General features: G+C 38.5%; 4 protein-coding genes across 5 annotated transcripts; all 4 read right to left on the reverse strand.

Moving 5' to 3' along the window:
- Positions 1 to 950: 950 nt before the first annotated feature.
- On the reverse strand, positions 951 to 16017 carry LOC146628268 (creatine kinase U-type, mitochondrial-like). The gene is made up of 9 exons (XM_085357695.1): positions 15808 to 16017; positions 13712 to 13910; positions 9758 to 9853; positions 9221 to 9442; positions 8220 to 8305; positions 5735 to 5858; positions 4389 to 4523; positions 3181 to 3306; positions 951 to 1148 (listed from the first exon to the last, which is right to left on the reverse strand). The coding sequence occupies exons 1-9, from the start codon at positions 15951 to 15953 to the stop codon at positions 1035 to 1037; spliced, it is 1248 nt and encodes a 415-aa protein (XP_085213821.1). The 5' UTR covers positions 15954 to 16017; the 3' UTR covers positions 951 to 1034.
- A 6690-nt stretch (positions 16018 to 22707) lies between these two features.
- ticrr (TopBP1-interacting, checkpoint, and replication regulator) lies at positions 22708 to 35810 on the reverse strand. 2 transcript variants are annotated; one of them, XM_085357697.1, is made up of 22 exons: positions 35051 to 35810; positions 33663 to 33900; positions 33115 to 33347; positions 32195 to 32429; positions 31681 to 31819; positions 31392 to 31516; positions 31010 to 31213; positions 30128 to 30273; positions 29767 to 29867; positions 29555 to 29648; positions 29129 to 29211; positions 28561 to 28791; positions 28263 to 28350; positions 27390 to 27462; positions 26915 to 27046; positions 26699 to 26789; positions 26534 to 26592; positions 25865 to 26139; positions 24878 to 25729; positions 23587 to 24748; positions 23110 to 23238; positions 22708 to 22823 (listed from the first exon to the last, which is right to left on the reverse strand). In XM_085357697.1, the coding sequence occupies exons 1-22, from the start codon at positions 35723 to 35725 to the stop codon at positions 22708 to 22710; spliced, it is 5481 nt and encodes a 1826-aa protein (XP_085213823.1). In that variant the 5' UTR covers positions 35726 to 35810. The 2 variants fall into 2 exon arrangements, with proteins under 2 accessions (XP_085213823.1, XP_085213822.1); XM_085357696.1 differs by having other exon boundaries at positions 23587 to 25729.
- Positions 35811 to 42947: 7137 nt separating this feature from the next.
- Positions 42948 to 44395, reverse strand: lg7h11orf96 (linkage group 7 C11orf96 homolog). The gene has a single exon (XM_085357698.1). The coding sequence runs from the start codon at positions 44071 to 44073 to the stop codon at positions 43693 to 43695; it is 381 nt and encodes a 126-aa protein (XP_085213824.1). The 5' UTR covers positions 44074 to 44395; the 3' UTR covers positions 42948 to 43692.
- Positions 44396 to 60244: 15849 nt separating this feature from the next.
- alkbh3 (alkB homolog 3, alpha-ketoglutarate dependent dioxygenase) lies at positions 60245 to 71199 on the reverse strand. The gene is made up of 10 exons (XM_085357699.1): positions 71126 to 71199; positions 68939 to 69024; positions 68622 to 68731; positions 68491 to 68525; positions 68306 to 68353; positions 67529 to 67632; positions 64999 to 65087; positions 64543 to 64752; positions 64084 to 64182; positions 60245 to 61644 (listed from the first exon to the last, which is right to left on the reverse strand). The coding sequence occupies exons 2-10, from the start codon at positions 69012 to 69014 to the stop codon at positions 61525 to 61527; spliced, it is 891 nt and encodes a 296-aa protein (XP_085213825.1). The 5' UTR covers positions 69015 to 69024; positions 71126 to 71199; the 3' UTR covers positions 60245 to 61524.
- Between the last annotated feature and the right edge of the window lie 691 nt (positions 71200 to 71890).

Raw genomic sequence — 71890 nt, forward strand, 5'->3', positions numbered from 1 at the left:
TCACTCATTGTTGTTTTCCAGGTCTGGGCTCCATGTGAGAATATGAACCCCGTGTACTGACCTCTTAAACATAATACAGTTTTGTTATGCTTCCAACTAAACATTGTCACATGACACTATGCAACCACACTGATAGAAATCATGCCACGCAAGCTTGGTTACTATGGTTACTCAAAGCTCTGGATTCATATTGGTAGAAAACACCAAAGAAATTGCATTTAGCTCACATAGGACCCAAAAAACATAAAAAAATAAGAGTCAGACAGTGGAGCAAATACTGTTAAATAGATGATTTCTTTAATAAAAGACATTAGAGCGTGACATTCAGTTATAAACTCAAATGATATTGCTTCAGTAGCATACAGTACAGAGCTTAACTGGACCAGTGTGAATTATAATCTGACACCAGCATGTCACCAAACAACCCACTCATCCGGAGAACACATGGGTCTTCTGTCTTCAGCTTGTTGGTCTACATTCAAACCACTTCAGAACAGTTAAAGTAAACTATGTACACACAATCCACCCTCCACGGTGAGCACAGATGGATGAACTACACAAGCACTAGCTAATAGGCATGAACAGTGAAACTACAGAGATGAGAGGAAAGGGGATGTGTGTACAGGACATGCGACAGGAAGGGAGTAAGCCAGGTTTGGGCAGGCTGAGGAGTGCTTTGATGTTGGGCCATGCAGAAAAGGGCATCTTATAACAGCCCCATAATTTGTGCATCCTTATTCGTATCCACTGCTATCTTAGAGCAGGATTTAGATTTAAGCTTAAATCAAACTTTGAATTTACTGCAGTAGGCTTCACTCACTTAGGCCCAAAGCAGTTCTGGGAGCCTGAAGCTACATCTAATATAAAGAGATTATATTCTAGAGAGGTATGCTGTGGGGTGGGATGGTGTAATTAGTAGTAATAAATGAGGCGATGAAATAGATATTTGTAATATCTATGGGCACAGAGAGCGAGAGGAATTTGTGCATGTGTGTGTGCCCAGAGGTCTGTGTGGGGAGGTGAGGGATCAGTGTCTACTTGGACAGCTTGATGGGTGGGGGCACCTTGATGTCCTGTCCTCTCTCCAGTCTCTTCTCACACTCAATTAGGTAGTTGACGCCATCAACCACTGTCTGCACCAGCTGGACCTGAGAGGATGAACATGCCACATTTTAGTAATAAAAGTGAACAGGAAAGTGCACAGAACATAAAAAGTAGACACTATTTTTGCAATAAGGAAGAGTAATTTTATCAAGGTCAAAGCCAAGTGACATTTGTGTTTGGTAAGCCACACAAGACAGAAATTATTAACATGACCAGAAAACATTTGTATCTTAAAGCAAATAAAATAGTGAAAGCCTAATACAGGGTACTTCTAACAGCTTTTTCTTTGAATGCTGTCAGAGGCTGAAGATACAAAACAGTCTGCAGCTATAAACAAACCCTTCACAACCAAAATGCCACCTACCAAATAAGGATGAGCAGATATAAATACAAGCAGCCTGTACTCTTGTTGATTCTGTCTTATGGCTCAGTTAAGACGCAGAATGTGTGCCTCCTCTAGTGCTAAGTACAGCCCACCTCAAAAACAGGCACTTCTCAAATCTTCACAGGGGCTGATGTATAACACACAACCCAGAAATATCTATATATTTTCACAGCAGGACGATGCAACAGTGGTTAGAACGGTCACCTCGCATCAAGAAGGACCTGGGTTTGAATCCTATGTCTGTGTTGCTTCTCTCTAGGTATTCAGGCTTCTTCCCATAGTCCAAAGACATTAGGTTAGTATGTGGTTCCAAAGTGGCTGTGAGCATGAATTTGTTTGTCTCTGTGTTCTCACCCTATGCAGCTGGGATAGCTTCAGCCTGTCCTGATAGATAGTTTCTATTCTGTTGTGTCACACAGCAGTGTCCTCACAGTGGTGTCATGTCTGTGTCAAATTACAACCTGCTGAGGGCCTAAAAACTAACAAGAAACTTTCAAGTACCCGCAGAACTGTTTGTTTGTTTTTTTTAATTAAAATGAGGATTACTAAATATTTATTTTATTTAGTATTTCTAAATTCTGTATTTTATATCATATTAATTCAACAACAACAATACTTAGACACATCTATGGTATCAGTTTCAAAATCGTACGTCGCCTTGGTCTCATGTTATCTCATTCATAAGCTTTTCTGAAAACCTGACCTTTGACCTTGTCCAAGGCTGAGTCGAAGCACCCGTGGTATGAACTTCAAACTCCTATGTGGCCTTGTTTTTGTGTTATCACACTAATGAACTTGCGTCTAATTCTCCGTCAGCCTTTTATGACTGAGGGGTAAAAAGCATCGAGTTAATTTTACTTCCTCAGACTTCTGCACAGGTTTGTGATTTTAATGTTTATTTTATTTGCATTATAAGGTGACCTTGAGTGTTTTAAAAGGCACCAACATATCAGACTGAAATCTGTATTTGTTAACATGGGCTTAAAGAGGAACACCTCCTTGTAGTCCTCCTGCACTTTTCCCCAGCTGCTCACAATTCTCTCATTCCTCCATCCTTATTCAGATTTTCTCTTTCCTTAACTCACTGACTCCTCCCTTGGAGGTCAGCTTCCAAGCCTTTCAATAATCAGACAATATTTTAAAGAAAGAAAATTAGATGAGTGATTCTTAATCTGTACCAAACTGAAGGCTAATTTGTACACTGCACTTCACCCAGAAACAACAAAGAGCCCCCGCCTCCTCTGATGTCATCAGAATAAAACACACAACCATGCACTCACCACAATAGAGAGCTCCTCTATTGTACTGTACCCATGTGACGCTGAGGCCAAGGACATAACGGAGACAGATTACATGTACAGGCCAAACAAGAAGCTTCTCTTATGCTTTTGCAGTTGTGAAAAATAGCTCCAGCTATACTTACTTGGAGTACTAACTGTACTCCAAATAATCCGACTCACCAAATATTTGTTTAGCAACAGTTTACATTGTGCTCATATTTTCTAGGTAACACGGTTAAGATGGTTAGCTTTTTTTTAGCCTCACTGAGAAAGCATTGTCTTTGCTTATCCCGGGATAATTTATCGAGGTATTTGTGGTTAATGAACAACACCTGGAAAAACGGCTTGACAGGTAATATCTGCGGTGTACTTAAAGGTTAGGGACGTAGCCACACACTTCATTTACCCTACCTCAGACTGTCCCAGGCGGTCTAGGTTGGAGATGTCAAATACACCACCCACAGCTGCAGTATCCACACCGCCTGTCCCTCGCTTCTGCAGACGCAGGTTGTCCAGGATCTTACTGAAGCGAGGATCCTGGGATGAAGCAGAAAGGTGTTATTTCACGCCGTTTCAAATCACCAACCACAATATTATTAAGGGTGAATTAATCTAAAGATTCCTTTTGTAGACTTGAGAAAAGAATTGATGATGTTCACAAAGCAGACGATGGATATCCAAAGTTATCAAAGGTGTTTTAAAGTGTCAAGAAGAGTGAAGTATTATCAACAAATTCACAGAGAGCAACACAGCGCAGAACAAGCCTTGCAGAGGTAGGAAGTGAAAGATTTCAAAGACTCTGGAAAGAAGAACAAGAGAGATGTGTCTAAAAACCCCAGAAAAACTCCCAAGACATGAATGAATGACTTAGCCAAGTCAGAAACTGTAGTCTCAAAGAAGACAATTGCTAGAACCATGCACAGGAAACTTAATTCTGGAGAAGAGAACGCCATCCCCACAGTGAAACACACAGATGGGAGTATTATGCTGTGGGAAGTGGGAATCTTGTCAAGGTGGAAGGAAACATGAAGAAAGAAGATTTTGCAAGAAAACTTCAAGTAGTAATTGCTTGTGGATCGTTGCGTTGTCTTCCAACTTGACAACGACCCAAAACATGTCGCTCCTGCTGAAGAACTACCTCCAGAAGACCAAAGTGAAGGGTATTGACTGGCTTGCTCAAAGCCCTGACTTTATTCCCATTAAAAATCTGTAATGAACTGAAGACCAAGATCGGTGGAAGAAGACCATCAAATCTAGAGGAGCTTGAGAGATTCATCAAAGAACAGTTGTTTGGGATTGCTCAGGAGACATGTGAGACTTGTGGAAAACTACAACAAAAAGTGGAGGCTGTTATTGAGCAAAAAAAGGTACACATCAGACAACGAGTTAATAATTTTTGATAGTTTTTGTTTTTTGTGAACAAAATGAATAATGTAACATAATGAAGATGTGCTAAAATGTCCTGAGTCTGTTTAACGGCACTCGGGAAATCCTTGCTAGCTTAATTTTAAAAAGCCACACACAGTGCAAATCTTGTGCTTTAAATGTGACCCCAAAACCCAATAAAACACATGTATGGAAACAAACGTATGGAGTTTCTTTACAAACATTAAACTCACCTTGCTCAGCAGGGGCAGCTTGACGTGGACACCGGCCCTCAGTCCTGTGCCCAGGTTTGAGGGGCAGGTAAGGACGTAACCAAGCCTCTCGTTCCACATAAATTCCCAGCCTCTCTCCTGGATCAGACGCTCCACCTAACAGAGGAATATGGAGTCAAACAAGACAGTGAGTGTGTTTCACTCCCAGACTGCAATAACTGCCACACCTTTGAGTTTTCATATTTTGTGGCTGACAAGAAAAGAATAGCGAGTTGCTCAACTTCTATAACTGTTCAATGAACTCTGGTGGGAGTGGAATGACAGATAACCCAGTGCTAATGTAGAGCCAAGGACTGCTGTTCAGGGCCCTCACACATTTAGTACATAAAAGCCCCAGATGTTGTATTGCTTGTCTTTAGTGCTTTCTCAAAAGGGGAATTTGGCCTGCTTTTGGATAAACAGTTTATCCCAAAAAGTTGATTGTATTCATCTGGACATGGTGTTTTCAGTGGGGGAAACGTTTTGTTTCAGCTCGCTGTCTGACTTCTTCAGTCTCAGCTGACTGCAGGTTTCTCCAACCTTATAAAAAGTACCTCTGCAGACTGACTGAAACTAGCACCACTGGCAAACAACATGCTGTGAGATCAGTTTCTTGATGATTAATATGGAAATTGTCATGACCATTGATCAACAACCACTGATCAATGGCCATGAGTACCATTCACAGAGTTGAGGAATGGCTGGAATCACAGCATTGTAAGATGGTGAAATAAGTACCCTTAGGCCCCCCTGCTTCATTCAGAGATGGTCGTTCCCTTTTCACGTAAATCTCCCCACTCAGTGTTCCTCCCTGTTCAGGATGTGTAAACCCTCATTATGGGAACATATACTTCCTGGACAGGATGACATGTACATCCTCTTTCCTTACCTGGGCGAATGAGTATGCATCAGGACATAAACAGTTTATGTTTGCCCAACCATTTTTGGGCATCTGTCAACATGTGAAGTCAAAGTCTAGTGTAAGCAGTTTTTTCCATTCTGTAAGCATTCTCTACAGTGATGCTTTTAGACTGTATTAATTATCTTGCCAGGTTTATTAAATCCATAAAGCCATCAAACTGCAGCAGACCCACAGTTTACCATTATCAAATTTAATATCCAATACTTTTATTAAATCACACACAGCCAACATCGTGCAGTGTATCAGATTTGCTGGCAGTAATTTCTTATGGTCCAGGATCACATTTGCACAGAGATCACAACGGAGAAAAACACCATGCCTGCTCAACTCCCCAAATTCTCTATTTAGTTCTTTTCTCCTTAAGCTGTTTCAAATTATCCCCTTGCATACACAAACACAGTCTTACCTCCTTCAGGCCTCTGCAGAACCTCTCAAAGACTCTCTTCATGTTTCCTCCCTTCTCCATAGAGATGACTCTTGTGTGATCCTCCTCATTGACCCAAATCAGGAATGTCTTCTCAATGTTGTGCCTGCGCATAGATTAAGGACATAGATTATACAGTATTCATGTTTGTGGTTGATGGTTGCCCAGTTTCTGTAATTGCACTAGCATATAAAACAGAAGTGGACAGACTATAGACAGTAAAAAAAAACAAAAACCCCAAATGGTTATGGGCTGGAAAATAAAGCCGATCCAGAGGTGCCTTAACCCTGCATTCTACCTGAAGGCCTCCAAACTATGATAGCTATGGTTGTAAAGAAGACCTTTGGTCCTATAGACATTTATAGGAAAACAGCCTTCAGTCTTGACCTCTTTAAACACTTTCCTGACGAGTTTATGGCCTCATTCACTCTTAATCAGACGGAATAAAATATTGAGTCTATTTTATAAAGTTTGAACATGCTATGTTTCAAATTGGAGAATTATCTGACCATTATTACGATTATCTAATTATCTGAACCCTCACCCCTAAGTCTTTTACTACCGCTTTGTCAAGGTTTCAATGAAACACTAAAGAAAGCAGACATGTTATTAAACAGATAAAAGAAAGTAAAGTCTACCTGATAAAGAGTCAAGCCTGTCAGTGATACAAACAAGTGTTTATTCACATTAATATTTATACTTCTGAAGATATAACCACGACTGCACAGATGCATGTTCCTATTCCAGACTGAAGACTGTCTAAAGCTATTACAAAGTGCACACTGATTGTACTCCGGAGAATATATATTCTATATACTAATGTTCAGTACCAACTATACATGACCTACTGTACACGTCACTTCAAGAAAAGACTCCCTCATAGAAAGGCTCACACAGTATGAGTCATTAGAAGTGCCAACTTTTCATGCATAATGTTATAAAATTTTAAGTCAACGCATAAGACTACTGTGAGGTAGTCTTTTCTCTGTGCTTATTACCTTAATGGTGGCAGACATTTAAAAAGGGTAGGGAGAGAGAGAAGGAGAATACAGTGATGCAATAAAAAGGAAGAAAAAGAACACGGAACAGAAGCAAAAAAGGATTAAAAAATAAGCAAAACGATTCACAGCAGAGCTGAACATAAGGTTAGTGAAAAAAAGAAAAGATCAGAGAGCCAGAAAAAGAGAAAGCTGAGCTCCTGAAAGAAGAGATGATGAAGGAATGACGTGAAGGTGAATTATTAAGGAGAGCTGAGGACAGGTTGGCTGATACGGCTGGCAGAGGGAGAGAGGAGGGAGGCTGGTGATTGATTTTGGCTGGCTGACACGTTGCACTGGGTTATTCCTGAGTACATGCTGAAACTCAGTGCTGAGGGAGCATTTTCCGCATTGCTAATACACCTCCACCAAGGATCAGTGACGGAGAAACGCCAAAAACAAAGACAAAAAAAGGCCCTTCTTTATTTAGAAAACTGTTAAATATGAAAACTAATCATTAAGGACTAAAAGAGTGGCCTCACTTGGGAGAAACACGTTACATAACTGTTTGTATGACCCACTTCCAGTTTGTAGCAGTAAAGAAAAACGTTAATTAAATATCATAGTGGGTCACCTCCAAACACTGCATCACTGTCATCCCTCAGAAAAGAAGAAAATGTTATTCTTAAATATAAATACAAGATTAGTCAACCATCAGCAGCGCCTTGTGTAAATCCAGTACACAGCAATGATCTAAATCAGGGGTAAAAAACATAAGGACCACAGGCCAGAATCGCAGCGGCAAAGACGCCGTCCGGCCCACTAGACCCCCCTAGATAATGTGAAATAGGGCAATCTTTTTTGAAACAACTGTATTTCAATACATTCTGCAGCTTTTCTGCCTGATAAAGTCCAATCATACTACACCAAAGTAATTAAAGATCAGACAAAAAAGATCAAATGGCAGAAAAATTCTGTTCTGTGTATCTCCTATACAAATTTCTGTTTTTTACAGTGGATGCACAGAGGGGAAAAAAGGGTATTCTCTGTGAATTAACAAAAACTTTCTGTTTTGTAATTAGACGGCATTCTGTGCAATGAGATAATAAAACTTTCACTATTGTTTAACACATTTACTTTTTATTTCAGTTTAAGCCCATAGAGTCCCGCTGGCAGATGTTTTTCATTTACTACAGCAGCATTTCTTTATCATGTAGAAAAAGTGAGATATACTGTTGTTGCACTTCTTTTTTGGTATATTATGATAGCTCAGAGATTAAATGTGTAGTTAAACGTCTTTATTCTGACAGAAAGGGGAGTTTCACTGTTCTGGTCCACCTCAGGTCAAAGTGGGACATGTTATTTGGCCCATAATATAAAACAGGTTTGACCTCTCTGACCTACATGAACCTTTACCAAGGTATTTAGGATCTCTTTATTTCTGGAATTAACAGATGAAGAAGTTTTGTTTACCAGCCTTATCCACTTACCAAATACCACGGGCATCTGGCCAGTCACGAGCCATCCCTGCACACGTGAGGAGGGGGGACACCGGCTTGTCAAACAAGAAGTGGTCCTGTTGGAAATACAGAAAAAAAGGATGATTTATACTCAGCTAAGTCCAGAGTGTTTGTTGGTAAAGAAAACAAAATGGGATCAAGAAATTAGAACTAATTACAAATATAAACAACATCAGAACATTAGAAATAATATCTTCAATCAACTCAATAACCTTAACCCAACATTCAATCAAGAGTTCTTGCTGCTATTTCCATCACTAAAATGCATGCTGGGAGCCATTAACAATGAGGTAGACCTGAGAATTCAATACTCTGATCTTTTCTCATTGTGAGGAGAAAAATGCTGTGTCAACCACAACATGCCCACTCCTGCTTATATGTGAAAAAATTCTCTTTATTTTTTCTTCTTGTAGGTCACGTAGTGGAATTGTAATCACATCAACAGCAGGCTAAACATAACAAAGAAACATTAAGCTGATGGCCCAGAGTTTTCTGGTTAAGTGTGCTAAAAAATTCCAGCTTATAAATATGTGATCAACTGACGGATCGTTTCTTTCAGGCTAACTATATGAAGTACAAAAATGAGAGAATGCATCCTCTGCCAAGGCCAAGTATCAGTTTTGCAATTTTAGTCTGGATCTGCACCAACATGAAATGGGTTATTCTTTTGCTTCGTCTTTCTGCCAAGTTTGATGCAATTCTATTGGTAAGTACACTTGCTAAAAGACAAGCAAACAGACAATGGCACTGAAAATATATCTTTCCTTATAGAACACCTGTAAAATGTAGTAACTAAAATATAATGCTTTAGTATAACTTTGGTTTCCAATGTGAAATTGTATACATTAACTTACAGGATGTTTTTTCTAAGACAAATATACAAATAATTAAATGAGAGCAGAGGTAGCTAAAACTTGACTTTTTCCAAATGCAAATTCCAAATGAGTCAACAGCACGACGTCATCACTCACATCAATGAGCTGTTGCTGCTCCTTTTCTGTCATTTGGGTGAGACTGTAGTACTTCCCTGTTAGGTCACCCTTCAGGCCAGACAGGGCATCCACCACCACTCTCTCCACCTCCCTGCGCTCTGCCCTGGTGCAGGCGGGTGGCAGGCTCAGGCCGCGGATGCTGCGGCCTGTCCTCACCCTGGACGACAACACATATCGCTCATCGAAATGACCTGACTGGATCTGAAACAAAGATGGGGGAGGTTTAAGGCTACCTGTGCAGGTAAATCAGATCATATAATGTATTTTAAAAAAAAAACAGTGAAAGAAATAAGAGGTGAGGAGGAGGAAGAATTTTATACTTCTCTAGACTGGTTATTGTAGTATATAAAGAGAGCTAGAAATCTAACTAGGCACTTTGCCTTCACAATTTAAACGTACATATTTAGAGTAAAATGAGTAGTTCTTAATTTTTTGATGCTTTTTGCAAATTTTGCTTTCAAATACCCAGCCCACGGAGTAAAATACTACTTCAGGCACTGTCAGTGTTAGTAATACCTTGCTAGAATCCAGATCAGTGGGGTGCTTCATGACGTGGGGGTCATAGCCATTGTGCCTTTCCTTGATCACAGGGTCCAAAAGGTCTGCAAATACCTAAACCAGAAAAAGGAATAAAGAATACTCAGACATTGCATGTATAAGGTTTACTAATGAGTTCATTTTAAAAGTCTATTTTTTCCACCTTTAAATATTTATTATTGCTCATTTAAAATAAGCAACAATGAAAAGGAATAATTAAAAAAGATTTTTCTTATGCCTGGTCTGGAGTGATTGATAAGCCAAGTAGAGCGAACAATTAGGGTCATTTATTAGTGAAATTGAGTCACATGAATTATTGAGTTGATAAAGTTAAAGTAATATAATCATTGTTATTTTGTTGTCATTTGTTGATAAAGCAGGTAATACATTTTCCAAAATGCATGTTGCAGTTGATTAGCTTGTTCGAATCAGTTTATGTTCACTAGCATTAATTACCATAAAACAAGCTCTAAACAGTAACTTAAGCACATTTTTACAGCACCTGATATGCCTTTAAGTCTGATCGGCCCATTTACAGCACAGTCAGTAAAATATTTGAATTGCTGCGTTATTTCTGACCATTTGATAAAGAAAAATATACAATACACTTGGATACCTAACATCACTCAACTAACTAGTGGAAGAGGGGATTTCCTCTATGAGAATAAATCTAATCGGTACTTCAGTAGTGAGGCATGGTAGAGGCAGCATCACCCTTTGAAGGTGAGAGCGGGGAGAGAACTCAGAGAAGATGCTAGGAGGAATGGAGCCAAATGCACAGAAGCTTTTAAAGAAAATCTAATCCAGAGTGCAAGCAACCTGAGACCAACAATGGATCAATTTTCACAACAACAGCCAAGAGAATGCTGGATTGGTTTCAAGACAAGTCTCTGACTGTCCTTGAGAGACCCAGCCTAAACTCAGACTTTAACCCCCCCAAATCTTTGAAGAGACCCAACGGTGGCTCAAAGCTGATGACAAGGCTTAAAAAGATCTAGAAGGAAAAACTGGACACACTGCACATGTGCATGTGTGAAAGGTTGTTACACTTAAAACTATATCTGCCGTAAATGGGGAGAAAAGATGATTTCAGAGACTTTGAACATTGGTGCAATACGGGCTGAGTATTTCAGGAACTACTAGGATGTTCCCCCCAACCATCGCTACGGTTTTTAGAGAATGGCGTGAAAAAAGAAAATATCCAGTGAACAGCAGTTCTCTGAGTGAAAGTACTTTGTTGATGTTGGTAATGATGAGGATAATGGCCAGACTGCCTTGACCTGGTAGTAAGGCAACAGTAACTCAAATAACCACTCTTTAAAAGCAGATGAGCATCTCTCAACACGTCCAACCTTTGGTAAATGGCCTGTATTTGTATAGCGCTTTACTTAGTCCCTATGGACCCCAAAGCGCTTTACAAGTTCAGTCATCCACCCATTCACACACTGGTAATGGTAAGCTACATTGGGGCGCCACCGGGCTCTCTGACCACCACCAGTAGGCAACGGGTGAAGTGTCTTGCCCAAGGACCGAGACCGAGACTGTCGGAGCCGGGGCTCGAACCGATTCCGTCTTCCGATTACAAGACGAACTGCCAACTCTTGAGCCATGATCACACCTTTGAAGCAGATGGGCCGCAGCAGCACAAGACCAACCCAGGTGCTACTTCTTTCAGATAAGAAAAGGAAATTGAGGCTATGATTCACACAGGCTCACCAAACTGGAGATATTTTCTTTGACACACTTTGAGCCCCTGAGTACCAACTGATGATCATTTAAACACCACAGGCTACTTGAGTATTAATGGTGACCACGTTCATCTCTTTATGATCCATCTTATGATGGATCATTTCAGGTGGATAACATGCTACATCACAAACCGCAGATCATTTCGAACCTGAACTCAAATGGCCTCCACAGTTACCAGATCCCAATCCTATCAGTCTCTTAAGTCCGAAGTCATGAACCGTTTCCGGGTCCAAACTGTCTAAACTCTCTTACCGTTAATAAAATGATTAGTGTGCTCCCAGGTGTTACAAGAAAGTTTAACATCCAACCATCCATGAAAAATAGAATTTCTGAAGTTCAACCGAGTTAGAAGGTAGCAAGATGTTAGATCACTGGTTTCCATCTAAACATTATACACCATGTTCTGAATGAGGAATTTTGGAAAAACTAAAACAAACAGCTCTGCTATCACTTCACATTAAATGAAGATAGAAAACTAGCAAATAGTTAGCTGATGGGCTGTAGTTCCATTGTAAGGTTTTAAACTGCAGCAGATGAATAGTACTACAGTGAGGTCAACAAGTATTTGTTCACAAATAAATTGTTCAAAAATCATATAATGTGATTTCCGGATTGTTCTTTTTAGATTCTGTCTCTCACAGTCTCTCTGTCTCTATGCTGAAAATTGTAGACCAAGACTGAGTAAGAGAACTTGCAAAATGACAGGGTGATCAAATACTTATTGACCTCACTGTAATAAAAACCCACAGAGCCCAACAGTGATCTCTCATTATTTTTAGGGGTTTGTTAAGATTAAACAGAACAAGATACAAAGCCCTGCAACATGTTAACGATACAACAGTATCAGTAGGAGTCTGGACCTGGAAGCAGGGTTTACACGTCATCACTTAATAACCAGAAAGAGCACTTGTGCGGTCTGATGAAATGGGAGTTGCACAATATGGATGCGTAGCAACAAATCTACGCGATCGTGGCTCAAGAGTTGGGTGTTCGTCTTGTAATCGGAAGGTTGCCGGTTCGAGCCCCGGCTCGGACAGTCTTGGTCGTTGTGTCCTTGGGCAAGACACTTCACCTACCGCCTACTGGTGATGGCCAGAGGGGCCGATGGCGCAATATGGCAGCCTCGCTTCTGTCAGTCTGCCCCAGGGCAGCTGTGGCTACAACTGTAGCTGCCTCCACCAGTGTATGAATGTGAGAGTGAATGAATAGTGGAATTGTAAAGCGCTTTGAGGGGTCCCGAAAAGCGCTATATAAATGCAATCCATTATTATTATTATCTACTGCAACTCTGTGATCCCATCATATCAATATGGACCAAGCTTTGAGAAATGTTTTCAGCACCTTGTTTAATCTGTGAACTAAGACTAAGAATTCTGAAGGCAAAAAGGGATCCAACACAGTACTAGGAAGGTGTGGATATTTTTGCAGTGCAATCTTCTAGCCAACATTTTATGACTGAAAAAAGTGGAAGGGTCTGAAATATCCTAAAAAGACTCTGTCTCTGAACATTGAGTAACTACTTTACCAGAAGTCACTGACATTCTGTTGTGTTACAGTAACGCCATACCCTGAAGTGTTCAAAAGAAACTCCCACACATGTCAAAAGCTGGGAGTATATGATACATTGCAAAGGTATGTATTCATATTGTTTAAGGAAAATGCTTACACAATCACAAGGAACAGAAATGTCTAATGGTTGACCTGCAACCTTCAGCATTACAGATTAAACACTCATTATTCTCCTGATCCATAGTTAATATCACATTCAAAGACACACACACTGCTGTCAGCAGTTCCAAGATATTTCTGTAGCTTCTAAATGAAGTAGGCAATTAAAATGAAAATGTACTGAAGTATCCTCATTTTAGATATTGAGACATCCCAAAAGACATGTCCCAGCTAAAAACCCTGCCTCTATGACACTGTAATACTCTGTGTATGCATGTGTGAATGTCACAAAACATACTTGATAATGAGGGTGGGAACACTAACAGGGTAGTGAAGACCCGAGGACATACGTCCCGATGACAGCTGCATATGCAAGTACATAATAATGAGTCTTCTTCCGCATAAGGAAGGATTCTCTGTTACCTTGTGATTCTTTCTAAAACCTATTAGACCCAAAACCCTGTTTTTGTATGCAGAAGGAAGCCTGTATGTCGAAAAGTTACTATGACGTCTGACCTCATAAGACTCCTCGTCCCCTGCCACCATGCCAACGGTCTTGATGAAGGGGTGCCCAGGGTTGTCCACGCCCGTCTGGATGGCCTCGTCCAGTGTGAAACCATTGGGAGTGGCCCTATCACACAGCTTAGCATAGATTGCAGGTGTGAGGTTACTGGCCATGCAGTTGTTGTGTTTGCGCAGGTCTGGGAACTCCGCACTGCACAAACACAAATGAAAGATTATATGTGAATGTGCTGCTATTGGAGAGAGAGAAAAATTACAGGAGTGTAGGCGATGGTTTACTTTTTGCCCTTGGAGCAGGGGCACAATGAGTGACTCACTCAAGGAACTGTTTTTCATTGCACGTACGCAAGTGACTGGTGTGTCAACCTGTGACTTTCTGCTAATACAACACCCTGCCGGCTAACAAAACACCACTAATGTAAGACACAGAAGGACACGAGCATTGTACTATAAAACATGGCACAGCGGCACCATTAATGTGCATTCTTTGGTTAATGTTCAACTATTCATGAGATGGTAAAAGTGCCATTTATTTCATGATGATAGAGGATGCAGAATTAGATTAGACACTACAAGTTTTTCAAATGAACATTTAGGCTTTCACAGACGCTAATGGGAAAAAAAGAAAATGCTGTGAAAGACCAGCAAAAATTAATACTTGTTGCCAAGAAGTCTGAAAGATTAGCACTGCCGTAGAAGCACAAATTAACGTGTGTGTTTTTGTTACACTTTGTCTCAAAGCATAGGGCTAAGACATCAAAAATAAAAAACGTTCACAAACTCATCTTTATCATAGACAATCAATCCTTTAGACTTTCCAGCAAATTCAACTTTATGTTCCAGAATTGTTTTGTGTATGTGTATATATTTTTTATGGCATAGCGCAAAAATGAAACAGGCAAATGTTTTCTAAATTTATTGTTAAACCATTTTTTACATCATTTTTATTGGACAAAAACCAGGTTCCGTAATAGTAGTCTGTGTCTGTGGAGTAAATGTGTAACTGTATGTTCAGAACCATTTACTAGAAAAATTATTTGTCGATCAAATGTCCTTGGATTAAAAAACAAAGACAAGCATGTTTTCTTTATTGCAATAATCTGACAGATATTTATTCCTCTGTAAGGGATGATCTGGCTAGAGCCCTATTGTATGTGGAAGCAATGCCAACATCTGTCTACAGTTTTTGCCAACACACCACGACCACCTACTGCACCATTACTGCAAGGTTTCAACCATAATCACTAGCTACTTCTAATTTGAAAACTTTGGGACCATCACTTAAAAAGGATTATGATTTTTACTTTTAAAAAATGGGTCGAAATATTAGTAAATTATATAGTCCAGGTGATTTTCCACATTCTATTTAAATATAATTAAATATTCCCATTTCATGCGGGCCACCCCACTGAACCAATCTTGTTAACGCCCCTGCTGCAGGAGCTCTTTAGGTGTGACCACTTGTATAACAGTGGGCAGGGTTTTATATCAGAATACCAGTAATCATTTACTAACCTATATATGGTGTATGTGGTGCATTTTTAATGCATGCAGGCGTGCACTGGGACACGTACGCACCCCGCCTCGGCCTCTCCGAGTCTTTTGATCCCGCCAGTATCCATGTATAACAATGGGTGCATGCATGAAACCTATTTTTATGGCGCTAAACCATCTGCTCTGCAGGCTGGTGCAAGGAGCACAATTATAGCTGAAGGAAGCAGAGATTTGAGACATAAGGTTGCATACGTGCGATGGTTATGAGCGATATTAAATCTAATTTTACTTCACGTAAAAAGCATCACTGAACCAAGTATTTTTGCAAGGACGTTAGGATTGTGCGTGATCCCTATATGCTGCCTCTTGCACGATTAATTTTAATTATGTTGATGCAAACAATGATATTAATAACATATTAATATTTCACAAAAAACTAAAAAATAATATAAAACATAGCATTCGCGCTGCTTTACTAATAACTAATAATCTGTGCATTACATCACAAAATATGTGATAAAGTTATGCTAAATGCTTCTAAAAATAATGGCTACATTTGTGTGTAGTTGTTGTAGTATTGAAAAAAAAAACGTTACCTCGCGGGGTACCTCCTGCGAACAGGCACTCCGGCGCTAACATGTTCCCGGTGGAGGAGAAATCCAGCCGTTACCGAGCCTCCCACCAAAGTCAGGATCCCGATGTGTCGTTTGGAGGAAAGGATTCTCGAGAAACTGCTTGCCATTTTTTATCCTCCTTGTATTTGGGTTTTGAAAAAAATGAGAAAGGTCTTTTTTTTCACGGCCACGGGGAAGGAGGGTCAGGTGGACGGGAGTGTCGGTAAAGAAGTGCCCGTGATGGAATGGAAAGGAGTACGATTGAGAAGCAGCGACGTCAAGATGGAGGAATACACGGCGAGAACGGAAATTCAGCTGCATCTTCAAAATAAAAGCACAAGATTAAAACGCCTAATGTTCCTCCTGCAAATGAGGACACACAACCTTCACCCCCAAATGTGACTTTATCATTTTTTCACAGTATATTTAATTTACTCTAGCCTAATTTACTCTAATTTTTATCAAATGTATAGTAATTATACTTTTTTTTTCAAGGAGCAACGATGATGATTTCAGTTTACTGCTTTTTATATTTTACTCTGGCAGTCATTTCAGCTGTATACCTTAATAATGAACCACATGCAATATCAAAGTCAATCTGAATGCCTCTGGTTGTACACTGTTACTAGTCACTCTTGTGAAAGAGTTCAATTAGAAACAAACAGTGCCTATGAAATATATTACTCCCAACTAGATTTGTTTTAGTGTTTTACAAAAGTCAAATACAGTATATCGCACTACACTCAGTCAAATGCATTCAAATTATTTTGTGAAAACCTTTCAAATATAACTGAAATCAGGATGTCATAAGAAATGTGATTACAACCGACTGTGTGCTGTGCAGACAGCAGCTATTTAACGACCAATTATTTTATTTAACGACCAAATCCAACACAGTGATGAAGGAAGCATCAGCAGGTAAAATTATAGCGAACCTCAAGTCACAGTGCACGCCAAATCAGAATTTGGACGGTATTTTTGCCTCGTCTTGTGCAGTTTAATTGCAGCTATGGGCCTGACAGATAATGCAGATGTACAACTAAAACACCGTGCATGCATTTATTCCCATGTCATTTTTACTTGCATACCCAAATGTCGCGAGAGAAAAAAAAAACAAGCTCTCCATAAGGGCGGAATCTGCTCTGTGCAGGAAGTCACACACGCTTATATGGGCTAACTTGACCGTGTTGGAGCGGTGCGTGGTGTGAATACTGAAGGACATCGGTGAATAGGGCTGCAGCACTGAAACGCCTCACATCACCCCAAGTACTACTCCACAACCCCCAAACACATACACACACAAACACAAGATGCGCTCCCTCCGCTCTTCATTCAACCCGGAGGACAAGAAGCAGCCAGAACGCCTTTGTCTGGAATAAGATTACAAGGTTACTCCAGCCACTCACAGTCTACCATTAAAAAACAAACAAACCAGCAAAAACCTCACTGCAACTTCCTCATGGCGATGCGTCAAGAGTGACTTACAGGGAAAATGTTCAGTTTTTCTTCACGTGGAATCTGAGATGAATTCGTCTGGTGGAAGTATGAATGGAAAAAAATGGCAACACTGACCTTAAAATCCCAGACCTCAGTTCAGTTTCCATTTCTTCACTGCTAAGCGATCTGACTTAGGCTACGTTCACACTGCAGGCGAAAGCGCATCAAATCCGATTTTTTTGACCCTATGCGACCCATATCCGATCATGCTATGACAGTGTGAACGGCGCAAATCCGATATTTTCAAATCCGATCTGGGTCACTTTCGTATGTGGTACTGAATCCGATACATATCCGATGTTTTAGAAAGCGACTGCTGTTTGAACGGTCAAGTCGCATTAAATCCGCCTTTTACGTCACCGACACAAGACTGAAGCCAATTATCAGCGCCCGAGAAGACATCGCGAACGCTTCCTAGCCATCCAGTGTAGATGTCAGTGAAACTGTTGGGAAGACAACGTAAACATTTTATTTGTACTGTATAATCTGCAGATTCTGACAGAAATCTGCAGCTATCCTTTGAAGCACCGCTCCTCTCTTAAACAGCAATAAGGATCATTATTAGGTTATTTACATTATTATGTAAATAACAAAATAACTTAAAGCAAAAATTGGGAAACGTAAAGTCCGAAGTCTTTATATTAACGGCCATCAGTCAAACAATACTGTTTGTTCTTGGTCTAAACAGAGCGCGTTGTGTGTGACATCTTCTTTTGCGCATGCGGGCCGCTTTGAGCGTTCACACTAGAGCGCGTTTGCTGTCGCATTTTATTTGTAGTGTGAACGAGGAGACAAAAAAATCGGATTTGATCAAAAAATCGGAATTGAGCATTAAGACCTGCAGTGTGAACGTAGCCATAGTCACATATCTGTGTGCATACACACTATGAGCAACTTCCCACAGACATTTTATTACCAAGATCAGTCTACAGCCAACATTCTTTAGAAAAAGTGGTTAAAATAAAACTGTAACTGATGCTTAAAAAGTGCTATTGGCTGTTTTTCCCCCTTTCCCCCCATTGTCTCCTGGGTCACTTCTGAAACCAGATATGACTAAAAATGCATTGTGATCACTGATTTTCTGCAAAATGGCCCCATTTGGAGGTAGGTGCTGTTGATTTTTAGATGGTTACTCTTTCCAAACTAATCATCCAGTTTAGATGAAACGTGGATCATTCCATAAGAATGTTGCCACTAATTTCCACCACTGTACAAGTTTGTGTGCAATTTGCCATGCCTCAGTATTTTTTCCATGTTTCCTTCCCTTAACATTGGCTTGTTGACAGCCACCCTTCAACTGAGGCCATTTCTTATGAGGCTTCAACAAAAGATTAATCAACTGAAGAGCCGGGTGCATCTCTCAGGTCCTGTGCCATGTTTTTGTTGGATTTCCCTCCTATTTCTATAAGGACATGACTTTCAGATACAGTTCATCAGCTGTAGATTGTTTCGTTAAAGCCGATCACATGTTCTTTTGTGCTCCACTTGTCCAGTTACCTCGAGTTTTTTAAAGGCACAGTGCACACTAGGCTGAGATATTCCAGGTTTTTAGCTAATAGCTCTTTGGATTTCATTGTGTTAGCACACAAATATTTTTTCTGCCTGTCAAACTGAGTAATTTGTGCTAATTTTCATATATTCAAGCAAATAAATGGGAACAAAATGTTTTGTGACCTGGTTGTTAGTGACAAAATGTCAAATGACAATCTAAATTTGGCTGTCTGGTATGTGTAGACAATACTGATTTATCCCTTGAATTAGGTGCGTTTTTATGCTTTGATGTTAAGTGGCTTAATAAAGGAGAAGAATAAGAACAGCAGCAACAATTCTTCTGAAAATAGTCAAGTACAAAGACTGGATTGATAATAAATAAAGCAGCCAATATAAAAAAAACAACAAAACTTTAAAAGGCCTTTAGAAAGCCTGGAAAACTATGGCTTAACTGCAACTGCAAGAAAGTTTAGCTCCTTGGAAGCAAAATATATACATTTTGTCTCCAAAACAAAACTGTCAACTAGTGGTATTTTTGTATATAATTTTTTTTTTTTTTTTTTTAGTGAGTCTTTGAATATTTGGAAATGGAAATCAGATCTGTGCCACACACTATTCATGCTACAGTCAGAAAGAGGAAGCCCGTTTTTACATTCACTCTGAGCTACTTACTCAAGATAATTCAGTAATCTCTGGATTATAGACGAAATAGTGGTCATACTGTACTGGGACCAAAGTTCACATAGCTTCCTTATGGGATCATTTATTAGTTTACAGCACCATGATGTATTTAGAACAACTCCTCCATTAGAGAGGAACAAAGCTGGCAGTACTTCTGTGTTGAATTGAACTACCTCCAGGATTAAAAAGGGGGAAAAAATCTAATTTAAAAAACAACAAAAAATAAAACTACAGTGGTAGATTGATTGCATATAAGCCTATTCACCTGACATGGAGTTTACTGCTAAGACTGAAACAGAATGAAAGTAACTGAGACTTTTTACATCAACACATAAGCACACAAAATTTCACATAATTATTCGGATTAAAAAGAAAAAAAAATCTAATCCTAATCTAACATAAAAAAAGACTACTTAAGACAAAGGTGCCTCAAGCAGTCCTTCCCTCCAAAACTGACTTTCTTCCATGGAAAGTCGACGAGGCCTGTCCCATTCACATAAAAAAAAAAAAGCATGTGGCAGCAGCTGTGTGTGGGAGAGAGGGAGAAATGAGTCTTCTACAAGTAGGGGTTATATGAATGCACCAAGACACAGTGCAAAAATGTTCATGCTGCGGAGAAGTCTGGCTAGAGTACAGAGCTCAAAACAATCCACCATTCCTGGCACGAGCAGAAAGCTGCAGTTGAGTCATGGCCCCGAAAACTACATCAAAGAACGTATGTGGCTGCTATGTGAAGGAATACCAACCTTTGCTCAGCTCTGCACGGCTGAGAGACACAACTACTGACTTAACATTGTGTGAGTGTAAGGAAGAGGACTCCCTTACTACAGTCATTTATATTATATTATCTGTATAGCACTTTCTTTGCAAGCTCCTTTGAATAGCACTTTAGAGCACACCTTTCACTTTATTAAAAGCACCTTATCAAGCACTTTATTTAGCATTGCAATGCAAGCATGGATTTGCACAGTAAAACATTTGCACACAAGAAGTTTAATTATTTATTGACTATTTATTGGGAATTTTAAAATCAGTTGGTAGCCTTGTTTCAGATCCTGCACAGCTGCTCCTCGTCAAGGAATGAAGGAATGTGGTGGTTGTCTGTGAGGAGAAAAGCATGGTGACTGAGATTGTGATTAAGGCTTACCAGTAAAGAAAACTAATGCAAATGTGTGGGTGTGAAATCTAGGAATAAAAGTGGTGCAAATAAGAGTTTGTAAGATATAATTACTCACCTTTCTTGCCTGTGTCCTCTTCAAGGTGTTTGGGCAAACGCTTCCCCAGGGGTCCAGACACCATTTAAAGGTTCCGGGAGAGACCATTGGTAAAGAGAGAGTGGTGAATCTTTTTGTGCTTGTTTTTTTTTTTTTTTTTTTTTTATAATATTGGGTTTGGTGTAAAATTAAAGTGTGAAATGTTTATTAATATAAAAATGTGAAATATATTTATGTATTTATTTATTCTAATTGAGATATTGTATACTGTGGTGGAAGGTTGGGATTTGAGAATTTACCTGAGTGGAAGAATGGGTTAGTCTGTGACAGCTGAACATATTTAAGGCTGCCGGTTGTCGTGGGAGGGTTGATATTGTACTGTGAAGAAGCTCGACGAGTAAATTGTTGTAAGGAGAGCTGTATAGCAAATGAATACTTTTTGTTCCACTACACTTGCCTTGGTCCATCTCACTGTGTTTCCAGCCGCTAAGGGCCGCCCTGTAAACACATTGATATACACGACGCTTCACTTTCAGCATTAAAGAAAAGCCTGGTTACACGAGACATACTGTCTTGACGCAATAGGAAAAGTAAATTGTTACTTATTAACAATAAACCGCTAAGTCAGACGTGTGGCAGAGCAAGGGCCATAAAACTGAAACAGTCAAAGGGAATTCTGACCTCATTCGTTATAGTAATACTCAGAATTTTACTAGTGAAAGGGTCCAGCTTTCAAAACCACAGCCAAGACAAGAAATAGATTTTTTTTCTTTTGTAACACTCAACGTGCCAACACGGGAAATGTTTCAGGAGCAAATAAATAGTAAACCATCTGGTACACAGACCACATTTGTCCTTTCACACACGTTCATACAGCTTTGTTCCGTGCCTTAACAGCTAACACATGCACACAAATACCAATCTGTTAGATGCATCAGGGGCAGTATTTTGCACACAATTACTTTAACACTAGGACCCTGAGCCACAGCTGATCAAGCTAGTGGAGTGTACTTTCTACTTGTGGTAGCTATCTGAACTGCTACACAAACACAGGACGAAGAAGTGTGCCATTTATGGGGCTTTGCAGGAGCTAACGAAGCATTTAAATTAACAGAGGATTAAAAAAAATAAATAACATTCACACCAACATATACTCCTGAGAAGATGATTACAAAATGAAGTCAATTATATAGATTTATTAGAACATTCTTCCTTACTTTTTGTACCCCTCAGTTTTATGGTTTTAGAGCAGTAACCTTTGAAACTTAAGAGATAACACCAGGTTTGCTTTTATTTGCTGGCAGCTGATAAAATTATTTATTATGGTGACAGTCAAAGACAATGAAGCCTGCAGAGTAAAGTTCGGTAAGGTTTTAGTTTGTCTCACTGAATAGGTTGACTATATCCTGCAAATACTCAAATGATAAGAAGGTACAAGACACAAAATACATATGTAGCTTCCAAATCATTAAGAAATTTATATTTATTTACAAGACTTTAGCAACTTATTTACAAACTGTTAAAATTGTTCCTTTTATTTTTTTTAAAAAAAGTATACAACTAATAAATACACAAGAACATATTTACAACAGCAAATTAAAAGCTCTGAATTGATTATAAAATAATTAATTACACATGTTGAACAATGATATGTAATGCAAACCTGTTTTCTAGGTTTTAGCTTCAGAAACACCCAAGTGGGTATTTTAAAATGACTAAAGGAACAGAAAAGGCAAGTTTTAAAGTCTTGGCAAAATGGCACAACTTTCAGCTCGGTTTGAAACCAAAGTCTTAACCTATCCCACGGGTTGGAAGAGAAAATGTCCAGATCAAAAGTGCCGAGAGAGCTGATTGAATGGAACATTTTTTCATGTAAAAAAAAACATTTTCAAGTGGTGCTTTAAAGACCTGTTTCAGATCTGTCATCAAAAGGCTCAGCTTCAGAGTTAAGCATAGAATGGACAAACTTTCTGCTTTGTTGGCCACTTTCCTTTGTAACTCAGTGAATTAGTCTCTTCCTGCTGTAGGTCTTTCCTGTGTTTGAGCGCTTCTTTGGTTGGCTGAAGGGAGACAGGTCCACTCCATCAATTTCTGTCCTCTCTGATGCAGCTTCTTCTGAAAACATTATGGAAAGAATACAGTTTTCCATATATTTTAGGAAAAGAGATGTTTTATGAGTTATGACACAATGCTTTTCTGGTCAATCCCACTTTAAATCAAATTAGGTTGCCTGTGGCTCATGAACTAAAATCCTTGAAAAGAATGAGCCGATAAAATCCTACTGAAAAGACAACAGAAGAGCCTTTACGGCATATTGAAAATGTGAGAGTAATGAAAATAGATGGTGCCTTGAACAATAAATACAAAAAACAAAAAGGTTTTATAACAATGTACAACTTACCTCTAAAATTTGGTGTTCTCTTACTGGCAGAACCTGTTTTGCCCTTGAACAACAATGGGGACTGGGTAAGGGCCAAAATACCACTGGCAGACACTGGCTTTCGCACCTTTGAGCTGGGAGGAGTCACTGCTGCAGAAAATGGCAAAATCAGACACTTTGTGATGGATTTCATTCATATGACTTCATGCAATCATTTAAAAAACAAAACAGTGTGATCACTAAATTCTCTGTAATAAATAAGCAATGAAAAGAGTAAATATTCTAATTGAAATACTGAAGCTCAGGCTCATAAATCAAATGAAAGACCTTTTAAATCGCTGAAATTTGTTTATCCAATAAAACCACTAAATTACTCACTAAATAAATCATTAAATTAAACTATAAATCAGTTGCAACTCTCCATGCATAATCTCAAAAATTTAGAACACAAAACTTATATATTTAAAGCATACAATACAAAAATAAACCATGGCTTACCTGATATGCCATCTTCATTTTGAGATGCCCAGCCGGTTTCGTTTTCAGCCCTGTGAGAGTCCGTGCACTCAGCCAGCTTTTCCATCCAGTACAACTCTTCCAGTGGAGAAAGAGGAGACACATCTGATCCAACTGGAGGGGATTGTTTGGAAGTCAGAGCTAATGATTTAGCTTTGTTGTCCAAAGGCTCATCAGTATCCTCAATGTCCTGCAACCTACTAACTCCAAGTTCAGCCTCCTCCAGGAGCTCCTCAAGCTGAGGCTCCCCCTTCAGGCCACGATCTTTGCCTCCTAACACACTAATCTGAGCTCTTTTCCTGCGAGGCCAGCTGTTAAGGTTTTCTGGGGTCACTTTACCAGCACTTTGAGGTGAAGGAGTCAGGGGGACAGTCTCTGCAGTTACTGGTGACAAGGCAGGATGGTGCGTAGGTGTGTAAGACTGGCAGATGTAAGTCTGGACGCTTCCACCTTTCCCGGGTGTGCCCTTGGCTGGGGTTACATGAGCACAGACAGATGGTGACATGCATCCGGGATCTCGGTATTTGGAAAATAAGGCCAAGGGGCTTTCAAACTGAGGTTTCACACCTACTACAGGGCTTTGCGCTCCTGATCGAGGACTTCCATCTGAGACAAACTCTCCTGCATTCGTGGAATCTGTGCGTTTAATTTTTAGCTTGGGAAGTCCTGATTTTTGCATTTCCAGTTCTACTTGGTAGGTAAGAGGATTTGGCGTACTTGCGCCCTTTTGGCGGCCATGTCTTGCTGAGCCTCTAGGGGTTGAAAATCGAGGTGAATCATTTCCGTATCCTAAACGAGCAGCAGCCTCCCTCTGCTGCCGATCAGGTGTCTGACGGAAGCCGTAACTCCGGCTTGGTGTGTTATGGGATGGGACACGTGGTTTAGCAGAGACAGTGTTTGACACAAAGTCTTCACTTGACAGTGAAGGCTTCCGTGTAAAGCTAATGTTCATCTTGAGACCTCCGCTAAACTCTGTTTTTACAATGGCTGCATCAACTATGTCAATGCTATCATCATCTGTGGTTCCAGAGGTACCATGAGAAGATTGCTGAGAATCGGTATGAGAACTAGCGTCACTTGCAGTGGACTGCGAGGCCTTAGTCTGCGCCTCTTCCTTTGGGTCTGACTGCAAACTCTCATTAGACTGGGACCTTAACACACGTGTAGTTGTTTTACCCCCTTGACCAGACTTTCTTCTTGTTAAGAGCTTTGGTGGAGACTTTGCTGAGGCATCTGAGCTATCTGAAAGAGTGGCATCTAAAAGTGGTGAAACTTCAGGATTATATGGTGAAGCAGTGTTTGAACTTTTACCTGGAGTTCGCCCAGAACGAGTAACCATTTGGTGAGTTGGACTAGGCGTTTTATTTTGACTTGTAGTGTCCGGGTGAGTGGAAAGGTGGTGTTCTGGTGGGGGTGTGGTTTTAGCTTGAGGTTCAACCAGAACAGCATCACCTTTTCCTGGTGTTTTAAAACTGGAGTGAGGTTTTACAGAAGACTCTCGATTTTGTTCTGGAGTCAAACAGCTACTATGCACATTTTCTGATACTCTTACTAGGTGTACCTGACACGTCTTTTCTGGGGTCTTGAAAATGTCTCTTTTAGTGTTTGTGCTTTTGACAGGACTGCTGAACTTACTGGATGTCACCAGTCTCAGAGAACTGTGAGATGTAATACTCGGTGACTGTGGCACTTTAAAATTAGCACTCTTCTCCACTATCCTACATTTCTGTGGAGAGGGAGACCACGTGACACTCTTCCTGGGAGTCCTGGAAATTGGGCTGTGGATCAGATGTAAATCAGTAGAGGTGCATCCTTCAATCAAAGCCTTGACTGGAGTCCTGAGAATACCCTTCAGAGGGCTCCTTATGGGGTTTTGCTTTGTAGGTGTCTCTGGAACAAAAGGCTTTTTGGCTGGAGATCTGAAAGGAGTGCCCCTCAGAGACATACCAAGTCCACTAGTGCTAGCTACCTCAGGACTCTCTGCAAGTGACAAAACATGTGTACTGGTGGAAGGTGGGGTCTTGGGGGATTTAGGGGTCTGAGGAGTCCTAGGTGTTTTTGGAGTCGTGTTTGCAATACTGGCCCTCCCTCGTTTGTTGGGTGATTTTGCGGTTTTGTCTGGAGTCTAAAAAGATAAAAAATACGTTTTAGAATTTGCTCTCAGATCACATGAACACACTTGAAAAAAGCTGATCTTTAGTAATCATCTCAAATTGCAGCACATTAGGATGACACACTGATTATTAAATTGAGAAGTTACCTCAAAGACGCTTGAGTCTGTGGATAACCGTGACCTGCTGGGCCTGGTTGCACCTGACTGGTTAGAATGACTGGGAGACTCAGCAGCTCCAAAAAGAAGACGCATGGGAGACCGAACTGTTTTTACATTAACCCCACATATTTTGCCATCACTCAGACTAAGCTGGGATGCAGAGAGAGCCTGGTCCAGGTTGCGGGAACGAGGCTGAGAACTTGAATAGAAAGTGCTTGAGTGTCTCCGAGCGAACTTCTTTATTCTTGGGCTCCTTCTTAGATCTAACACAGAACCAAAGGACAATGATGTATTGAGTTTATGGTCTATATGGAAAGTGTGAGTTGTGTAAAATTACAATCTTACGAAAATATCCAAAGCAGCAAAACGATACAAAACAGACTGTCTAATTGATACACACAAAATTATTGTGGATCTTTGAAGTTATTTCTGTTAAATTAAATATTCAAATATATATATGTAAATATTTTTTACTCAGAATTCCTGCTGTCTTTAATCAAGAAAAGAACCAGGTATAAAGAAAAAGCACAAGGTGAAATTGTATATATAAAACTGACTTAGTTTACATACATATACAATTATAAATCATGCATTTGTGTAAATGTTATTTAAGTAGAAAAACAAAACAACAACAACAACTTGGTATTAGCAAAATACCTTCTGAAGGTTTCACTGGTGATTCTTCCACAATGCACTCCTCAGTTAGGACAGGTTTTCTTCACAAAAAATAAATAACCTGAGTTACTACGTACTTCAGGTCTGATTAAATTTAAAATAAAGGTATGGCAAGTAAAAATATTAATTGCATTAACAGAAACATACCTTCCAATTTTCTGCCTGTGTAGTAGACGACTAGACACTTGCTTGTGGAGGGGAGTCTCACACACTTTTTTGGTAAGAAGCCTGTGCCTCTCTGAACACAAAAAAATATTCGGAAAACATTAAAGTAGTTTAAAAATAGGAATAACTGTGACAGGAAGTCATGGACAATTATTACATTACGTATTTAAATTAATCTATAACAGTGCATTCTTCTACCTTCAGGTTCATGGGATCGCTTGCGTTTCACTCCTTCCACAGCAGACACAGAGCAGCTCCTTTGTAGCTTGGCTTTCTTTGAAGGGGAAACAATCTCTTGGTTGAAGAGGTTTCTTCTAACCTTGGTCACCTCTGAGAATTAGCACAATCTAGGTGTTTAACACTCATCTTTTTTTTTTTTTAATGTCAAGAGGTATTAGTGTGCATGAAACAATACATGTAACCAGGCTAATTTACACCAAGGAGCCCTGCTCTCAAAAACTGATCTAGATTTAACACTGTCTGTGGAGCTGGATTTAAGAAATAAGTGCATAAAGTTAAAGTTTTTAGAACATGTTTAATACCATATTGTGTCTGTACTCAATGTGATGCCACTGGGTTGGTTGGTTAACATGTGATCTGGGAATAGTTTTGAGGGTGGAATAGGCAAGTTATACGTGATCAAGAAAGATGTACCGGTAACAAAAGGACATACCTTGTGTTTCCTGTTTTGCGGGATGTGATTCCTCAACCGGTTTATCCAAAGATACACGACCCTTTGATTTCGACTAAAAAAAAGAAAAAAAAAAAGAAGCAGAAATCAGGTGGATGAGATAAAGAAAATTATGAGCAAATTACACCACCATTGTTTATAGTGGGTGGCTATCTTCACCAAAAATACAGTTTAACAAATCAGACAGTCCAAGTAACATCCACAACATTTCTCTCAATGGCCATAAGGCTGGGTGATAAAATGATAAAGATAGTTTTCCTCAATTGAAATACAAGACGTGGTCAATATAAAGTGGAGAGAACTCGACACGAAACACGACAATCCAGTGACTTAAACAGCAGTGCGCCAAACCATTCATGTGGCTAGAATGCAATTAATCATGTCGGGTTGGTGGACAAAGCATAGGTGGAAACAGCAGCACATGTGCTTGGGGTACTGCAGCTAAAAACAGCTGTACATTAGGAGTGTGAGCGAGATAAAAGAATAACTGACAACAAAAAACCCTAATGAAAACTCGACCATGAGCGAACATGACACCCAAAAGGACATACCATAATGCTCAAAAGATGAGGACTTTGTTCAAGAAAAGGCTCAGATTAATTCAGCATTGTGAATTTTTTTTTTTTTTTAATTTTGGCTATTTAAAGCCCAACAAAGAAGCAGAGTAGCACACACTGCTAACTGCATGAAAAGCATGTTTTCACAAAGGCATGGATTAAAATGAATTAAAAAATTATTGGGATTTTTTTCTATTTCAGACAGGCCAACTCTGCAATTAGAGAGGTTCAGACAGTTGGTTCAGAAAGTTGATCAAGGTTTTATATTAAGTAGAGACAGCAGAAGTGTTTATCTTACAGCTCTTGTAGCCTTTTTGGGGATCTCTATTTGCCGAAGACTCTGTGATGATTCTGTCATGCTGCGATGGCGAGTCAGCATCCCACTCCTAACAAACAAACAAAAACAAAACCCCCATTACATTCTGTGCATACTTCTGGGCACTTTAAAAATACTTGATTATGATTCCAGTCCAGTGAAATGAAAACAAAATATTTCACTCAAATGCCACTTCTTATTGTAGCATCTAAGATTATTTGTAATTTAAAGTCCTCCCAGATTGTCTATAATAGAAGAGTCTTTTAAACATCCTCCTCACCTCTTTTTGTTGCCTGAGCGGTTCCGCAGGTCCTGTAGTCCATCTTTGTCATCTGAAACCAGGCACTGTGCAGACAGGGGAAGTGAAGAGGCTGAAGGAGAAATGCTGTCCTTGGCTACCGAGTCATCACTGAAGAAGTCTGGAGGCAAGACTGCCAGCAAAACTTCAGGGAGCTGTGTGCCCAGACTGTGGTAGATTTCTGCAAGCACTCTGGGGATTGCGGTCAGGAACCTGCCACAATCCAAAAACACTATTGTTAGATTCTTACAACTGCAAGTGAGAAACTGGCTCATTTGAAATCATACAAAAAACAAACAAATCCCAAAACAAAACATGTTTTGTGTGATGCAGTAAGCCAACCTTGGCTTAGCTTTTTTTGCGTAAAAGTATAATCATTAAATATGCCTACAAAATTACAGAAATTCAATTCATCTGAGGCACTTTTATTTATGACTTTATTCTTGACTTGAACAAAAGTTATTTAATGCTGCTTTGTCTTTCAGCAGGAAAAATAGTTGTATTGCTTATTTTGAAAATACAATAAAAAAAATTATTTCTGAAGCCTTACCCTGGCATGACTTCATCTTGAAGGAACCTCGTTAGGAAAACTGGGTCTCTGGTCAGGGAGATTATTCGAAGCATTTCAGCCACCTGAAGCACAGGGATTGTATTTTACATGAATTAAAGTTAAATTTCACTCAATTTGAAGTGACTGACAAAAAGTGTATCAAAAGACAGAACATTTCAATATAACTGGAAATACTGTTTTATATTCAGATTACTGCCACAATTAATGGCACATACTGTGTTAGTCCAATAGCTCGAACAATAGTCACCTTTAAATAAAGAGCTTTTTTTAAAATCATCATGATGGTAGAAGGTATTGCTCTGCTTGAAAAAAAATCATATACATTGTAGTCACAGCCTTTTCCATGTTTGTATTAATTACAAAGGAGACCTCACTGCATAAAAGTCTAAGCCATGATCATCTTACCTCCTCTGCCATCTGACCAACATCCAGTGAGTCTGACTGCTCTGTGGAGAAAAGTCTGCACAGCTCCAGCCTTAGCACCACTTGCAGCTGGCACCTAGAATAAACAGACTGTGTTACTGACAGCTAAATATTAATGACTTGAACAGAAACTTTATTATTCAGACAGATGGAGACACAGGTTGTCCTCAAGGTAAAACTTGGAAACCACTCACTCCCTGACTTTACTATCAACATCAGCAGCCGTTCCATAGAGTTGTCTGATTGACTTGCTGGTCTTGAGGAGATGCTGTTGAACAAGGAAGGAGGTCTTTGCCTAAAAAGAAAACATAGAACTTCATAATCACAGTTCAGATCCCCCACTGGCCTAGTTTATGCATTATATTTCCATGATATTTCAAAGATTCTTCCATCTTCTATCAGCATTTTGCATTCTTCGACCTAAAGTGAACATCTTGCATATTGTAATGAAGTTTTCATCAGGTGATTTAACCAAAATATAGCATTTATTTTACTGAAATCAAAATGTAAGTTTTTCTGTATCTATTATTCATTTAGAAGCATCGTCTGTCTCACCTCCCAATCTGATTCTGCTGCAAGGAAGGCCTTTACAGAAGAAACAAGCTGCTGAACACCCATAAAGACAGACTCCTCTCTCTCTGCCATAAACTTCTCATAACTGGACTTCAGATGGGACAGCAGTTCTGACTCACTCTTAAAACCTAGGAGAAGGGAGAAGATACATTACTTGACTATTCGAAGTAAGAAAAAAAATCATCATAAAGTGTTTCATAATAAGACTAAAAAGAAAAATGAAAAATCGGTTCAAATTAAAAGCCAAAAATCAGTTCTTAAGTCATTACGGAGGGAGTTAAAAAATTTAGGAACTCCAATCTCAAAAGCACAATCTCTTCATCTGGTAAAGATATAAGAACTTTTCATTTGTGCATATTTAATCTATTGGTGCACTAGGAGCAAAGTGGGATTCAGTGTCTCCCTCAAGGACAAAGATACTTATTATAAGATGACTTATTTTCCTGAAATGAAGCAAATACTACAAGCAGTATTGGGCCTTGGATGAGGAAAACCAGTGATCAGACATAATCAAGAAACACTCACTAAAAAGTTCTGTCTCAGAGAGCTCCAATATACAGTGACCTACAGTTTAAAAAACTACTGAGATCTAATAGTCTCAATAAAAAATATTATCGCATCACCCGGAAAATGATGCTAGCTTAGGTTTTATCTTAAAAATAAAAGAGAAATAGTATTTTCATAACAGGCTGCACAAAGCTTTGTAACACAAGCAAGTAGGTAGTAAAGTAAGTAGTTCAACTGACATTTTGGGAAATGTATACATTTTCTTTCTTGCAGAGACAATTTCATACAACAAACTCAATAAAAGTGAACATTGGAGTCGAAGAGTATAGTAAGGTTTAACAGAAAAGGTGCACGTACTGATCACATTTGCTACTCCAGGTTTGTTCCTGTCACTTGACCGTCTCTTCCCTGTTCTGTCTGCTTCCCTACCCTCAGTTCCAAGCTGCTCAGACTCAGCCTGGTTCTTTTGGGCTTTTACATTCAAGCGTGCCACATTTAGCATCTGCAAGGAACGACTCATGGTCTTCATCTTCTGTTTTACTGGTGTGCGGTGGGTGCCACCTATAGATATCGACAAGAAATTATTTAGGAAAAAAAATATCTGACGTTCATGACTATGTATGAGAAAAACATTAAAATGATATTAGTGTTTTGGATAATCTTAAAATTTGAGTTTTATGATTATCCACAGTTTGTGATCTTCACAAAAAAAGGGGAAAAAATTAAGATATTCGCTTACATTTCTTTCCCCTCTTTTCTGAGTCCTGGGATGATTGGTATATTTCAGCCAGACCACTAAGGAGTTCCTGCTGCAGTGCAGGTAAGTTCTCATCTTCTCTCTCCTCCGGTACTGCATGTAGCAACCTGTTCAACAGTGTGAGGAGGACATTATAACCAAAGGCTTATAGGCTTTTTATTATTCTATGTTGAAATATTATACAAAAGCTACACTATTTAATAACTTGATACATAGATAAGCTTTTCAAAAGCGCTATAACAGAAAATATGAGATTTTTGAGTTCTTGTACCTCATGGACTCCATTAAATGAGAGCTCACTCCAGAATAGTCTGACTGAGAGAACCAAGTCTCCAACATGTTTGGTGCTGGTGGACTGTGGCTGAATTCCTGCTGAGCCCACTCAGGAATGGGATTCTCCTTTAACTGGTCTTAGAAATAAACAATCACAACAATGTCAACAACCTAAAAATGCAGATACTGAAAATAACATTTCCAATATTTGACAGATAAGATAAACAAGATTAAAATTAGATTGATATAGAACTTGATTTTGATCTTTTCTTAAAAATATTATTAGTTTAAAAGTATTAAGATTGTCAATTGTACACCCATTAACCCATAATGATGAAATTAATGGATTGTGGATTTACTTTCTTTTTGCATTTATTAATACATTTACAGACAGTTTCAAAAATATATATTTAAAAGATATTTTACAGTTAAAACATCATGTAATACTCTCTTGAAAAAACACTAAATAAATGAGTGGACATGATATCAAACAGCCTTGATCCTATTCCTACCATTAACACTATCACCATCCTGCTTCATGATGTCATACACTACTTCCAGAACACTGTTCACAATGTCTGGAAGGTCAGCAGAGGTTTCAGACAAGGCAGGGGTAATGACTTCAGTGGTCAGTCGCTGGTTAGACTGCGCAATTACAGGCTGGAGAATGGAGAGCAGAGCTGTAGAGTATGATAGTGGAGAGAGCACAGCCGAGCACAGAAGCCCATTGTCATTCACCTCAGCAAGCTGGGGTAACAAGAAGACCGAGAGAGAAAAACAAAAAAGAAGAAGAAAATAAGCAGATCAATAAATGCATACAGTACAGTATAGAGTATAAGACAGTACAAGATGAAGATTCAGCTTTTTACAATTGCACATGGACAACATTTTCAATAACAACAATTCTAAGCTTTCTGATCAGCTTCTGATCAGGTTTATCATGTGGCAACCTCAATGCAAAACATATGTCTTTTGGAAATCAGACACATTCTACCTGCATAGTGAAATGCAGTGGGCAACAGTAGATCTTAAGGGAACTTATTGGCAGCTTAATATTACCTGGTTATTTATTGTGACCAAGTACATATATTTTGTATTAATTCATTAAACAAAGCATAGGTTCGGGTCCTTTTATACACATACATGTGTTCACAAGCAGGTCAGCATGCAAAGTCTTGCTACAGCCACAAAAACAATCTCATTCTGTGGAAACCAAAGATTTTGCAATGCAAAAATGACAGTCCAAACCTATCCATCTAAACCAACCTTTACTCAAAAGCTCTGAAAGGCTGAATCTGGATTATAGTGTTGGTGTTTTCATCTGCACAACTTTACACAATCAGAATCAGCACGGCCAAAAAAAAAAAAAACTGAGAAATTTTTTTTTTTTTACAAATTGTGTAAAACAGAACCATTGTGTTTCGAGTCTCACCACGTGCAGAGCATGAGTAGATAGATCCATTAAGAGATGCTGGAATGCACCAGCTCCCTGGTCACCACTACTGGAACCATGAATCACCCACGACTCTGTGGAGGTCTGCATCAGTGATGAAGCATCCCAGCCTTTCAGAACTTCTTTTAAGGACATTTTGACAGATTCTGGGAGAAGCTTCTGTCTTCGAGTCACTGGCTCCATCATGACACCACAGCTCTGTGTCACTTCACCTGGTTTAGTGAAAATTATCACAAGTGAATTTTTGCAGGCTATTCTCAGCTTTGAAATTAAGCATGTTAAAGATAAACTCCTTTTAGCTCACATCAGTTGCCACATTATTTACTGCATGTTAATACGCCGTTAAAATAATTAATTGCTTGTTTTGCCGTAAGAATTGCAACTACTTTTCCATCATCTGGATGTAGATATGCTTACACCCAATGTTTAATTCAAGCACAAAAACATTGTGCTTCTGCACAGAGGGATATTTGGTAATAATCATGAATGCTTTTAGTTTGTTGAAGAGATCTCCTCTGGCTACTAACCTTGCTGCCACTGCAGGACACCTCCTATAACAGGAAAAGCCAGGCGGTAGTGTTGTTCAGAAGACAACAGGTATCCAATGCTGGACTTGAATGCAAAAGACTCCCTCATGAATCCTGAGTTGGGCTGTTGAGCGCTACAAAGGTTCAGCAGTGCAACCACAGGGATTATTCTGCCATCCATCTGAGCTAGGACCTCAGACAGCTTGTCACAGCCAAAATAGTCCTCACACCTCATAACCTGCAATAACACACATAGTTACAGACAGGTGTCAAAGCAGATGTTCAATTAATGAATAATTAAGCCCGATAAACAATTTAATAGTAACACTGCATCCTAAGCATAAACTTTTTTCATTCCCATCCATGTCATGTGCTCATATGCATTAGTCAATGAAGTTGTGGTCACAGCACTTAAGCATCAGACTAACTTTACAGAATAGGAGTGAGTAGAAACAGAATAACTAATCTCAAAACCACTAACATCACAACAAACAAAGCTGTTTCTGTGGAGTTTGGATCACAATCTGTCTAAAGGTGCAGTGATGGCATTTTCCATGATGGAAAAAAAAATGTCTATGTGTGATAAGTTCACTCAGAAAAAGATATATATATATATAAAGAGAAAAGACAGAAGAGGAAGATGAGACATTATTTTAAAATAGAAGAACTGCTAACCAAGTAATATTTGATCAGCTGAAAATATAAATCTCATGGGCTATGTTATAACTCAAATAGTTGTTTTGTTAAATCAGACATTGGAGGTGTGCAAAATTATGTAAGTGAGTGAATTGGTGTTGTGAATATCCTTGTGTGGGTATAATTTTTTTATGAAAATTCTAGGGACTTTGGTACATGCTGAACCAGTCAGTTTGCAGTACTGTGCTACACTTTACAGTAATGTACTACATTAGACTGGTGAAGAGCAGACACTACTAGGTTAGATCCATGGTATTAATCATCAGTTTAAATTTAGGTTGATGATAGTTAAGATAATTGAACATTTATGCTAGCTTTATGTATGTTGATTAATTGATTATATAGTATTCTGTAGTTCAAAATACTTCGTAAAATTGCATTTTCTACTACATAAATTGCTTGCAAGGGATCTTTTTGTAGAATTATTATCAAGTAGATTGTTTTCTGGTATCAAAAGTACTACTAACATAAAATCATATAGTCTGCACTATGAGCCCTGAAATTTATTGTTAGTATGTCTAACTTGTAGATTATAACATTTACATTATTGTTATTAAACTTGAGGTATGACATCTGTATACTCAAAACATTGTCACTTTGCTGGTAGCAGTGTATTAACTGTGGCAACTATTGTCAGATGCGGATACTGGACAGTGGTTTGGTTATGCTCTTTTGAACACTACTGTACTCACCTGGACGTGTGATCTACAGTCAATCCAGTGGAGGACAACTTGTCTCTGAACCAGCATATCCTGAAGTCCTTTGGCTATAACGTGGTCTGTCACATCTGTAGGAAGGCTATTGTCTCTCAAAGACAGGTAGTCCACGAGCTGCGCCCTTGAAAGTGGACACTGCGAGACAATAAACACCACATTCCTCTCGTTAGTTAAAATGTCATCTTCATGAGACACACTGGGTCTTCCTCCACGACTCGACTTCCTGGGCCTTAAGGACAGTTTAGTAGGAGACGTGATGTCTGGTCTGTCCCACTGGAAGTCCAATAGGGTTTCTTTAAGTGCATTTTGAACCGAAACCGAGTGATTTGATCGTTGTTTCTGTTGAGATGGGCACGCTTTCTCCTTCACATCAAATTTGGCTTCAAACTCTTTCTCAAAGTCCTCAAATATTTTGTGCCGAAGCTCCTTGAAATCAGATACTCTTGATATGAGACTGGCGTTGCGGGCAGTCTTGGAGTCAAAGAACTTGTAACCCCATCGCACTTTCTCAAATCCATATTTGTAGCCGAAATGTAAGAGAATGTTTAATATTCCTCGTTTCACGAAATGACCCCTGACATCCATTTGATCGCCCGAATCGTGATCTCCATAATCCACATCGATAACAAAAACCAAATTATGTAAAGCCATACCGTGAACTGCAGACGCAGAGTGCCCACAGATCCCCAAATTCAGCGATAGGCAGTATTAATCAAATGTAATAAATGCAGACGTCAACGACCTTAACTAAAGGAAGTTGACGTTAACTAACATTATGTTTCTGTGCTAACCTCATTCCGCTAGCTAACTATGATAACGCTTGCTGAAACGACTCACATTAATGTTAAGTAAAAATCAGCTTCAGTATGCCATACAAGTTTATCGCTCGGATAAGGCATAAAAGCAACACACTTATCGTATTTACAGGTTTTTAAAAGTGCTTAAAGTATCAATATAGTGTAACCCGCAAACCCAAACTCCATATTCGCCATTTTCTCGTAGCCCCTTAACCGTTCGCGCTCCTTGAATGAAACGCCTCCCCTGAATTTTGATTGGTTAAGCCTACGACAACACAATTGTCATTGGTCCAAAGTGAAGCTTAAAACGCGTCAAAAGTCTCATTTAACTATTCATTGGTCAATATTTTCCATCACGCACATCTGAACTGTACTTCATGAAGTGTGACGCAAGAAAAGGCAGGAATAAATGATTGACAGGCGACGCTTGTATTTAACTTTTAAACCTGCTCCTGCTAACGCGTCACAAATCTCCAAGGATGCATCAGGGAAATTCAATACTTGAACTGGCTCTCTATAAACACAGGCACAGTGCAAACGTTAACAGCTCTGTCTTTTTATCAAAACTGTTGTATACAGAAACAAAGTTCAACCGAAGCATACCAACAATGTAGCTTGCCATCACCAGTGTGTGAATGGGTGCGTGAATGGGTGGATGACTGAATGTGTAAAGCGCTTTGGGGTCCCAGTAAAGCGCTATACAAATACAGGCCATTTACCATGTGCTTTCATACACATACATCTACTACTACTACTACTAATAATCACATGAATAATCACATAAAACTCATCCACATATGACTGTTACAACCCATCATATCTACAACAAGAACAAATCAAGAAAAGTTAATCAAACTAACCCGTTATCATTATCATTATGATCGTATTTGCATTATGATCATTACGATCATACAATCAAACTTAATTCATATATTGCCAAAAAGGACTCCAGGACTCTTCATATTGACATTTACAGTTAGCCTAATATTGAATGCTCTTAATATGAATAACTAAAATAAAAATAATGCAATCCTTTCCTACATGTTGGATGTAATAGAAGGTTTTAAAAAAGTTTTTGAGAAGAATTCCCAAGAATAGAATTTTAAATTTCTTCATTACAAATAATTTATTTAAAACTGTCAGTTTATTATTCAAATGCTAAATTCCATTGTATTCTGGATTATAATTACAATGTAACAGGACTATGGCAGGAAATCAGAATGTCATGGTAACCAGTGTTGCTTATATTGTAAACTGAATCAGCCACTACTACAAAGTAGTCAGTAGATGGAAAGATACCAAATGTAATACACAGCAGAGTAATTAGGTAAGATACACTTTTCCTGCGATTTTACACATTTATTTCTTATAATTTAAGAGATGTGCTAAAATTTTCTCTCTTTTTTTGCTCTCTTTTTTTAAGGAAAAAGAGAGCAAGAGTTGGCCTGGTAATGCTATCTATCTATCTATCTATCTATCTATCTATCTATCTATCTATCTATCTATCTATCTATCTATGTTCTATGTGTCTTTGTTTTTCAGACAACAGATTTAAGGGAAAAGGACACTGGGTGAAGTGATATGTGGGTCACCTTCTGCGTTGCATCAGTAATCAGCTCTTTTCAGCAGCAGGGGGAGATGAAGAGCTTAGAAATGAAGCTTTGAAATAGAGGGAGAATAATGCCTTGGACCCTGCTTTCTTTGTACCTTTTCTGTGACTGCCTCCTTCCTAAGTCATGAGACAAGATGAATGCAGCTGCTTTAATAAAATGCAAGTCCAGAAGCGACATGTGGTGCCCTGCTTCTATTCCTTTACATTTTGGATGTAAATATTACATATAAATATTCTGCTATGTACATTTTCTAAAGCTACCTATGTGTAAGTTAATGAAAACTCCAACTGTAACATTAAAATCTTGAATACATTTATAAATCCTCAAATGCCAGTAAAATGTATATCATTCTGAACATGGCATTTTGACACAATGACTTCTGTTTTTTTTAGGTGCAAAACTGTGTAAAAGTCTTGAGGCCCCATTTCTCTATATTTTGCGTGTACTGAAAGTGGCAAATAGCTGGGGAGATTTCTTGAATGTGAGTCAATATTTTGTATTACCATCTTTATTCTTCAAAACTTCTTTAGGTTGTAAATTAGATGCTTTCCAGATGCTACTTGTCACGGTTCTGGATCAGTTTGACCCAGCTCTTTCTGTTTCTTGGGTTTTGGTGTTTTTTCTGAATTATGATTTATGTTCTGATTATTTAGTGAGACTGTTTTGATTATTGATATTATTGCAGATTTAGTTTAGTGTTAAGTCTGCGTCTTTGTGATCTGTTTCATGTTTCCAGTTTTATTTTGATAGTCCCAATCTGTTGTCAGTGTGTTCAGTTTTACTGCTCCCCTGTCTCGTTAGTCTAATTTCTTCCAGCTGTGTCTCCCTCCTGTTTTCCATTCCCTCACTACGTCCCTGTGTATATTAGCCCTGTGTTTGTCCTTGCTCATTGTTGTGTTGTACCCTCAGATTCTGTGTGTGCGTGGGGGTTTTCCCCGTTCCAGTATTCATTGTTCTATTCATGTTTTGTTCTCTGCCAGCAATGAAGCTGTGGTTTTCTGTTGAAATTTGCCTTCACGAGTCCTGCGTTTGGGTCCTCGCCTCCACCTGCCCGCACACAGAGCCCTGACACTACTGCGTGATCAATCAAAATCTATTTTCTATTTTCAAAATTCAATCAGTGTTGACAAGATCACTAACATCCCAGCTGCCTGAAACACACTTTCAAATCAAGACAGGCAGCTGTAGACCTGCTGCCATTGATTTTCATTACAGTTTTGTGCAATTTAGCATACCTTACCCTTTCTCTTCATTTCCATTCTTTAAGAATGGTTTTCTGACAATGATGTGACCCGACAGTGATTTCTGATGAGGCTTCAGTGAATGGTAGATGGACCACCTAAGATCCAGATGCATCTCTCAGGTCCCACGGTCCGTGCTGTGCTCAAAAATAAAGTGTTAAAATTTCAAGCTACAGCACCAGCTCAGATTCTACAAGCTTCAGTTAAAATGTAAAATGTTAAAATTCATGACAGCACAATTATAAAAAGACTGAACAAGTACAGTACGTCTTGTGTGGAAGGGTTTCCAGGAGAAAACCCTCTTATTTCTGAAAAGAACATGACAGCACAGTTTACAAAGTTGCATCCGAACAAAACACAAAACTTTTGGAACGATGTCCTTTGCACAGACCAGACCACAGTGGAGCTTTTTGGCCATTAAGCACAGCACTATATATGGGGAAAACAAAACACAGCATATCAGAATATCACCTTATACAGAATGTCAAGTCAGTGGTGGAGGGGTGATGATTTTAGCTTATTTTGTAGCCACAGGACTTGGACACCTTGTGGTCAGTGAGTCAACCATGAATTCCTCTGTATGCTAAAACATTTTAGAGTTCAAGGCCATCTGTCCAAAATTGGGTCATGCAGATTGTCGAAACTGGGACGTTCAACAGCACTAATATCCCAGGCACACCAGCAATCTATAACAGAATGGCTGAAAAAGAACAGAATCAAGATCAAAGTCTGAATTTCAACCTGACTGAAATCCTCTGCTGGAATTGTACATAAATAAAATTGCCACAAACCTAAATAATCTTAACTGAAGCTACACTGTAAAGAAGAGTGGGCCCAAATTCGTTCACAATGATGTGAGAAACCGATTAATACATACAGAAACTGAGCGCTTCAAGATGGTAAAGATGGTTCTACAAGCTACAGCGTGATGTGCATATTTTGTCATTTCATCTGTGGTCCATCTGTTAAATTAAGAACTCCTTGTTCAATGCTAATTTGCCATCATGACACTTTTATCTGATAGTAGAGGAAAATTTGCTATTAATGCCAACTTTTTAAATTTTTTTAATTTAACCAGTCATGAATTTTGTTTGCTTATAGCCTTAGATTTTATTTTATTTTTTTTAATGAAAGGCTTTAAATATTTATCAACTAAGTCTGGACCTCACTGTGTGCTTTTTTAGACAACAACCAGACAAGTGACCATCATACATCCATGGCTATAAATGTCAACAGCTTCATAAAAATTAGGGTGAGACAGACACTGTACAAACAGACAAAGGCATGAACGTGCTGCTTGTCATAATGTTCTCAGCTGTGGGTGGAATCACTCAGCAGATGCTTTGAACTTGGGAGAGAGGACTCTTGTTCCAGAGCAAATATTGTACCAGCTATTTATGCCGAGCTCTCGGTACACACCACTAGAACAACCCTGCTAACATGCAAGTCCCTGTGACCCTAAAAAAAAAAAAAAACTCCAATAAATACAAGTCAAATAGTTATCATGATCATGGAACGTTTTATTCTTGTTTTTGGAACATTTTGCAATAATGTGGCCTTCAGACGGTTTCCCCAGATATGTGAATATACGCCTAATTAAGACATATCTCAAATAAATAAAAGGACATATTTCATAATATAAAGGCTTTCACATGTTTAGATAGTTATGTGCAAACCAAAAGGAATAATAAAAAACAGATAACATAGCTGGTTGTAATGCAATACCTAGAGTGACTTTTCACCTAAAAGTGAACAATTTTTCAAAAGGTTTATTTTGCTGGGTAACATAAAAGCAGTGGATTAGTTGTTTCCATTATTCAGCGCTCTAATGATTCAATACTCACGACATTAAAGGTTTAAAACCTTATTTTTGTTAAATTTATTTTTACCTTAAAACTTAAAAAATGATCACATGAAGTAGAGTTGTCCATGTTAAAATATTTAATTTTCAGTCCTCTGTTCTTCAGAATATTGTACATACACTTCAGATTTTACAATAATAAAATGTTTAAAACCAGAACTCTAAACAAACTTGTGAAAAATAGGTACAAGGTGCATATTTTACTTAAGGAGCAGAATATTTAGATTAAAACATTGAATCTACTTTTAGCTTACAATACAGCACATTTCTTTCTTATTTTGCAATAGTCCAGGCATGCATGTACTTTTTTTTGTATGCATGTATTTATACAAGCTCCTTTGCATTTGAATAAATGTAAGTGTCAGCAAAGCAGCAGAAGAATGAAGACAGCAGCTCCAGACAGTGGTGTATTTTAAACAGTGATGTCGCCTTTCAAGGAGCTTGGTATTCCACCAACATTAACAGGAAAATGACACTGAACAAGATTATATCTTTTCAGCTTCCTCTCAGTTTTTCTTTTATTCCTTACAGGCTATCTAGTTCGTTAACTGACAAAACAGAGCATCTATACAGTTTGTTCCATGTTCTACATATTCATTTATCAGATGATTGCCCCTTTATGCTATTTTAGCTGCTATCAAGTTGTTTACAAAGACATCATGCACTTCACAGGGTCACACTACCCCAGTTTGGACTCTTTAACAGTGGTTTCATGTTGTTTTTCATGCTTAACTGACTGCTTTCAGTGCTAGGTTTGCTCTTTTGTCCAGATCTTTAAAAGGGGGAAGAGTTCGCCCTTGATGGATTTGAGTGCAGTGCCCAGACCAAGAATGGCAACCCTTCGTTGTTCAAACGCCCTTTAAAACTTTTCATTTTGAGGCAAAAAGTGGACTGCTGGTCCCTGGACATTTGTCAGACACTTTAAAACTTTAAAAATCAGTCATCAGTCGTTGTAATCCGTCTTCCTTTAAAGCACCGAGCAATCTGTCTTGCAGTCAGACAGTGAAACTAATTACTAAAAGAAGATTTCACATGCAAGGTTTTGTTTCAGTGATGCTCTTGAACACTCCCTCAGCTCCTCTGCAAAATAAAAACTGGGTTGCTGAAGAAAGAGGGCAGGAAGAGGAGGCATGGACTGAATCAATCTGTCACTCCGGCATTAGATGACAAATGTGATTTTCTTCTCTCTCTCTCTATTTTTCAAACCAGACAATATCTCCGTGACTCAGCTGTTTCCAGAGCTGCGTCGTCAAACAGTGTGCTGTGTATGTGGTTAACTACAACAGCTCCACAAGCACTTGAAAAACAATGACTAATGAGTGTGTTTGGGTAAAGGATGGGGAAAGAGCTCTGGAGACCTTTTATGTGCTACCGGCTGGTCTTTATCCATGTCCACTTTGGCTGGATAACTGGAACTGGCTGTTTGTTGTTGTTTTTTGTAAAGAAAAGCGCAGTTGTGCTTTGCTTTACGTCAGAAGCAGCAACAGGGTCAGGGATGTTACGGCTTGTAAGTTCAAGATGCTTTTTTGGCCTGCTGTAGCAAGTGCTCTTTCTCTGAGTCTTGAACTAAAAGATGAGAGTGTAGGTGTTATTGTAAAATATACAAAATCTGTATTGCAGTATTTGTTACTTTTCCAACAATCTACCAATACCAAGTGTGAGAAACAAAGATAGTTTAATTGTACAGCAACAATTAAAAGCATGTTAATAGGACATATTTTTGCACTTGCTGACATGTTACTTCATTAGGATAAACATGGGAGATTAAATTTATTTTGTGAGCCAAATCCAAGTACCGGTACACAAATCCAATAGAAAAGACAGTTGGTGGCTACTAGGCAGCATGAATACTACTGGCAGGGTAAGGAAAGTGTTTTTGTGTTTTCACTCATAACAAGAAAATTAGTGAGTAAATCCTACACTATCATGTAACTGCTGCCCACTTACTGTCTCATCTCTAGTCCGTGTCACTCCATGACACAACTGGCTGCAGTGGCTCTCTGTGCGTTGCTGTTAGAAACCCAACATTACCCAACATTACTGACACTGCGTCACCTTTAAAGCCATTGGTCATGTGTTGACAAGTGTGTTTACAAGCGAGTCAGGCAAAAGTTTATCTTAACAATAACACTGGTAATGGAAAACCAGTTAAATCTATGTAGGCTATGAGTTTGCTGTAGTCCTAATCGTATCAAAAGTCATAACTGTTAACTTCTGAAGTTCTTTTTTTTTTCTATGATAATCCTTCCCAAACAGGAATATACAAAGAAAGGAAAACAGAAAATGGTTCAAAATATTTGAAAATATTTATTTATAGGTACATACGACAAACATATATGTATAAAGTAAAACAAACAAAAAAACAAGTATAAAGGTTATATTTTTCATTGAAAGTCGAGGTGACTTTAGAAGTCAGAAAGAACAATAAAATAATATTACATCTACAGCTCCACTTGGTTATGAACAAAATAAGGGAATAAATAAAGACATGTATGCAGAAAGTATGTTTTTGCACATGAACCGAAGCTGGAAAACAAGAGCTCAAACTCTTGACAAAGCTTTGTCAGTGGTACTCTACTACTCCAGTGACAGCCAGGTCACTTTCGATGCTGGGCATTTTGCTTAGTCAAAGTATTTACAGCCTTGTAAGTCACAATACTAAAACCTTTTAAGAGTTCTTTCTATGGTGACTCAAGTAGAAAAATATGGATTCAAACAAAAAAAAAAAAATACAGCTTTAAAATGGGAAAATACCATCTATCTTTCATCCTTCAAGTTTTTATCAGACTACTGTAAAAAAGGAATACGTATGAAGAGTGATGCGCTCAACACTGTTACTTTTACACTCGTCATATCTGTGGAACAGTGTAACCAGCCTGTGGTAGAGCTCATTACAGATATGCTGTAAGTGCATCTTTAAGCTCTATACTTTGTGTTGGCATGTTAGTATTTTTTAAAAGGCAGGCTTTTGAATGAAGAGCAGCAGTTTACACACAGGCAGCCTGGCAGACAGGCCACTTTGGTTCAGTTCAGTTGACCTAAGTTCAAAACGGGGTCAAGGCAAAGCGAAGAACGTGGGAGCCGGGAGAAGGTCATGTCTCTGCCCTCACTGGGTGGAGTCGGAGTCGCTGGAGTCCAGGCTGGCCTGTGTGGGTGTAGGGGTGCAGCTGTGATGGGCAGCAGGTGGGCAGTGGAGGGTCTGTGTGCTCCGCCGCAGGTTTTCCAGTGACTGCAAGAAGGAGCGCCGTGCCCTTTCCTCCTCCAGGGGCGAGGAGCCTTCTTCTTCTACCTCTTGGATCTCAGCGAAGGTGACGGGCTGTGTTTTGAAGCGAGCCTCGCGAGGTCGACGGGAGCGGCTCTTGCCCTTTGCTGGGCCCTTTGGGACGGGCAACTGCTGGGGAAACTCCTCCATAGCTGATGCCATAAGGTGAGCTGGCAGGACATGGTAGCCAGAGGCCTCCATAACCATTTGACGTACAGCAGCCATGGTAGAACAGGAGTCCAGTGAAACTGAAGGCTCTATAAGTGAAAGCTTGAATACTTCTCTGCGGACAGTTTGTCTCTGTGCTGTTTCCAGTTTAAACGAAGAGACTCTTTCTCAGGAGCAACAAAGCAGTAGTCAGTCCAAAGTTCAGCCAAACAAACACTCCAGAAAGCTCCAAGTCCAAGTACACTGTAGTATTCTTGAAGATACAGCTGCTTTGAAACTACTCTGGTCAGCTTCTGCTCTTCAGCACTCAGTGTGTTTCAACTCTGCTGTTGCCTGTTGATTCCACTCTTCCTCGTTTTGTGTGTGTGTGAGACTCTGAGTCTGCTGAGGCTAATGCCACAGACAGCTCCAGCATTCTCTTTTATAGCTCCTCACTACCCACTCAGCCTCTCTCTCTCCTTCCCTCCCTACTCTCTATTTGCCAGGTTCCTCCTACTCCTCTCCTTTCCTCCAGTCATGTTTCCAGTTTCTGTAGCAGTCAGTCCCTCAAAATAAACATGTGAGAAGTGAATCTCTGTGTAGGGGGCTTTTAAGGTTTTGTAAGTGGGGTTCATAGACACAGAGAAGATGAGAAAGATACTTGATACAGAAACAGAGTCATTTGAAAGAAACCAAACCAAAGGTTGAGAGTAGGAGACTCAGAAGCCATAAGATTTGCCACAGTGGCTCAGGCTGTTGTTTTTGTTTTTAGCTAGAAATCTATTTCAGTCTCCTGTATTTAAGGGAATGCCACAAGACACCAGAGTTAGATTATACCTGGCCAAAGAAGCTTCTATTTATTTACCAGATTCACACATTCATTCAGTAAATATCCATCTCAGTATTCATTTCATGTCATTCATGATGTCAAAAACATAAAAGAATGAAATTTGTTTCCTAGGTCAGCATTAAATAAATAATAAAAAGACACACGGTAATAATCTAAACTCAGAGATGCACTGAAGTCGAGGCCTTGTTTACAACAGGTAAAAACAGAAGATGCAACTGAATGAAAAAAAAGAAACCCCACAGAAAATTATTAGAAAAATCAAAAAGAGATAAAACAAATAATAAACTCAGTAAGTAAGATTGCAGGAAAAACTGAACAACTAAAATCAGAATATCTTTAAAGACAAGATGGCACTAAAAACTAAAATTGTGATTAAAAAAAATGAGGCTTTATTTTTCTGCACATTATTCCCATTTAATAAAAACAACTGACACCTGAAATGTAACAGACTCATTTTATTGTGTTTGATAAATGCCTCTATACACCATCATAATATATTATGTAATAGTTTGTGCTTAACAAAGGGGTTCAGCTGCCCTTCATCTGACCCATCTGAGCAGAAACACATCTGGCAGCGATGCTTGCAGGGTTCATATGTAAACATGACTGTAGGAGAGGCAAGTAGTGTGACTTATAACTGTCCCTGTGTTGGCACAACAATCTCATTTCTTACCCAGTGGCATCTGCAAATGCATAAAACAGTCTACATGTACAACAACCAGCAGAAAAACTTATCTGGGCCACATGCATTGTGTGTGAAGAAAACAGAAGCACCTGAGGGAACTCAAATTCAGTTCGAGAGGACTTGCAACAAATGGCCAAAGCATGGAGCAGGTAAACCTGAAATAAGCAGCTTTTGGTGTTATGAGCCACAAGGAGGAGCAACTTTGGATTTTACTTTATGGCACAAAATAAAACAACAATTTGCTCCAGATTAATTTAATCTAAAAACTTTCAAAGATTACTGGAATCACTGTTGGTATTAGACAGCACTCCCATGAGACATTTGGCATCTTGGCATGTTGTGGCACTGTGTGTGTCTGTGAATTTTTCTGCATGCAGTGAAGGCTAATAATAAATTATGTTTATTTGCATTTTAATGCAATAACATACAGAAAAAAAATGCAGTGCAGTATTACATGATTCAAAATCGACCAAGAATTTCACATTAAAATATTTAAAGCCCCTAATTTTTGTTGTGAATGTACAATTATTTTAATTTTTACAATATTAATATATAGTAAAAATATTCAATAAATAAATAAATAATTTGCAACAACACAAATCAAATTTATTATTTGATATTGTTCAAAATATTGTTCCAAAATTATGTTTTAGTTGCAAATGCAGATGTGTCTGCCTCAAAAGTCTAAACAGATGTAGTAGTATATACATAAAATCGTACTTTGAGGGTAAGATGTCACTGAAAGTTCATTATATTGATCTTTTTACATACTGTTTTATATTTGTGGCATCAGCTATTACTGCACTGGGAGAAAATGGGGAGGTTAGTCAGTGAATGCACCTGCTCCAATTTCAAGTTTAGCAATGACTCCAACAACTAAAATTACAGCTGCTGATTTAAGGTTAAAACTGCATTTTAGATTTTGACTAAGATTACTACGAGTGTGCTGTAAATGAAACATATTCAATGGGTGTAGGCTTTTAGTTCAGGGAGTATAAATTTTGGATCCAGAAAAATGGATACAGTTTTCTCAGCATGACATGTAGTAAACGTCACTGTCGATTAGTAAACAAACACAAGCATAAAACAGCACAGACTGATCAGCAGCCCCAGCATCATCCCAATTACGTCATCTTGACTGTAACTGTAATGACTAAATATATCAGTGTCAGTGCTGACGCTGGCAGGCCAGGGCTGGTGGAGACTGCCGTGGTCACACTGTAGCTGACAAATATTTTTCTTCCACATGTGACACAGGTCAGATGTCACCTGATCAAACAGAAATACGTGTACCTATGTAGAGGCAAGTTCTCAATTTCTCCTGTGAAAAATGAAAATCACCGACTTAGTCATCTACTCTATTTCTGACTATTCTGAATAAATCATTGACAGAATTTCTCACATCAGAAAAAGAAAGGAAAAGACAGCAGCAGGCATTTGTCACATCATCATCCATATAGATGTTCCTATAGCCAATGAGTGGTTCAATGACCTCATGTGGAAGACAGAGGATTAAAAAAGACACTGAAGTGCACTTCAGCTTAGTCAGAACAACTTAGTCAGAAAAAAATCCCACACACTGTTAGTGCTCATATGGCAAATATCACAACAAAACAGATGTAGTGACTTCTGTTATGTTTAATTCATACTAAGTCACTCTGAACTCTCTCTGCTGGGATGCTTCATGCAGGTTGCAACTACTATTGCATACAGCAATGTCATGAGCAAAATCAAGGACAGATACAGAGTGATGGTTCTGTTCAGTGAACAGACAAATTACTTAAAGTAGATATCAATAGTCATATGGGTTTAGATGTGTTTGATATAATGTTTTTTTCTATCTACTTCTGTGATGATTTGTGAGGTGTGTCTGCTCAGTTATTGTGCTGTCTCTTCAGGGATGCCAAAAATATTTTGGCATTTGGTAAATAGTCGCTATATTCAATGTATGGCTCTTGAACATAATGAATCTGGGATTGTGATTAGGGTTATTTATAAAACCCAAAGTTAGTTTTTCAAATGCATTACAGTGGGCAAAGCAACAAAAACACAATAAAACGTATGGTTAAAGCTAAATGTCATTTATTTATTATTACTTAGTATTTAGTATCACCCACAGCATATTGCACATTAGGCATCGTAGTATCAGCCTCACTGAGGTGACAAGTTCTTTGCATTTCAAGGGCTGACCTCATGGGCTTTCCTTTGCCATCCTTGTGGAGTTTCCAGGAGTGACAGTACAGCTTAAAACAGCCCCCCTCATTTCGTCATGCATTCCTTCAATGACACTTCAGGGGAGTTTGTGGGCAACGAGGTCATCCTATTTCTCATGCTTACACTTTGGAGTCATAATCTTGAAGAGTGCATATGTGTGTCAGATGCATATGTGAATGTGCAAACACCTGTTTTCTCTGTTTTGAGTGTATCTAAGGCACACCAGTATCAAACCACTTTTTTCAAATGACATTAGAGGACAGTTAAGACGTAAATGTTTGTGATATGGGGTAGTTGATGCATAAACATATGCTGCACAGTTGATTTTTCATTTGCTTTAGCGTACGTGTTTTATGACACGTTTGCAGGGAATGACTGTGTACTGTGGATGAACCAAGTAGGCCAAGAGCTGGTTTGTATGTCCTTGGGGATTATATGTTTTTTCTAAACGACCCAGACAGTGCTGCACGTGCTGTACACAAGGACAGAGTTTGGCAAAAACAATAGTATGAAAACCTTTTTCTCCTGGACTTGTTTTTTAATCTGATAATTAAAGAGTTTAAACTGAATAGAAGAGATAAGAGTAAGGCCAATGTTTTGGCTAGAATATTATCTGATTTTCTCCATTTATCTTTTTATAGCTTGAAAATGAAAGCATTTAGAAACACTTCTTTAAAATATTATTTCAGACTTTTTGGATAAGTTTGTGTTTGTAGAAACATTTCAAAATTACTATCGTGCAGTCACGATGCATCAGTGCATTTCATTTACATGAGATGGGAAGTCTGTTTCTTGTGATTTTCTGGATGTATTTGCTAATGAGGCAATATGAAAAAATGGGGGCTAGGGGTCTATACAAAAATAATAATAATAATAATTTATCCGTAAAAGGGAGGACCTACAGAAAAGGTTTAACAACAACACTGTCAAATGACTTTGCAATGATTTATGTAGAAAAAATTATTGCTCAATATTGAAGCCATTCAATAATTTTAAGTTATATTTAACTCACCTATTTGTTTTTACAGTGCAATTATTTTCAGGTCTTCTAGTCTGTAGCTTTATAGCCCTTTTTTCAACCTCACAGTTGACTAGGAAGTAAAGAATGTTTTTTGTTGCTAAACAGACCTTAACAAGTAATAGATTGCATATTAATGAAAATCTGTAAGATCGGCAGTGCCCTTTCTGAAGCGCTTGTTAGCAACAAATAGCACCTCTACAACCTCTATAGTAACTGGTATTTGGTTACTATTAAATAGTATTAAATCTGTGATGCAATGTGTGTATAAATATCAGAGTCCTGTTAGGAAACATGGTTTAACTTCCATCACATGATACATTAGGGAATGTGTGAGTCTACATGTTTGTTATGAATATGTGTTGGTTAGAATTACAAAGCTAAATGTAAGTCATGGATTAAGTCACTAATAGTATGATTATTATACACATAAGTGTATGGCACACTATGGCAATCTAATATATCGAATGTATAACTATCGGATATACAACTACAGACGTAACCCGAAACAAAAAATATATTTGCGTTATTAAGCACAAACAGCTGCCAGAAACACCCAGGCATGAACAGTGTTTACATTTTTGATCCAACCCAGACAAGAAGCAGTTGTACGGACAAATAAAAGCCACTAACTTATACTTTGGAGGCGACATTGTTATTAACCAGGCTACTGGTAGGATATTAATTTTTGGACTGTCTTTGGTTCTTGTAGAAAAAATATTACAAACTACACATTAATTGTTGTGAAAATTTGTACAGATATTTGCATTCCCTAGTGAATTAACCTACACTTCAGTGAGCTGGTGTTCTCATCATACAATTGTCTTATGTGCCAAATATCTAGTTTGTACAATGTTATTGTTAGGAGGCTAGCATTAGCATCAAGCTAGATAATCCGTTTGATTTTGCACAACTTCACAGAATTGGTGGCGTAGCACCTCTTAACCTTATTTATTTTAGTTTGCATTTTTTCAGTGGTGTATAGGCAATTTAAAATAGTCTGTCAGATATTTTAGGACATACTGCCCTAGATCCCTTTGCACGAGTTCTGTCTGCAGGGTCACAAGAGACAGACTGACAAAAGGTGTTTATATGTGTACACTGGTAACAAGAATTGCAAGTGTGTTCAAATGTCAGGGATAGATCAGTTCACATTAGCCCATTCCACATAAATTTTCCATCCTGCTACTTTAATTTATTTTATGTATTTGCTCAACATTTTATCCTTATTATTCTGTAAATTGTTATGTTTGTTGCTGTTATTGCTTGTGTACATTGTCCTTGAGTGTTTTGAAAGGCCCTTTCTTAAATAAAATGTATTATTATTATTATTAATATTATTATTATTATTAAGAGAGAAAATAGAAGTGCACAAAAGCAAAGGAAACACATTAAAGCTCAGAAAAGAGAACAATATAATAAAAAAAACATAAATATCATTAAAAGTTTATTTATTTTTGCCTTGTTGTAACAAACTGCACTCACCAGCTGTTTCACCCTTGACCTGTTATGAATGTCTCATTTTCCACTTGTAGTGTGGCAATGTAAATATTACTGTTGTGTCCATCAGTGAGCTCTGCAGTGCAGTGCTTCTTTTGGTTGATGGGTTTAGTAAAGTAAAAAGGAAATACTATCTGCATGAAACATATAGAGAGTTTACATTTTTTTTCTTTGTTTTTTTGGTGCTTGCCATTTAGTTCCATATAATATTCAGGCCTGCAGAGCTTTTTCAAATTCTTTATTCTATATTTAGCAATGAGTCAAACTAAATTCTGTCAAGGATACAAACTGGCATTTTTTTATAGATTAAAAAAAAATCATGTAATTGTTAGTAATTGCTGTATGTGTGATAATGTTAGCATTAAGTTTCACATTCAGAGTGGCCCACCTGTTAAGGAGAAGTTAATATACATACAGATGTAGATACATATGATCGTTATGGTTTATCAATGGTTACAGCCTCTTATAATAAAAAGGATGCAAAACTCCACATTTTGCCTTTTTTCTGAAAATAGATTTTTGTCTTTATTCTCAAAATGATCAAGAATATATTTGGTCTTGTTGCCCTAATACTCTGTTGTAGAAATCTCTATGTCCAACACTAAATACATTTTTAAAAAATCCATTGGCCAAAAGACAAATGCAACAATATGATTTTAAGCTATTGATTAAATATGTTAAATATTTCACTAATAAAAACGAGCCATTGCAATCTAGCATACTTTAACAGAATTTAAAGAGCGAGAGCGAGCATGAAACCCATTACTCAGAAATACAAGTTCAAAAGGGGAGGTACACTCCACAGGCCACATTCCTGAACATGCAAATCCTCCTGTACCCACCACAAAATGTCAGTGAGCTGGAGAAAGGAGGGAAGCAGCAAAGTCAAGTCAAGCTGCAAAACTCAAATACTTTACTTCGTTTCTTGTTCTTCACAAAGAACAATAACCATGCACATTTAAAATATCTTTATTATTAAGAAGAGATTATTAACTACTACATGAAACAAAACACTAACGTAACAGCACATAGCGTGCCTGCATGCCTGAAACTGAAACATGCTGACCAAATGGATTTACCAAACTGAGCTAACAAAATGAAGATATACAGTATATTTAAACATGTTACTATTACAGTTGCTCCGAGGTACATTGCTAACATTTGGAAAGAGCTAGGGTAACTATTTCCCTGTTTAAGATAAGCAAGGTTAACCATCCCAGCAAAGGCTACTGTTAGCTTTTAATATTTACACATTTAAAACAAGTGCAATATGTGGTAGAGGACTCCCTCTGTAACCCCCAGTGTAGTCTTATAAAGCGACGTGGGTTTAGTACTGTTTACCAAAACTGCTAGTAAAAATCAAGCCACTCTTTTTCTAGCCCTTGGACTGGTCCCCTTTCCCTCCCTCTCTGGAGACCAACTCCGTAAGACTTCATAGGGACAACACGGTTATTTATAAACTGAGACTTGAGACTGGGAAGAATTCACATGCAGGAACACCGTGTCTGTTTATGCTGCAGTCACGTGCACCCACAGACACATTATGCCGTAAGTCTTGCAGGTAAAAGATAGTTTTTGTTGTATTCTTGTGTTTGCACTTTTATTAGAGGAAGAGATGCGTTCCAGGTTACATTTGCAAAGTTTAAATCCACTTTAAGCTTTTGCTAAAAAGTGTAAGTCTTACATCTGAATATCAATTGCCCTACTGGCTCACTCATGCACATTCTGACAGCGAGCTAGTGGTACAAATCAAAACAGCTTCATCAAGGACACATAAAGGTCAAATACAGCGAAGACCCCTGGCTTCATTCTTGGTACGTCCACCTTGAGGGCTTTTCAAGAATTTTCCTCCTATAGCTGTTCAGAGGTTATGTCCTGCTTTCCATCCTTCTGATTCCCGAGTTAAGGTGCGCCTACTTGATTTGTGTCCAGTGTACTCTGGATCTGTTGATAATAAGCTACTGTCAGTGGATTCACGTGTATGATCACTTGTAATGGATGGACTGTATACACCACTGTGAAGTCTGTGCAGCGTTAGCACGTTGGTGATGCATTACAATCAGTTATAAGATGCCACTGACGATGCATCTGTTAACATGAGACATTAGCGCCTGCTTCTAAAACTCACACAGGAAAGACGTGACTTCACGGGCCAGGGGGCAGATACTGAAAACAGCGGGAGAGACAAATTAGTACAAGATGAGGTCATGTTTTCCACCATTCCAAATCTGGCACAAGCCACTGAAATGAAAACATGAAGAACTGACATGTGAAATGTTTCGATGTTTTTAACCAAAAATGATGGAAAGCCCCAGTTTTTCTGGGCTTGTCCTCTGTGTTTATCATGTTAGAGAAAGAACAAAGGTCAAGAGCAAGGTTAATTCATCTCCTCACACAGTGCAACATTTTATATTAAGCCAACAATACAGTCCACAAGGATGGTCTGTGGAAAGCTTTTTAACCCAAATAAACCAGCGTGGTGACTCAGTGGTTGGAACTATTGCCTCACAGTAAGTGGGTCCTGGGTTCAAATCTTTTGTTGAGTGTACATCTTCTCCCTATGCTTGGGGTTCTCAAGCTATATTAATGCTTACTATGTCAGCCCAGTAGACTTTTAATAAAGAGATACTTAATGTTAAAAGTTTCACCTTTTGCAATTCACTGCAGTGACCCTCTTAAGGGAATTTGTAGTGTAAGGTAAAGGCTCTGCAACAACCCAGGAGTCCCCTGTGAGAAAGGACTTGGTGAGTGTCCAGTGTCTGGGAAACCAATAATAACCTGGTCTCCAGTGCTGAGTTGTCACTGGCATTCACAGAAGCTCCTGGAGTATTCTCTTTTAAATTGACTCTATATATCTCCATGGCATTGTGTTTAACTCAAAGTTTAGGGTTTATACTGATCAAACACATGTAACCTCCCCATAATAGACATAACAGGTTGGTCACTGCTGGTACTTACCCTTTTCTTTTTCCATGTAACCGATTCTCTTATTAAAGTTAGCAGCAGCACACTCAAACAAAAACACGAAAAGCATCAAAACTATACAAACACTAATGTTTTGGTTCTTTATGAGACTACAAATGTAGTTACTGACTGTAGTTATATGGAATGAAAAGTGTAAGCTAGTTAAGCCAGGCGATTAGTTGCCTTATGTTATAAAAACAAAACATCTCTGACTTTCTTCAAATCATATTCCAACACAACACAACTGCACAACTGGACAGTCTTTTTTGGTTGTAAAATTTCCCATCTCAAGCTTGTATATGTCGGTGTTGTTGCTGTCCTATTTAACCCCGTCCTGCAACAGTAACCTATGGGGGTGTATAGTTACTCTTTACCCCTCAATTTTATAGAGATGGATTTGAATACAGATACCAAACTCTAAATGCATTCTGCTGCTGTAATAAAACAATCATTGCAGAATTGAGTAATTTCTGCCCCTTCTTACAGAGAACACATTAAAGGGCATCAAAAGTCATGGTGGGGTGGGGAATTCATGCTAAATTGTACTATTGACTGTAACTGGTGTTCATAATGTACAGCCCTCAGTGAAGCTTTACTTGGGCACAGTGGCGTTACCTAAGATTCATTATGGAAGCTGCTTAGTAACTTAATTATAACATTATGTAACACGGCATCTGTACTTAGTTTACATGGATATATATTCCCCAGTGGATTTCCTGTCAGAGGCTTATAAGTCACACAGCCTATTCAAAGCTTTGCAATTAGAGAAGATTTAACAACTGCCTGCTGATGTGAGGCTGGTGGCTGCACCAGCAGCAGTAAACATCATGAACACGAACAGCTTTGGAGTATGGCCTAATTGAGTGTGATCCACAAAGTGGCTCCAGTGGCTACATGGAGAGATAAAAGGATTTAGCAGGAACAGTGGTTCTGATGCAACTCCTGTAAATCCAAATGTTTCCAGCTCTGCACAACAGGTGTCAGGATCTGGAACAAGCAAACAGTGGCTAACAGGAATGCCAGGCAGCTTTGTCCTTAGCTATTGTGTTACATTCCAGTTTCCTTTCCAAGCAACCTGGAAAATGCCAATTGTTACAAGGCAGATTTAGAGTGTTGCTGTTACAGGAAGATATAGGGAGATGATAAGTTTTAATTAGAATTTTGTTAATTAGGTACATTATCCATCCATCTGTCAGTTTTCCACCACTAATCTGGGTCTGGGTCACTGGGGGCAGGCGTGTTATGTCTTCCCTTCCTCACTTCCTACAGATCTTCTCAGGGTGGGGGAGATGTAGAGGTACTCCTAAATCAGCTAACATAAATAGGTCCTGAGTCTGCCTCAGAATTTTCAGATTAACAGCACCTTGAGCATCTCACCTGGGAGGTTATCAGGGGTTATAAGACCTAGACAGGCTCCCAGATGATCCCAGATGAATCTTTTCAACCCAGAGGAGAAACGGCTGTACTTTGAGATCCCCTTGATTGACTGAACACCTCATTCTATCTGTGACAGTGTTTGGAAGAAGTTTATTATTTGACACTTGTGTCTGTTCACAGTGTGTGGCCATAGTTAGAGTCAGGAGCATAGACAGAGCAGCCTATCATGAATCAACACCTTTTTGTGAGTAAGCGATCTAAGTGTAAAGACTCATATGAAACAAAAACCAAGAAGCTTCAACCAAGATATGGATCCTGGAGAAGCACACTGAATTCAGACAAGGGTGAGTGGGTTGTTGGCTCTTATTTAGGAGGCCTTTGTCTTAGCACTTGACCAGGTTTAGACCAAAAGAGCTACCTGAGTCAACCCATTACTTCACAGGGAACCACATGAGTCTTGCTTATATGTAATGAAGTTTCATTTATCATTATTTAATTGGATATAAAAAGAAAAATTGCTGAGTACTATATAAAAAAAATACACAAAATAATGTTAATTAATGTTTTTTTCTTTTTTAATGGATGATGCTTCAGGTGTACAGCCTGATGAACTTTCAGACTGTCGCCACAGAGGTTTATAATGATTATTTATCTGTCAACTCTTTGATACTAATGAGAAATGACTTTGATTGGTTATCATGTCCATGTGATGTGATTACATGACTAACAACATGATTTACCACTGATGGCCTGTGTATTATTGTCTGATGACGAGGGGGTGGGATTGAAACGTTGCACACTACCAAGATGTAGGTAAAGTTGGGCTTCTGCAGTGTGTAAGCCGTTGATTTTTTTAAAAAGTGGGAGGATATGTTTTTCCAGTCCAGCTAATGCCCCATTTTTTTTTTTGGTGTAGATTTGCATGTATCATACAGACATGTTTTATCATACTCTCAATCTTTACTTATATTAATGTAATGTAGGTGATGATATCGCCAACTGTGTGTTTAACATTGGGATTATGTATTTAGCTTTTCCCAAAAGACTTTTTAAAATCAAATTTTAATTAATATTAAACTTTCTCCTGTAACTAAGCTAATGAACATTGAGATTTTCCAGGTGTGTGTGTGGGTTTTTTTTTTTTAGCATTACAGAACTTTCCCAGGCTATTGTCATCCTTCTTTCAAAGATTTGCAAAGATTTGTTTGTATCGAATTCAGAATTTAGTGCATATTTCAAGAGCCGAACATTTGAATTTGATGCCTTTTAGTATTTTATGATCCATCCATCAACTTTCTTAAATGCTTTTACATTTAAGGATCTCACATGGACTGGAGTTTATCCCAGGTATCATAAAGTCAAAAGTAGACAGGTCACCAACCTGTTACAGAGCCAACACAGAGAGACGGACAATCATTGATGCCCACATTTACACCTTCAGCCAGTTTAGAATAGTCAGTTAACATGAATGTATGTCAGGATTGTGGGAGGAAGCTGGGGTACCTGGAGGGATTTCAAACAGGCCCAGGGAGAACATGGAAACACCATACAAAGTTTTCAATGTTTAATCATCTAAAAATCAGTGCATTATGATTTATTTAAGTTTTTAATAAAACATTGAAAAATGCTGTTATACAATATTAGCAACAATGTTCATATAAAAAATTCTTCTACTTAATTTCTTGATTCTGATTATTACAGATGTAAATCTTCAGAGCAATTAGAAGGCAGCCAGGAATTGGGAAGCAGGTGCAGGATTTGCTACAGGAAATGGGCTGTGATCTGGAACATTACCAAACAGTGTTCAGCCCAAACCTTCTAACAACGTGATGTTTCTGTCACATACAAAATGTTCTGTGCCTCTTTAGTCCCAACTTTAAGCAGGCACTGAAATTTGGGCACAGCATGCTACATTTCCTAGGACCCGTTATACAACTTGTAACATTCACTCTGTTACAAGTGAGGGTCTCCCTCATTAACTCTCTCAAAATCTTCAGTCTTCCAGAGAGGCATTACAGACAGTTTAGACCATCAAGGAAGTTGTCATGGTTACCGTAGGTGCTGTACTGATGCAAAGGTACATGGAAAATTGAGTTAAGTGAGCGCTGCAGGGAGTTTACAGTGTCAGTGACTATATCCCACAGGGCTGTTCAAAACCTGAAATCTAATCTTTTCTTTTTTTTAATGTAGTAAATGCTAAATGTGCTTGAATACGGCCCAATCTGAAACAGAAAATCAAATATTGCATCCCTGTGAACTCTTCTGGTGGTTGACAGATTTGATTTTTTAGTGTCCATCTTCCCTACCATTCACATCCCTCATCCACTTAGCTGCACCAAATACTTTAAATTATTAGTGAAGGTGAGCACCTGTTTGTGGGTAAAAAAAGAGAGACATGTTTACCATGAGTCTTTGCAGCAATTTAGCAGTGCCAAGTGTTTAAAGTGTATTAAGTTGTTAAAATAACTTTCATACATGCAGCATATGTGAAGGTAAATATTAAAATCTTAAAGATGTTTTTTTTTAAAAAGGTAAATCAGAATCTACCTTTGAACTAAATTGTTCTTGTAGAGATGCCATTTTGTTAGTCATATAAAATTTGTGAAGGGAACAATAAATGCATAAATTAAAGATTTTTATCAAATAAATCAGGACTAAACAAAACAGCAGCATCTTAATAAACTGGAACTGGTATGATAAAATACAACTCACAAAAGTTTTCAATAATCCTAAGTGACATAACACACTTCTCTGTCTGCAGTTACGCCTCGCCGATACTGTGTTGTATCCCATTTTACTTTCAGAGCTACTTTAATTCTTTATGACACAGATCAACAAGGAGCTGGAATCATTTATATTGACTTGATAGCAGTATGCATTTGCTCTTTTGCATGCCTTGCTTGCAAAGAGTGGTTATTTGAGTTAATGTTACCTTCCTATTAACTCAGTTTAGCCATTCTCCTCTCACCTCTGGCATTAGCAAAGTATTTTCACCCATAGACTGCCACTCACTGGATATTTTCCCGTCTTAAGATCATTCTCTGTAAACCCAAGAGTTGACTGTGTGGGAATCCCAACAGATCAGCAGAAATATTCACCAATAACAGGATGTTAAGTCTCTTAAAATCTTCTTTCTTACCCATTCTGATACTAAGGTTGTTTTGATCTTGACTACATGCCTAAATGCGTTGAGTAACTTCTCTGTGATTAGCTGATTAGATTAATCAGCTAATCACAGGGAAGTTACTCAACGCATTACATTAATCAAAACATATCTCACTAACTTGTACTTTAAAACATGAAGCTTTGTCAAGACTGAACCAACTCTGCTGAGTAGTAGATACCTTACTTTGTATGTAGCCAGCTGATTACATAATGATTGGTTTATCATCAATCATTGAATCCATTTTATTTTATCTCTTTCTTGGATTTTTTCTTTGCAGCTATCTTGGCTGTTAGAGTCTTCACAGACCTTACTGGATCTGCAGGACAGTTTATTTTTAGCAGCTTTTTTTCGTCAGAGGTAGCACTTCAGACCTGCTATGCGATTCTTTAGTATCTGAACAGGCTTTCTATTTCCTCGCAGCTAGAATAGTTAAATCATACTTGTATATGTGTTTACCAAGGGATCAGTTTGCTATGTTGAACTTTTAGATTTGAGCAATCCATACCACACAAACAGCTATTAATACACTATACAGAGAGTGGCTGGTATGATTGGTCTTGCACCAACAAGTTGAGGTTACATGGCCAGTGACCTAATATCTAAATTTACACACACATATTATATATCACTAGGAATCACCCAGAGACTCGGTTACAACTGTTCAAATGGATCCTTAGTTGTAGGTTTATTTTTAAGCTTTGATCAATTAAAGAATGTGGACTATCAACCTGAACGACTCTGACTGCAGAGACACTCCTCTCTGTGGATGTATACACAGTCAAATAACCTGTCTTGACCACAGTCAAAGAAGAAAGCCAGTTTAACTGAAGCTCTTTGCTCTTTCCATCTATTGAGTTTGACCTAAATGGACAAAAAACAAAGCAACACACCAAAAACTGCCCTGAGGCATTGTCTGTACACCGTAGCACATGATCGTATTACAGCCACACTATAAACTGATTAAGAATTTTCCATTAAATACATTTATCACAATTTTTTTTAGATATAATGAAAACACTGGTTACATAATTTCTCAGCCCTGGAGCACCATCTTTCTTGTTCACTGTATTTTGCAAACACCATGCTCAGATTCCAGAATATTTACATGACAAACTTTTCATTACAGCTCAGGACTTTGAGTCTGCCTAAGTAAAATTATGATCGTCCATGTGTGACTGTTGTCCACGTGTGTTTCTCTTACTGTTCGTGGAGGTTTGGTTGCTGTTTTGATTCTGTTGATATTCTGTGTTTCTAAGGCTTTTATTTTTCTAGTCTGCATTTGTCTTTCTAATGTTCACTTCTTGTGCTTCTTCGGAAATCGCTTCTCCTTATGTGTTACCAGAACTTTAACCCCCTTTCTTTTCACCGCGGCCTTGTATCTTCTCTGTCTGCAGTCTGTCTTCTTTGTTTCTACCTGTGGCCTGTTTCTGTCAGTGTTTCATTGTATAAATACAACTTTATATATCAACAAGGCTTTTCTTAATTTCCTTGGTCTTCATTTTTATGTGTGCATGTATGTATATGGGGGAGATATTTGGCTTTAAAGGGATAAAGGATAATTCTCCTTCACCTCCACTGCTTGCATGCCTCCATGTCTGGTGGGCCACACCAAGATGTGTGGAGAGGAAATGAGGATGTACAAACTCTTTCCCTTTGTGAGAATCTGCTTTGTCATCTCCTTTTTTTCTGACGATTCTTGGGCTACACTTGTGGATTCATTGAGTCGGCCAAAAAAGGCTCACTATTATCTATTATCAGTTTATGTTCAACCTGCTTCTGTGTCCTGTGTTTGGGCCTTCTCATTCAACAACAGGACAACAATCCTTCCATAAAAAGTTACTAGTAAAATGTTAATACACAGAATGTATCCCTAATTTATTATTATAGTAGTTTTATGTCCAAACAAAAAAAATCAGGAAGATAGCTTAAGTATACAGAAAGCTCAGTAAGAGCTGTAACCACACAGGGTCAAACTTTTAGCTTTAGGACTTTGCCAACAATTCCAAAAAGTGACATGGATGGCAGCATACCATTTCCCTGTGTGCTGCTTGGTGCATCCTTGGCTATGTGAATCTGCCTTGTGTAATGCATTTGAGATACCTGTATCATTTGCATGACCATGTTTTTAATGCCTCTTCTCTTTTTGGATGCTTTCATCGAATACAAAGACACAAAAGCAATTCCTCATCAAGGTAGCATTCATGTATCTGAAAAAATGAACAGAAATGTTACAGATGCTGTGTCTAAAATTTTTTTTTATGTAGAATAGACATGCTCCATCATAGTGGTTTTATGACTGTGAAAAGTAGATGCATTCTTGGCCTTTGACAAGTGCAACGGATGGTAGATGGTACAAGGGTAGAAGTGAACCTAATCCGAACCAGGTTTCCAGAGACGTGAATATTGAGAGACCGTAAAATTAACCAGGACAGAACCTGACAGACAGAAAACACAACAAACAACAAAAAAGGGCCTGTAAGTTTTTTTTATTTACCAAAGAAGAAGTGTAGTTTGCAGGTTTTAGAACTTATGTTCATTCAAAAGCAGGAGCAGGTGCTGATATGAGAACCATCAACGAATAGCACACATGCATAAACATTTTAACAAACTTTGGGTCCACCTGTAAACTCCTGACCTGATTAACTCTGAGATGGGAAACACAAGTTTTGGTTCCCAAACTTTAACCGATCAGTTATTTCAATAAACTCCAAGAATTCATAAAATGAAAAAAAAAGACTGATCACTGCTCAGTGTCTTATATGTCTAAAGTTTCCTACAGATATATGACTGCCACACTAATGCAGGGTAAATGATTCATTGTGGAGGAACTGCTGACAACCTGACAGCTGCCTTAATGTCAGTGCAGTCAGTCCTATAAAGAAGGAGAATGTACAGATTTTATTTTGACCTGATCTGTCTTTTTTCTGAAATGGAAAACCCAGTTTCCGTCATCTCTATGTGAACAAACTCAGAGTTTTTAACCAAACAAGCTGAACCACAACATACAACAGAGAAAGGAACAGTTGAGGTTTCCAGCAATCCCCAGTGATTTATTACCAAATATACATTCATTTGAATAAATAAATTCCAGAATCTAACATTGTAGTGTTCCCTTGACTTTGAACATGTTTCAGCAACAATGCAAAATGAACTCGCTCTTTAAGAGACTCATTAACTTTTATTCAAAAGAAAAATAAAATGCATTTCAGTGGTTGTGGCCACTTTACTTCATTCTTCTCTTTTTGTGGTAGCTCTTTATAAAAAGCTCCAAAGATAGAAAGCTTTAAGTAAATTTACTTAAAGGACATTTCCTTACAGTGAGTACTCAGATCTTGCTTTAGGACAAACTTTTCAATAACATGGTACTATTGACATCACACATTTTGGCTTCAAACTAAAACTCAGCCTAAAAAATGTGGCTCAAATGAAAATTGAACAAAAGGTCAAGTTAAATCAAATAAACGTACGTAACTCACCAAAGCAATATTCAGACCAAAGAGATGGATGTTGTTGGAACTTGTTCTCATTCACAGGGCTGGTGTGGCTGTTATTGTTGTAAAAGGGGCCATTTGGCTCTTCTGATATAATACTAATATCAGATAATCTTGACTGCTCACAACACTGATATTAATAATCACTTACACAGTCTGGAAATCCAAGCAGAGCCGTTCACACCTCAGATCTAGCACTCTGTTTGAAATGTAGAATCAGAGTTTCTTCAGCTTCAAGTACCCGACTCTGAGGAAGATTTACAGTCACTTGGCTGTGAATCGCATTTTGGTACCCGGCCTCTGGCCCTCTGGCTCCGGGTAGATAGTTCTGAAGGTCAAGTTGATGCGTGGGCCCCTGTCATGGTACTCTTTAGCCACTTGATGCTGGTGGGAACAGAGAGACTCATAAGCAACATATTTAAAAGTTACACTACATTTTTATGAAAGAATAAATGAGCAATTAACAATCTTGGGCAAGTATTGCTCTATTAAGTTTCTATTAATGGGCAACATCTACAAATTTTCCACTAGAATCAAAAGAAAGAAATGTATGAATAGCCATGAGCTAGGCCAGCTATATTTTGTTCTATGTAGAAAAAAAAGAGTGTAAAGTGATAATAGACAAATCTGAGAAAACAAACGAACAACAACACAAGTATACAGTCCGGAGAAACACCATCAGAATTGGAAAAGTCCGATTTATTCACCTGTGCAAAGCCAGCACTACTACCTTTTGCACAAGAAAATAATGGCCTTCATACATTTTGTGCAGCTTGTGGACTCAACGACACACACAAGTGCAGAAACACCACTACACCTCCATCAAAATCTGAGAAGGAGGTGCAAGGTTTGCTTATACACAACAGTGTGAAAAGAAAAAAAGAGCTACGTAAACACAGAATGATTCCTGTATCCATTTTCAAACACGTGAAGTACTTTAGCAGGACTGATGGGTTTAGTTAAATATTTAGCCACCACTTCTAAACCTTGCTCCGTGAACCAGATGGTTTTGTTAGGCCAACCATGACTGCAATAATGGAGATAGAATTAATGTCTGAAGTGATCTTTTTCTTGAAAGAGAGTAATGAAGCCCCTGTTAAGTTACTCAGGAGGGTGTCGTCATAAAACACCTGTGACCTTATCCTCTCCTTCTTTCAGCTCAAACCTTTTTCATCTCCTTGCCCCAACTTGTATCTCTCACTCTCTCACCTCACTTAGTTTTTAGTAAGTGAACATTGTGTAGTGGAAAGTTGAGGATAGCTCCATTTGGAGCCCGTCCTGATTTATATCAGTGGTATTGTTTTGATCATTGAATTCCTCTAGTGGTGGACAAAACTTGTTTAAATTTGCTTATGTAATAAACCGTTTTATATATGTACAGTCAGGTGGAATTTTTTTTCTCCACACAACTCTGTATAGTCCAGTGAAAATATGAAAGTGTCCTTATTGCTTTCATAGGAATTAAGAGCCAAGTGTGAGCGTCTCTCCAAGCGTCTATGTTTTGCTATGCATCCTTGAACAAAGTTTAAAAAGATACCTAAACAGCATGGCCCATTTTACCTGCTCTGCAAACAGATTTGGCCATAATGAAATTCAAGCAGCTGTAATATGCTGTAATAACTCATTCTCATACCTGAGTGTGATCCAGTTATTTTCAACAGAACCCAGCTACTCTCTCTGTTACATACACAAGAGCCTTGCACTCATATAAATCTGGCTGCTCTGACTTTGATCGTAAAAAAAAAGAAAAGAAAAGAAAGAAGACTCTCATTAGGTTGAAGCCTTACTCTTCTCTCCAGGCCTCTCCATTCATCCTTGTTACTGGTTGTCCAGGCAAGAGGAACCTGACTGCCTTCACCACACATCTATATGCTCACATGGTGAGTCAGAAGCACTAACACTCCTCTATCGCACAACAGCGAGGAGACTATTCAGTGTGAATGTCCAGTGTTTCATTAGAAGTGTTTTTTTCAAGGTTGCTGTTTTAATAATAACTTAGTTTGTGCAAGAAAGATAATTTACAAAAGCATCACAGTACAAAACTATATGTAAAACAGGCTGAAAAGAACCTTAAAAACAAACTATCAGTGTTCTTCTGTTATCTGAAGATGTATGTTGTTCATTTTGACAGTAAATATAGTATAATGGATAAAATCATTGTTACCAAGCAGGTTAATTAGGTCCAACAGCTAAGCCAAACATTGAAGTAATAATATGTGAGTTTTATATTTTCATTTTTCTGCACTTTATCCTTACAAATGGAACACAGGAACCAACTCATAATATGTGTATAGTTGATTTCTAATATGTAATGTGAGTTAGCTAACAAATAAATCTGGCAACGTGTAGTGCAGGGGTATCGAACTCCAGGCCTCAGGGGCCTGTGTCCTGCAGGTTTTAGATCTCACCCTGGGTCAACACACCTGAATCAAATGATGAGTTCATTAGCAGCTTCTGGAGAACTTCAAGACATGCTTAACCATTTAAATCAGCTGTTTTGGATCAAGGACAAATCTAAAACCTGCAGGAAACTGGCCCTTGAGACACCCCTGGTGTAGTGCGAATGACCCGGCACCTGAAAGGGAGACATTTTTGAATAAAAAGTATTTTTAATTTCTGCCTGAATCTATCCTGTAGCTGGACTCTCTTTGAATAAAGCTTTGGTCATACTCACTGAAGACCCAGCAGCTTAGTAGCGATTACTATTACACTCACACTCACTTTTTGATGACAAAGTTTACATCACTCAGCCCTAAGCAAACCTTAGCGGGCTTGGAGAGCGTAATCAAGGCTTAACTTTATTGCCTGCCTGGTGGAGCCTACCTGCCAGTCGTCCTGTGTGGCTCCTTCCATCAGCAGAAGTGTGCCATGACTCAGAGGAATCCGAATCCGCTCCACGTAAGTGTAGTCACCCTTCTCCTCCTAAAGGACAAAAACACACAGTGCAGTCCAAAGGTTAATCTTCAGTCTATATGCAAACACCTAATGCTGATGCTTTGCTTCACACAGTTTGCAAAGCATCTCATTTTTTTGGGCATCGAATGTGAAATGTGTCCATTAATCTGCTTCACTCTTCCTCCCAAGTTGTACTGTTTCCTGAGGCAGATCAAATGTGTCCATCTAACTTTAATGCACAAGGAGATTACTTCTGATTGGATCACTTCCCAACTCGTCTTGCCTTTCTTCACAAGTTAAGTTAGTTGTGAGACGATCTCATCTTACCAGAATACTTTCATCTTGTTTTTATTATAGTTAAGAATGAAACCCAGTGAGCTAACTCACCGGTGGAGGCTGCTTGCGGAGACTGAAGACTCTGGTGTCGCCCAGACTAAGAGAAGCAATAGTTGGCTTGGGACCCAATGAGGCTTCGTCGTCACTGTGCCAGCCAATGCTGTCATGGCCATCCCGATACAAGTTACACAACAGGGAGTTGAAGCTACATCCAGTCGCATGCTCCACTGCCTTGCAAAGGTTTACCAGAAATGGATGCCACTTGGAGGAAAAAGCAAGAACAATATGCAGAGTTCAGCAAATGAATGTATGACAAAAGGATAGAAAAACAGAATGATGAATGAGGAAAATGAAAGACTCAATGTTAAAATAATATAACAAAAGCAAATATTTCACTCTGTTTAGATAAATTTTTATTCTCCCTACAATTAGACTACAAACCAAAGACTTTGCCAGAGATTGTGTGAAAAAAAAAATTCTGTCACATTTTTGTTACAGTTGTCAAACCTGCATGTTTGCAGCCATTGTGGAGCGAGCATAGGTATATGGGAGCTCTCCATACCAGCAGGTCAGCCTGGGTTCCTCGTATGCTTCACCTGGACCAGAATACACGCACACATCCAAACAGATCAGGAAATTGCCCAGATTAAACAAGAGACAAAAGTTTTTTTTGGTATTGCACAGTGGGGGACACATTTCTGTGAATATTTAAAATCTGCTGATATTTGATACCCAGTCTTAGTGCACACACACACAAAAAAATAACGTGGTTATTTGAAAGCTTAAATAAAAGAGCTGTGCTAGTATTTCCGGGTTAATAACAGAAATTTTATCTGATGCACACTGTACCGGGCCCCTACGGTCCCTCCTGCATGTGGTTGGTCCACAGGAAATGTGTCCATGTGGCTCTTTTGAGCTGAGCCTGACCAGCACTGCAGGCTAATTCCCAACCATCAGATGCTCATTGACAAGGCCCACCCTTGGGTCTGGCTCCGTTAACCCTAATCTGAGTGTGGTACACTGGCCCACTGGTTTTTCCTACATAAAGGTCTTGTGAATCGCACTTCGTCTGTCCCTTCATCTAGAACCAATTTGCCTTGGGAGACCCTACCAGGGACAAAATGCCCTAACAATATGGGACCTAGGATCACCAGAGTACACAAACCCCTCCACCACAATGATGTGGTGATTTGTGGAGGCAATCAGGTGGCAGTCAAAAGCGGGGGACTTGGCGGTCTGATTCAAACTTGCTGAAACAGGCTTTGGGTATATGGAACACCACCTCCCATGAACACGAAGAAGTCTAAGCTACCGCTTCAGGTGGAGAGATACTGGCTAGATATGGTAAGGCTTGCCTGAACACACAATTACAACCAGTCTCCTGGAGAGGGGATGGATTCTGTTTCACTCTGGAGTTGCACCTTAGTGAGAGGCAGGGGTGGGTACACTTGTAGAAACAAGCTTCCATAGCGTGGCTTTGCTCAGCTCTAGGGATAGAGTGGGGGGCTCGGCCCTTCAAGAGTGTCTTGGAGTAGAGCTGCTGATCCTCCACATCTAAAGGAGCCATTTGAGATGGGCATCTGACCAGGATGCCTTATGGGTACCTTATAGGTGAGGGAGAAGGCAGACCCAGGAGACACTGGAGAGATTACACCTCTTGGCTGGCTTGGGAACATCTTGGTATTCTCCCTAAAGAGCTGTAGGATGTGGCCAGAAAGAGGGAGGTCTGGGTGTTTCTGTTTAGACTGATGTCCACAACAACCCAGACCCAGATAAACTGCAGAAATGGATGGATTGGTCTTTTGAGTATAAAACACTCAACCACTCAAACCCCAATCCAGACCTCTGCCTGTGGACAGTTTCATAGAGTAAACCATCAAATCAATCTCTATATTGCGTCAGTAATTTGATGAAGGCAATTCAGTCAGGGCAGAAAACTGACAAATTTGTTCTTACTGGATTTTCTTTCAGTGTCTAACAAACATGTACAATAATCGCCTGTTTTGTCACTGGTTTTCTAACAGGGGTCACGTAAACATCTAAATCCAATTTCTCTGTCTTCCTCTGTGGGTCTGAGTGTACCTCCCTTTCTTGGGAAACCAATAGTTCTCTTCCAAGAAACAATTTTTTGCCTTCGGTGTATTTTGGCCAGCCGTCTGGTATCAGAATACGGTGAAACCAAAACAAACTGCTTGAGCAGCCATTGCTTTTTATGGTGCTGAATTATTACATTATTACATTATTATTTATCAACTCTCAAATGCCAGAAAGATAAGCAAAAGCCAAACCCATTCAAAGTATCCATTTCAAAGTTGTGAGACCAAATGATCGGAAAAACTGAGTCAGTGCATTTAAAGGTTGTTTTAAAGCAGGGCAGGATAAATGAAGGAGTGGTGATACATTAAAGAGCCAGCCACCACTTCTTTTTCCACTCTTCCTTAACCCAAACATTGATGATTTCACACCCTGTGTCTGTGGTGAGTGTTTGGAAATCATGACCACTTGTCTTCATCATTCTGTTTGTTTGCTGTGTAGCTACTGCAGAATTGCACAAAAGATGGACAAGAGCCAGCTGAGAGAAAAGGACGATTGTGAGGCAAAGTCTGGCTTCATCTCAGCACATTCCCCTGTATATCGTCTGTCACCGTATATGGAATACAATGTGAGTGTTCTCAGTGTCAGCTTTTTTTTCAAAATAAAGTTCATACACAAATTACCACATGAGCAAGGCACCTAGTTGGATTTGGAAAACTTTGCATTAAAAAGCTATAATTTTAAAAAAAGAGTATATTAAACAATCACCCAAATCTATTGCCAACAAAAAGTATTCTGTTATTATTTAGAGATCTTTAAGTACTTTTAAAATACATGTACCGAAAACTGTTTTAAAAGGTCACCACTGCACATACATGAAACAGGAACAAACCTGAATCCAACAGCAAACTTCCTGCAGTGGGGAATCCTTCTTCACGCTCCTCTCTACAAACCACAAACTCACATTTCACCTAGTTTACACTGTTAAGAAACCAGTGCTCACCTTGTCTGTAGTTGGTCTTTTGGGACCATGGAAGCTCTGCAAGCAGCTTACTGAACATCCAGTCGGCCTCTTCTGGGGAGAGAAATCCAGGCAGCAGCCGCAGCCTCGACAGATGAAAGATAAATAGACACAGACTAAATCCCCATAAACATAAAGTAAGAGTATACAGTATGTACTTTACCCTGGTTTTCTAAGAGTTTAAAGTCTGGGCATTCCAATTATTTCTGTAAGGCATAAAATTCCTCCTTAACAATATGAACGTGTAACCTTAAATACACAGGGAAAAGGCTCTTGTGTAAAATAGTAAAATTTTTCAACATCCAGATCAAATAGCAAAATCAAATGACTGACAGTTACTTTTGGTTTATTATCCACTACAACCATTCTGTTAAGCTCACAAAATGACCTGCTAAAATTCAAACTGAACCTCGGTAACAAAATACAGACTACAATAACATTGTCTCTCTGTAAATCAGATTTTTCTAATAACAATAAAATCAAAATTGACATGCTAAAAATCTATGTGAAAATAGCCTAATTGTACCTTCCACTATATAATAAAGCACAAGTTATGAAATATACTTAATTATTAAAAACAAAGCTCATTTTATGTGTTTTACTGGGGACCATAAAGTAAAAAGCATGACTTTTATTAAGAAAAAGCATATTTATTATGCGACCACTGCCACCTAGTGGATTTAAAACTCAGGCACTGATTTGTGCAATGTTCAATAAACACACATTCAGCTATTTTCCATTTAATTGTTTTTTACACACCTGGACACCCCTGATGGTCCATGGCTGATCTCAAAATCACCTGCCTGTCTGACCAGAACAAAATGAATCACGTTAAAAGTATGTAGTAGAGGACTCACTAAGCCACCTTAAAAATTGTGTGATTAAAAACGTTATCTGTCATAAAAACAAAGCTGTGGAAGTAAAGATTGAAATTAGTAACTTACTCTATCATCTTCTCTGGTGGCACATCTCTAATTGGCTGCAATAAAGGAAAAAAAAATAAAAAGTAGTATCCTCACATTCATTTTTATTGGCAGCAAAGACTCATTTTGACTTCTTCACGTGGACAGTCTACCTGGGAGGGCTGGAGAAACTCAAAGGTTTTAGTTGTTTTCTGAGGCCCAAAACCCCAAGAACCAGAGGCCACGTTGGCATTTTTGGATTCATTGCAATTTGGGCCTGCACCTGTTTAAAAAAACAGAATAAAAATCTTGTTTCCTACGTAAATGTCAGCCCAATTTATCACACTTATTTAAACACATAACTGTATTTCATAAGAGAGGAAGAAAATTCCTTATATATATATATTTTTTATCTACCTCTATGAATGACCTGAGCTGGCAAAAGCATGCAAATCCTGCATTTCACAGTACACACTACACTTTGATTTACCTGTTGGACTTGAGTGTTTTGGCAGTCGTTTCGCCCAGCAGCCCTGAACTCTGGCACGCTGACGCTTATCTGACATCACATCAAGTCTATGATGTGAGAAAGAAGAGAAACAGATTCATTCACAACTATAGGATTTCTTTATTTGAACACAGAAACTGGCTCTGTACACGCCATATCATAAAAAGGAATTCACACAAACTGACATTAGGGAAGAATCGAGAACAGTTCCTAACTAAGAACCAGTTCTAGATTATCTTAGCTACCTGACTCTAATCTCAAGCTTATCAAGCTTTTTAGTCAATGCTGGCATGTTTTTTTTGACAGCTGTACATTGCAAAACGGGAATGTCAAACATTTGACAGTGGAACGTTTTCACGCATGTGAGCCTTTATTCTATTCAGCAGTTTCAACACTGTGAGATAATGAGACAAAAACAAATCATGAAGAGTCAATATCAGAACTGATAAAGATCTTTTACAACCAGAAGTATTTGGACAATATTCTCCCACCTGTACAACACCACACTGGAGTTCAGTTCATCTATCAAGATTTCCTTCTTTAATTCAAGGGGCTTAACAAAAATACAGCATTAAAAATTTAGGAGTTATAGCTTTTTAAATGTTTTTCGTATATATAGCCCCCCAAAATTAATTGGATAAATTAATACAATTGTAAACATAAGGACTGTTTTTAATACTGCTTTATAGTTAATGACTGTCTTAAGTCTAGAACCCACAGCCTTTGAGAGCCACCTTCAATTGCTGCTTGGTTGTGGGTCTCCCAGTCTTCACCTTTGTCATCAGTAATTTAAAGTTTCCTCCAAGTGTCAGGTGACTGACTAACTCAGCTTTTGAAGAATATTTAATTTCTTTTCCTTGAAAAACTCTTGGGTTGCTTTTGCGGGTTATTTTGGCTCATCATACATTTGCAAGTCCTGACCAGTTTTGCCGCATTTGGCTGAACATGAGCAGAGAGTATAGTCCTGTACACTTCACAATTCATCTTGCTATATGTACCAGCAGTCACATTAACAATAAACACTAGTGACCCGGTTACAGTGGCAACCATACGTGCCCACACAATAACATTATCTCCACAATGTTTTACAGATAATGTGTTATGCTTATAATCGTGAGTTATTTCTCTTCTTCTGTTCCCGTCATTCTGGTTAAGATTGCTTTTATGTGTTCGCAGAATTCTTTTTAGCTTAAGTGTGAAAGCTGTTTTAGATGTTTTCGGACAAAGCCTGATCTTGTTTTTACGTGTAACCAGTGATTTACACCTTGTTGTAAATTTACATTCATGAAGGTGACTCTGGACTGTAGACTCTAAGTACACCATTGACTGAGATCCATAGACCTACCTCTGTGAGAATTTTCTACACTTGCATCACTCTTTCACACCACATATTGAGAGTTCCAGAATAAAGACATCATATGCAAGCAAGGAAACAACTCCAGAAATGTTATCTTCTTAGTCCATCATGAGATGAGAGAACAGACTTCACCTGGCCCTGAAACTGCTTATCATCCATTTGTCCAATTACCTTTTAACCTCTGAGCAACTTTGTATAAAAAATGGCTGTAATTTCTGTATAGTTACCACAATCCAAAAAATCTAAATTTCAATCACGTCTTCATAATTTTATTTAAAATCCACTCTGCCACTATCCAAATACTACTCTATAAGTCGAACGGAGAATGGCACTCCTACTAATGTCTTATCAATGTCTACCCCTGCATGCAGTTTTTTTTCCCTTTATGTGAGTGCGTGGAGTGCTGCTCAGATCTGCAGTCCTTTGTGATGCGTAATCAGATGTTGTGAGTTATATATTTTGTTCGAGTGGTAGTTGTACTACGTTCTTTTCCCTCTGTGCCTAATGAAAAGCACAATTTGTTGGATTTGTCGTAGAATCTTAAGGTTTCTGAGAATAAAATATGCAGCCATCAAATTGAACAAAGCAGCTTTTAATAAATTGTTCGATAATTAAACGAAATAATTTCTGTCCCTTTTAGTTAAAGGATAATTTCGATAGTAAACTGGCTATTCTTAACTGAAATACTTGATTAGCTTGGTGCTCAGTATACGTAACAAAAAGTTACTTTAAATAACACTTTTTAAATGTCATACTTCGTAAGAAAATACCAGGACTAACTAATGTTGGGAAAAAAAACTTGAATGACTTACCCAAGTGGTCGCTAAAGCATATCTACAGAACTAAGAGAAGATGGGTTTTTTTTAATTTAAGCTGTAGCGCTGTCAGCCATGGCAAGAGTGTAACAGGGAAAATAAATCCTACCTGGAACCGAGATGTGAAACTATAGTTCCGTCTCTAGCTCTCCTCTCTCCCGCTCTTTTTTTAAAATATATTTTTAGCACAATTTAATGTGAACTATGTCACGAATAAAACTAATACATTTTTGTAGAACACATAAAAAGTGAACGTATATTAACACATGGACACAATGAACGTTTCTAGACAGTGAGAATTAACAATTTAAATAAATCATTTTAATTAGTGACCATCATTCATTAGAATATCCAAATGGTGCAGGTGAAGGCAAGACAGTTGTCAATTAATAAGCTTCCCTTTTCAAGCTTAATAAGATTGGGCTTCAAAATGTTTTTAGGATAAGGCTTGATTAGGGGACTATGCTTTAGGCATTAGACTTTCCAGGATATTCTGAGCCTGTCCACTTTTCATTCTCCTTACAGGGATTCCCGTTGCATGCCTCCAACAGATCCGTGTTCCTGAACTTAAGTTACTGGCACATGATTTTTCCAGGGTCCATTCTTTCCTCTAATCATATTAAGAATTTGCTCATAGGGAGCACATATTTGGTAATATGATTGTAGGGTTTCTCTTTGTAATATTATTTAACAATTGCTAATAACTTGTTATTTGGTGCTATATAATTAAACTGAATTTCCCCAAGTCTGGAAATTAAATTT

This window comes from Diplotaxodon limnothrissa, linkage group LG7 (genome assembly GCF_057381915.1).
Source record: "Diplotaxodon limnothrissa isolate DT_005_m linkage group LG7, D_limnothrissa_male_GT1.1, whole genome shotgun sequence".
In the NCBI taxonomy this organism is placed as follows: Eukaryota; Metazoa; Chordata; class Actinopteri; order Cichliformes; family Cichlidae; genus Diplotaxodon; species Diplotaxodon limnothrissa.

What these genes read in the sequence shown, in the direction of transcription:
- ticrr (XM_085357696.1), bottom strand. Translation starts at nt 35,725, where the DNA reads ATGGCTTTACATAATTTGGTTTTTGTTATCGATGTGGATTATGGAGAT. An exon ending in CTACTCATGCTCTGCACGTG is followed by an intron (nt 32,430 to 33,114) that starts GTGAGACTCGAA and finishes TTGTTACCCCAG; the next exon opens with CTTGCTGAGGTGAATGACAA. An exon ending in AGAAAAGAGGGGAAAGAAAT is followed by an intron (nt 31,214 to 31,391) that starts GTAAGCGAATAT and finishes CGATATCTATAG; the next exon opens with GTGGCACCCACCGCACACCA.
- LOC146628268 (XM_085357695.1), bottom strand. Translation starts at nt 15,953, where the DNA reads ATGGCAAGCAGTTTCTCGAGAATCCTTTCCTCCAAACGACACATCGGG. An exon ending in GGGACGAGGAGTCTTATGAG is followed by an intron (nt 9,854 to 13,711) that starts GTCAGACGTCAT and finishes TTTCTGGTTTAG; the next exon opens with GTATTTGCAGACCTTTTGGA. An exon ending in CCAGATGCCCGTGGTATTTG is followed by an intron (nt 5,859 to 8,219) that starts GTAAGTGGATAA and finishes ATCTATGCGCAG; the next exon opens with GCACAACATTGAGAAGACAT.
- lg7h11orf96 (XM_085357698.1), bottom strand. Translation starts at nt 44,073, where the DNA reads ATGGCTGCTGTACGTCAAATGGTTATGGAGGCCTCTGGCTACCATGTC.
- alkbh3 (XM_085357699.1), bottom strand. Translation starts at nt 69,014, where the DNA reads ATGTCAGATAAGCGTCAGCGTGCCAGAGTTCAGGGCTGCTGGGCGAAA. An exon ending in AGTTTCTCCAGCCCTCCCAG is followed by an intron (nt 68,526 to 68,621) that starts GTAGACTGTCCA and finishes CCTTTATTGCAG; the next exon opens with CCAATTAGAGATGTGCCACC. An exon ending in CAATGGCTGCAAACATGCAG is followed by an intron (nt 64,753 to 64,998) that starts GTTTGACAACTG and finishes TTTTCCTCCAAG; the next exon opens with TGGCATCCATTTCTGGTAAA.